The sequence below is a fragment of the Anabas testudineus genome, chromosome 18, assembly GCF_900324465.2.
Source record: "Anabas testudineus chromosome 18, fAnaTes1.2, whole genome shotgun sequence".
Classification (NCBI taxonomy): domain Eukaryota; kingdom Metazoa; phylum Chordata; class Actinopteri; order Anabantiformes; family Anabantidae; genus Anabas; species Anabas testudineus.
The window spans coordinates 19,280,798-19,344,978 of record NC_046627.1 but is presented as its reverse complement, the minus strand read 5'-3'; the positions used below and the strand labels follow the sequence as shown (position 1 = coordinate 19,344,978).

Below are 64,181 nucleotides of genomic sequence, written 5' to 3'. Positions count from 1 at the left end.
AAGGAATTTACCAGCTGTGGATCCACAGATCTGTCGGGAGAACTGAAGACAGCTGAAGCATCCGGGTTAACCCTTCATCTGGTTTACTATGGTTTTATTCTAGTTTCACCTTGGTTTTATTTGGGAATTTTCCAGATCTTAGATATAATATTATTGAACATAAATCACAAATGTGTTAGGATTGTGAAGTCTATGTATCTCAGTTTGTCTCCTCTACAAGGTCCCAGGTCTTGTTTGGCTTAGCCAGCAACACATTTGGCTGTTCTCCTGTAAACGATGGCTGCTCCTATGTAGAAGAGAGACTGACAGAAAGACAAACAACCTGCCTCGTCTGATACATAGAAAACCCAATAGTTTAATTTGTTCCATGTGTTATTTTCTCATAAACTACAACCTCATCACCACGGGACCCATATTATATGTGATGTACAATGTAGGGTGTCATCAGTCAAGTAGGAGTGATTGCATAAACAGTAGAAGCTGGGTGGTGATGGTGATGTATGAAGTGGTTCTTCTCTTATATGTTCATATGATGGTGTGTGTGGATACTCCTACAACTTTCTTCCTAGTAGGTTCAATAGATTGATTAACTGAGCTTTTTTGTTTCATTTTCACAACAATCTCTGGACAATGGTTTGTGGCTACTAAGTAGTAAAAGTAAATATGTAATGAAAATACTCATTATTGTACTTCTACAGTGACGCAGTAGATGTACTCAGAGTCTGAATGTTAACTTCGGTTAAGAACTTGAGTTGAATTAGTTAAAGCAATTTTTATATCTTACACGTATCATGCAAAACTACCAACATTTGCAAGAAGGATGTCAGACATGTCAAATGGCTAAATAAGAGCTACAGGGATGTAGAGAGTCTTTCTTCTAATGAGGACACTAAATGAAAATTATTTTTAGACAAACTCAATGAATGTTTAATGTTCTGTGGTATTAAGTGACATTTTCATATGTTTTGAATACGTATGAATCAATGTTTTTTTATGCTTTGAGGTTTCCATGGTAACCCCAGCTCTATGGAACAGAACCAACATAACAATTGAACATTAACATAAAACGGAACATTAGTGAAAAAGTAAAGAACAGAGAAGACTACAAAGCAAAGAAACATTCAAAGAAACCAGAGACCATCAGAGAGGTAGGACCATTTTACAGCTAAGATAAAAATGCTTTTTACTTGTCTGTTTCTGTTTAGTAGAAACACACTGTGAAATTACCTTACCTGAGTTTCTGTTTAAGTTAAGGCCTTTTATCAACAACATTACAAATAACATTACACACAAAGATGTGCACATTTAGCTTTAAGCTGGTAATGACAATATTTATTAATTTGCACAGCACAGGTTTAATGAATAATGTTTGTTTTAAGTCAATGACCTTTTTTATCAGCTGATGCTGTGGTAAGTCCTTATTAGTTTCTCAATTTTTCATCTTATAACTAAACAATAATTAAAGAATCCGCAAATGACACAAGCTTATGGCAGAAACAAGGTTGAAACACTGTATACTCATAACTGTATTTTGTATTTTGTCTCCACTGTCTATTATTTTACCTGAGTTGTGATATTTCAGGGAAAAAAAGTGTCAGACTGGACAGAGGAACTGTAATATTTCAGTTACAGTTATATCTCGTGTGCAGTGACAGTAAAGCTATTCTATTCTACACCCTAATTACTCCATTTAGTTTGAAACAGCTGAGAGGTGGTGGTATTTGATCCTAAAAATAAACTTTTGCATTTTGTGTCATGTCAGATTAGCGAACGACTCAAAGAACAGAGAAGACTAAAAAGCAAAGAAACATCCAACCAAGAGAAACCCAGAAACCAGAGACCATCAAAGAGGTAGGACCATTTTACAGTTAATACAAAAAAAATGCCTATTACTTACTTACTAGTCTGTTTCTGTTTAGTAGAAACGCTATGCGTTGGGGAAAAAGTGAAATCAGTTTACCTGAGTGTTTGTTTTAAGTCAGTGACTTTTTATCAGCAGCAGTTACAAATAACAATACTCTAATAAGTGCACGTTTGGCTTCTGGAAAAGAAAACACATCCATTAGTTTGCACATCACACATTTCTTTGTTTCATAAGCAGTTTATGAGCCAATTGGGCTGGTGTAAATGACTTTACATAAAAAACAACAACAACAAAGACAAAGATGCGCAGGTTTTGCTGTAAAAAGGGACATAAAAATGCATCTTTTACTTTGCACAGCATAAACAGTTTTTGCTTTTACTGTTGCATAGGTTTTTCAAGATTTTTACTTGCAAATATCGCATTATCTGAAATGGCTAACATTAAATGAAAAGGTGTTTTCATGAAGGAAAAAAAACAATTTCTGCTGTTACACTTATCTACTATTATCACTAAAAGTGAACTGCATAGAATTTCCTCTTGTGCCCTTTTGTGATATTTATCATAAATATTCCTTATTCATTTTTGTGTATTAAGGTAGAAGCATTTGAGTATTCACCTGTGAAACATGTACAATTTCATAAACGAACTGTTACGTGTAAATTAATGGACTGGTATTTAGTGGTGTTTTATATATTTGGTGGTATTTTATATATCCTCTTACAACTGTTTCATGAACCAAATTCAGAAACAGTTGAAATAAAACATACAAACTTCCTGATAGTGATAGCATTTGCTCTCCCAGCATAAGTTACATGGTGTTATGTGTGGTCAGGTTATATAGTGCACCATGCAATTTTGCACAACTTTAACAAATTTGTCTAAAACAACCATTTAGGATAAGACCCTTAATGCTGAAAATTCACAGTCATCCAGATGAAGCTATCTGCAAGTTAAGTCATGGCAACTGGATTTCCTTCTTGTTATGTGGAAATGTTTCAGTCTTCATTCATGTAGCTACTTTAGTCTCAGGATAGTTGGTTAGAGACACAAACTTATCCCCCAGGTTCTTTCACCTCACACTTGGTCTGAATAGGTTCATTAGGTGAAACGACTGAAGGGGAGAATGAGATGGGATGTAATAGTCACACCTCTGTCAGCCCGACCTAAGCCCTAAAGTGGGTTGTTGTTGTGCCAACCCTGGTGCAGGTGTTAATCAGGTCAGATTTTTCTGGGTATCGATAAGAGGGCAGCATGATAAATACAAGACAGGTTATGTGTAAGGACGCCACCTCTGGTGAGTGAGACATGCAAACCTCACTCAAACCACTTGTCTCTAAAGTGTTGCTCCTTCTGTGCTGTGTGTGTTAGTGGGGTTGAAGTGGACAGGTAAGCAGTGTTTTCCAGAAATCTTTTTTTAACTTGTCTGATACCTCAGCCATGTAAGGAATGAACAGGTGCCTGTCCACTTCGAACTCACTAACATTCAGACAGAGACTCTACCCAAAGCACACAATGGGAAATATAGTGTATGTGGTCCAATGCAGAGAAGCTCTGAGCTGTACATTGGAGAAACTGTTCAGCCGCTACACAGGAGGATGGCACATCACAGGATGAGCAACACCTTAGGACCTGAATCAGCTGTGTACATTTATTTAATGGACAAAGGACACTCATTTATAGACAATAATGTACATATTGGACACAGAAGACAAGTGTTTGAGAAACAATAGCTTTGCATGTGTAAATCAACATCCCCTCACCCATCATAGGCGGAGGCTTTAGACACAACCTGTCTTCTATTTATCATGCTGCCCTTTCATCGATCCCCAGAAAAATCAGGCCCAGTTCACACATGCATCAGGGTGGACACACTTAACTACCAACTTTAGGGGGAAGGACGGGTTAACAGAGGTGTGACTATCACATCCTATCACATTCTGGCCTTCCATTGTTTCACCCAACAAGCCTATACAGACCATGTGTGAAGTAAAACAACATGGGGGATAAATTTGTGGTCTCAAACCAACTATCCTCAGACTAAAGTAGCTTCTTGGATAAAGACTGAAACGTATCCAACTAACAAGAAGGAAATCCAGTTGCCATGACTCAACTTCCAGGTAGCTCAGTCTGGAAGACTGCAAATCTTCACCATTTAGGGTCTTATCCTGGTAGTTTTAGAAATTTTTGTTGAAGTTGTGTAAACTTGCATTGTGCACTAAAGAACCTGACCACACCTAACAACATTTAACTACTGCTGGGAGAGCAAATGCTATCATTGTTACGGAGTTTACATGCTTTCTTACAACTTCTTCTCGATTACAGACTAGGCCTGAAATTGCATTGTGCATTGTGTTTTCAGGTGGTTGTCATGGTATTGTTAAGGGGGGATGTTTTTTACATTTGGTGGTGTTTTATTTATTTGGTGCTGTTTCATATATCCCCTTACAACTGTTTCTTGAACCTAATCAAGAAAACAGTTTGCATTTGCTCTCCCAGCATAAGTTACATGGTGTTATGTGTGGTCAGGTTATATAGTGCACCATGCAATTTTGCACAACTTTAACAAATTTGTCTAAAACAACCATTTAGGATAAGACCCTTAATGCTGAAAATTCACAGTCATCCAGATGAAGCTATCTGCAAGTTAAGTCATGGCAACTGGATTTCCTTCTTGTTATGTGGAAATGTTTCAGTCTTCATTCATGTAGCTACTTTAGTCTCAGGATAGTTGGTTAGAGACACAAACCTATCCCCCAGGTTCTTTCACCTCACACTTGGTCTGAATAGGTTCATTAGGTGAAACGACTAAAGGGGAGAATGAGATGGGATGTAATAGTCAAACCTCTGTCAGCCCGACCTAAGCCCTAAAGTGGGTTGTTGTTGTGCCAACCCTGGTGCAGGTGTTAATCAGGTCAGATTTTTCTGGGTATCGATAAGAGGGCAGCATGATAAGTACAAGACAGGTTATGTGTAAAGACGCCACCTCTGGTGAGTGAGACATGCAAACCTCACTCAAACCACTTGTCTCTAAAGTGTTGCTCCTTCTGTGCTGTGTGTGTTAGTGGGGTTGAAGTGGACAGGTAAGCAGTGTTTTCCAGAAATCTTTTTTTAACTTGTCTGATACCTCAGCCATGTAAGGAATGAACAGGTGCCTGTCCACTTCGAACTCACTAACATTCAGACAGAGACTCTACCCAAAGCACACAATGGGAAATATAGTGTATGTGGTCCAATGCAGAGAAGCTCTGAGCTGTACATTGAAGAAACTGTTCAGCCGCTACACAGGAGGATGGCACAGCACAGGATGAGCAACACCTTAGGACCTGAATCAGCTGTGTACATTTATTTAATGGACAAAGGACACTCATTTATAGACAATAATGTACATATTGGACACAGAAGACAAGTGTTTGAGAAACAATAGCTTTGCATGTGTAAATCAACACCCCCTCACCCATCATAGGCGGAGGCTTTAGACACAACCTGTCTTCTATTTATCATGCTGCCCTTTCATCGATCCCCAGAAAAATCAGGCCCAGTTCACACATGCATCAGGGTGGACACACTTAACCACCAACTTTAGGGGGAAGGACGGGTTAACAGAGGTGTGACTATCACATCCTATCACATTCTTGCCTTCCATTGTTTCACCCAACAAGCCTATACAGACCATGTGTGAAGTAAAACAACATGGGGGATAAATTTGTGGTCTCAAACCAACTATCCTCAGACTAAAGTAGCTTCTTGGATAAAGACTGAAACATATCCAACTAACAAGAAGGAAATCCAGTTGCCATGACTCAACTTCCAGGTAGCTCAGTCTGGATGACTGCAAATCTTCACCATTTAGGGTCTTATCCTGGTAGTTTTAGAAATTTTTGTTGAAGTTGTGTAAACTTGCATTGTGCACTAAAGAACCTGACCACACCTAACAACATTTAACTACTGCTGGGAGAGCAAATGCTATCATTGTTACGGAGTTTACATGCTTTCTTACAACTTCTTCTCGATTACAGACTAGGCCTGAAATTGCATTGTGCATTGTGTTTTCAGGTGGTTGTCATGGTATTGTTAAGGGGGGATGTTTTTTACATTTGGTGGTGTTTTATTTATTTGGTGCTGTTTCATATATCCCCTTACAACTGTTTCCTGAACCTAATCAAGAAAACAGTTTGCATTTGCTCTCCCAGCATAAGTTACATGGTGTTATGTGTGGTCAGGTTATATAGTGCACCATGCAATTTTGCACAACTTTAACAAATTTGTCTAAAACAACCATTTAGGATAAGACCCTTAATGCTGAAAATTCACAGTCATCCAGATGAAGCTATCTGCAAGTTAAGTCATGGCAACTGGATTTCCTTCTTGTTATGTGGAAATGTTTCAGTCTTCATTCATGTAGCTACTTTAGTCTCAGGATAGTTGGTTAGAGACACAAACTTATCCCCCAGGTTCTTTCACCTCACACTTGGTCTGAATAGGTTCATTAGGTGAAACGACTGAAGGGGAGAATGAGATAGGATGTAATAGTCACACCTCTGTCAGCCCGACCTAAGCCCTAAAGTGGGTTGTTGTTGTGCCAACCCTGGTGCAGGTGTTAATCAGGTCAGATTTTTCTGGGTATCGATAAGAGGGCAGCATGATAAGTACAAGACAGGTTATGTGTAAGGACGCCACCTCTGTTGAGTGAGACATGCAAACCTCACTCAAACCACTTGTCTCTAAAGTGTTGCTCCTTCTGTGCTGTGTGTGTTAGTGGGGTTGAAGTGGACAGGTAAGCAGTGTTTTCCAGAAATCTTTTTTTAACTTGTCTGATACCTCAGCCATGTAAGGAATGAACAGGTGCCTGTCCACTTCGAACTCACTAACATTCAGACAGAGACTCTACCCAAAGCACACAATGGGAAATATAGTGTATGTGGTCCAATGCAGAGAAGCTCTGAGCTGTACATTGGAGAAACTGTTCAGCCGCTACACAGGAGGATGGCACAGCACAGGATGAGCAACACCTTAGGACCTGAATCAGCTGTGTACATTTATTTAATGGACAAAGGACACTCATTTATAGACAATAATGTACATATTGGACACAGAAGACAAGTGTTTGAGAAACAATAGCTTTGCATGTGTAAATCAACATCCCCTCACCCATCATAGGCGGAGGCTTTAGACACAACCTGTCTTCTATTTATCATGCTGCCCTTTCATCGATCCCCAGAAAAATCAGGCCCAGTTCACACATGCATCAGGGTGGACACACTTAACTACCAACTTTAGGGGGAAGGACGGGTTAACAGAGGTGTGACTATCACATCCTATCACATTCTGGCCTTCCATTGTTTCACCCAACAAGCCTATACAGACCATGTGTGAAGTAAAACAACATGGGGGATAAATTTGTGGTCTCAAACCAACTATCCTCAGACTAAAGTAGCTTCTTGGATAAAGACTGAAACGTATCCAACTAACAAGAAGGAAATCCAGTTGCCATGACTCAACTTCCAGGTAGCTCAGTCTGGAAGACTGCAAATCTTCACCATTTAGGGTCTTATCCTGGTCGTTTTAGAAATATTTGTTGAAGTTGTGTAAACTTGCATTGTGCACTAAAGAACCTGACCACACCTAACAACATTTAACTACTACTGGGAGAGCAAATGCTATCATTGTTACGGAGTTTACATGCTTTCTTACAACTTCTTCTCGATTACAGACTAGGCCTGAAATTGCATTGTGCATTGTGTTTTCAGGTGGTTGTCATGGTATTGTTAAGGGGGGATGTTTTTTACATTTGGTGGTGTTTTATTTATTTGGTGCTGTTTCATATATCCCCTTACAACTGTTTCTTGAACCTAATCAAGAAAACAGTTTGCATTTGCTCTCCCAGCATAAGTTACATGGTGTTATGTGTGGTCAGGTTATATAGTGCACCATGCAATTTTGCACAACTTTAACAAATTTGTCTAAAACAACCATTTAGGATAAGACCCTTAATGCTGAAAATTCACAGTCATCCAGATGAAGCTATCTGCAAGTTAAGTCATGGCAACTGGATTTCCTTCTTGTTATGTGGAAATGTTTCAGTCTTCATTCATGTAGCTACTTTAGTCTCAGGATAGTTGGTTAGAGACACAAACCTATCCCCCAGGTTCTTTCACCTCACACTTGGTCTGAATAGGTTCATTAGGTGAAACGACTAAAGGGGAGAATGAGATGGGATGTAATAGTCACACCTCTGTCAGCCCGACCTAAGCCCTAAAGTGGGTTGTTGTTGTGCCAACCCTGGTGCAGGTGTTAATCAGGTCAGATTTTTCTGGGTATCGATAAGAGGGCAGCATGATAAGTACAAGACAGGTTATGTGTAAGGACGCCACCTCTGTTGAGTGAGACATGCAAACCTCACTCAAACCACTTGTCTCTAAAGTGTTGCTCCTTCTGTGCTGTGTGTGTTAGTGGGGTTGAAGTGGACAGGTAAGCAGTGTTTTCCATAAATCTTTTTTTAACTTGTCTGATACCTCAGCCATGTAAGGAATGAACAGGTGCCTGTCCACTTCGAACTCACTAACATTCAGACAGAGACTCTACCCAAAGCACACAATGGGAAATATAGTGTATGTGGTCCAATGCAGAGGAGCTCTGAGCTGTACATTGGAGAAACTGTTCAGCCGCTACACAGGAGGATGGCACAGCACAGGATGAGCAACACCTTAGGACCTGAATCAGCTGTGTACATTTATTTAATGGACAAAGGACACTCATTTATAGACAATAATGTACATATTGGACACAGAAGACAAGTGTTTGAGAAACAATAGCTTTGCATGTGTAAATCAACACCCCCTCACCCACCATAGGCGGAGGCTTTAGACACAACCTGTCTTCTATTTATCATGCTGCCCTTTCATCGATCCCCAGAAAAATCAGGCCCAGTTCACACATGCATCAGGGTGGACACACTTAACCACCAACTTTAGGGGGAAGGACGGGTTAACAGAGGTGTGACTATCACATCCTATCACATTCTGGCCTTCCATTGTTTCATCCAACAAGCCTATACAGACCATGTGTGAAGTAAAACAACATGGGGGATAAATTTGTGGTCTCAAACCAACTATCCTCAGACTAAAGTAGCTTCTTGGATAAAGACTGAAACGTATCCAACTAACAAGAAGGAAATCCAGTTGCCATGACTCAACTTCCAGGTAGCTCCGTCTGGAAGACTGTAAATCTTCATCATTTAGGGTCTTATCCTGGTCGTTTTAGAAATATTTGTCAAAGTTGTGTAAAATTGCAATGTGCATTATAGAACCTGACCACACCTAACAACATGTAACTACTGCTGGGAGAGCAAATGCTATCATTGTTACGGAGTTTACATGCTTTCTTACAACTTTTTCCTGATTAGGTTCAGGAAACAGTTTTAAGAGGATATATAACACCACCTAATATATAAAACATGACCAAATGTAAAAAACACCACCTAATGTATGAAGCACCACTAAATGTAAAAAACACCACCAACTAACAACACCACCTGAAAACACAATGCAATTTTAGACCTTGTCAGTAATCAAGAAACAGTTGTAATAAAACATACAAACTTCCTGATAGTGATAGCATTTGCTCTCCCAGCATAAGTTACATGGTGTTATGTGTGGTCAGGTTATATAGTGCACCATGCAATTTTGCACAACTTTAACAAATTTGTCTAAAACAACCATTTAGGATAAGACCCTTAATGCTGAAAATTCACAGTCATCCAGATGAAGCTATCTGCAAGTTAAGTCATGGCAACTGGATTTCCTTCTTGTTATGTGAAAATGTTTCAATCTTCATTCATGTAGCTACTTTAGTCTCAGGATAGTTGGTTAGAGACACAAACTTATCCCCCAGGTTCTTTCACCTCACACTTGGTCTGAATAGGTTCATTAGGTGAAACGACTGAAGGGGAGAATGAGATGGGATGTAATAGTCACACCTCTGTCAGCCCGACCTAAGCCCTAAAGTGGGTTGTTGTTGTGCCAACCCTGGTGCAGGTGTTAATCAGGTCAGATTTTTCTGGGTATCGATAAGAGGGCAGCATGATAAGTACAAGACAGGTTATGTGTAAGGACGCCACCTCTGGTGAGTGAAACATGCAAACCTCACTCAAACCACTTGTCTCTAAAGTGTTGCTCCTTCTGTGCTGTGTGTGTTAGTGGGGTTGAAGTGGACAGGTAAGCAGTGTTTTCCATAAATCTTTTTTTAACTTGTCTGATACCTCAGCCATGTAAGGAATGAACAGGTGCCTGTCCACTTCGAACTCACTAACATTCAGACAGAGACTCTACCCAAAGCACACAATGGGAAATATAGTGTATGTGGTCCAATGCAGAGGAGCTCTGAGCTGTACATTGGAGAAACTGTTCAGCCGCTACACAGGAGGATGGCACAGCACAGGATGAGCAACACCTTAGGACCTGAATCAGCTGTGTACATTTATTTAATGGACAAAGGACACTCATTTATAGACAATAATGTACATATTGGACACAGAAGACAAGTGTTTGAGAAACAATAGCTTTGCATGTGTAAATCAACACCCCCTCACCCACCATAGGCGGAGGCTTTAGACACAACCTGTCTTCTATTTATCATGCTGCCCTTTCATCGATCCCCAGAAAAATCAGGCCCAGTTCACACATGCATCAGGGTGGACACACTTAACCACCAACTTTAGGGGGAAGGACGGGTTAACAGAGGTGTGACTATCACATCCTATCACATTCTGGCCTTCCATTGTTTCACCCAACAAGCCTATACAGACCATGTGTGAAGTAAAACAACATGGGGGATAAATTTGTGGTCTCAAACCAACTATCCTCAGACTAAAGTAGCTTCTTGGATAAAGACTGAAACGTATCCAACTAACAAGAAGGAAATCCAGTTGCCATGACTCAACTTCTAGGTAGCTCCGTCTGGAAGACTGCAAATCTTCACCATTTAGGGTCTTATCCTGGTCGTTTTAGAAATATTTGTCAAAGTTGTGTAAAATTGCAATGTGCATTATAGAACCTGACCACACCTAACAACATGTAACTACTGCTGGGAGAGCAAATGCTATCATTGTTACGGAGTTTACATGCTTTCTTACAACTTTTTCCTGATTAGGTTCAGGAAACAGTTTTAAGAGGATATATAACACCACCTAATATATAAAACATGACCAAATGTAAAAAACACCACCTAATGTATGAAGCACCACTAAATGTAAAAAACACCACCAACTAACAACACCACCTGAAAACACAATGCAATTTTAGACCTTGTCAGTAATCAAGAAACAGTTGTAATAAAACATACAAACTTCCTGATAGTGATAGCATTTGCTCTCCCAGCATAAGTTAAATGGTGTTATGTGTGGTCAGGTTATATAGTGCACCATGCAATTTTGCACAACTTTAACAAATTTGTCTAAAACAACCATTTAGGATAAGACCCTTAATGCTGAAAATTCACAGTCATCCAGATGAAGCTATCTGCAAGTTAAGTCATGGCAACTGGATTTCCTTCTTGTTATGTGGAAATGTTTCAGTCTTCATTCATGTAGCTACTTTAGTCTCAGGATAGTTGGTTAGAGACACAAACCTATCCCCCAGGTTCTTTCACCTCACACTTGGTCTGAATAGGTTCATTAGGTGAAACGACTAAAGGGGAGAATGAGATGGGATGTAATAGTCAAACCTCTGTCAGCCCGACCTAAGCCCTAAAGTGGGTTGTTGTTGTGCCAACCCTGGTGCAGGTGTTAATCAGGTCAGATTTTTCTGGGTATCGATAAGAGGGCAGCATGATAAATACAAGACAGGTTATGTGTAAGGACGCCACCTCTGGTGAGTGAGACATGCAAACCTCACTCAAACCACTTGTCTCTAAAGTGTTGCTCCTTCTGTGCTGTGTGTGTTAGTGGGGTTGAAGTGGACAGGTAAGCAGTGTTTTCCATAAATCTTTTTTTAACTTGTCTGATACCTCAGCCATGTAAGGAATGAACAGGTGCCTGTCCACTTCGAACTCACTAACATTCAGACAGAGACTCTACCCAAAGCACACAATGGGAAATATAGTGTATGTGGTCCAATGCAGAGGAGCTCTGAGCTGTACATTGGAGAAACTGTTCAGCCGCTACACAGGAGGATGGCACAGCACAGGATGAGCAACACCTTAGGACCTGAATCAGCTGTGTACATTTATTTAATGGACAAAGGACACTCATTTATAGACAATAATGTACATATTGGACACAGAAGACAAGTGTTTGAGAAACAATAGCTTTGCATGTGTAAATCAACACCCCCTCACCCACCATAGGCGGAGGCTTTAGACACAACCTGTCTTCTATTTATCATGCTGCCCTTTCATCGATCCCCAGAAAAATCAGGCCCAGTTCACACATGCATCAGGGTGGACACACTTAACCACCAACTTTAGGGGGAAGGACGGGTTAACAGAGGTGTGACTATCACATCCTATCACATTCTGGCCTTCCATTGTTTCACCCAACAAGCCTATACAGACCATGTGTGAAGTAAAACAACATGGGGGATAAATTTGTGGTCTCAAACCAACTATCCTCAGACTAAAGTAGCTTCTTGGATAAAGACTGAAACGTATCCAACTAACAAGAAGGAAATCCAGTTGCCATGACTCAACTTCTAGGTAGCTCCGTCTGGAAGACTGCAAATCTTCACCATTTAGGGTCTTATCCTGGTCGTTTTAGAAATATTTGTCAAAGTTGTGTAAAATTGCAATGTGCATTATAGAACCTGACCACACCTAACAACATGTAACTACTGCTGGGAGAGCAAATGCTATCATTGTTACGGAGTTTACATGCTTTCTTACAACTTTTTCCTGATTAGGTTCAGGAAACAGTTTTAAGAGGATATATAACACCACCTAATATATAAAACATGACCAAATGTAAAAAACACCACCTAATGTATGAAGCACCACTAAATGTAAAAAACACCACCAACTAACAACACCACCTGAAAACACAATGCAATTTTAGACCTTGTCAGTAATCAAGAAACAGTTGTAATAAAACATACAAACTTCCTGATAGTGATAGCATTTGCTCTCCCAGCATAAGTTAAATGGTGTTATGTGTGGTCAGGTTATATAGTGCACCATGCAATTTTGCACAACTTTAACAAATTTGTCTAAAACAACCATTTAGGATAAGACCCTTAATGCTGAAAATTCACAGTCATCCAGATGAAGCTATCTGCAAGTTAAGTCATGGCAACTGGATTTCCTTCTTGTTATGTGGAAATGTTTCAGTCTTCATTCATGTAGCTACTTTAGTCTCAGGATAGTTGGTTAGAGACACAAACCTATCCCCCAGGTTCTTTCACCTCACACTTGGTCTGAATAGGTTCATTAGGTGAAACGACTAAAGGGGAGAATGAGATGGGATGTAATAGTCAAACCTCTGTCAGCCCGACCTAAGCCCTAAAGTGGGTTGTTGTTGTGCCAACCCTGGTGCAGGTGTTAATCAGGTCAGATTTTTCTGGGTATCGATAAGAGGGCAGCATGATAAATACAAGACAGGTTATGTGTAAGGACGCCACCTCTGGTGAGTGAGACATGCAAACCTCACTCAAACCACTTGTCTCTAAAGTGTTGCTCCTTCTGTGCTGTGTGTGTTAGTGGGGTTGAAGTGGACAGGTAAGCAGTGTTTTCCAGAAATCTTTTTTTAACTTGTCTGATACCTCAGCCATGTAAGGAATGAACAGGTGCCTGTCCACTTCGAACTCACTAATAGTGTATGTGGTCCAATGCAGAGAAGCTCTGAGCTGTACATTGGAGAAACTGTTCAGCCGCTACACAGGAGGATGGCACAGCACAGGATGAGCAACACCTTAGGACCTGAATCAGCTGTGTACATTTATTTAATGGACAAAGGACACTCATTTATAGACAATAATGTACATATTGGACACAGAAGACAAGTGTTTGAGAAACAATAGCTTTGCATGTGTAAATCAACATCCCCTCACCCACTATAGGCGGAGGCTTTAGACACAACCTGTCTTCTATTTATCATGCTGCCCTTTCATCGATCCCCAGAAAAATCAGGCCCAGTTCACACATGCATCAGGGTGGACACACTTAACCACCAACTTTAGGGGGAAGGACGGGTTAACAGAGGTGTGACTATTACATACTATCACATTCTGGCCTTCCATTGTTTCACCCAACAAGCCTATACAGACCATGTGTGAAGTAAAACAACATGGGGGATAAATTTGTGGTCTCAAACCAACTATCCTCAGACTAAAGTAGCTTCTTGGATAAAGACTGAAACGTATCCAACTAACAAGAAGGAAATCCAGTTGCCATGACTCAACTTCCAGGTAGCTCAGTCTGGAAGACTGTAAATCTTCACCATTTAGGGTCTTATCCTGGTAGTTTTAGAAATATTTGTCAAAGTTGTGTAAAATTGTATTGTGCACTATGTGTGTGTACACTATTTTAACAGCATGTCAAATTATTTACACAGTAACAACAGCTAAATTTTATAGTGTGAATACTAAAGTTTGTGGTTCTTTTGTGCGGCCAGTCATCCATCCTTCTATGCCGTCTCTATAAGTGTACACTGCACCTAGTAACCTGTTCTGAGATTTCAGACTCCCTCCTTCCCTTAACTATACTTAAGCCCCCAAATGAAATGTTAAAACCTTTTGAATCTCCAGAGACTAGGGTTCTACTTCCAGTACGGGTCCTTATGTAAGTCCTCCTTACACTTTACACTCTGACTGTCATTGTACCTTATACCTTACTTGTAAGTTGTGTTCGATAAAAGTTTCAAATGAATAGTGGTCAATCCTTGACAAACACAAGGATTCCACTGAGTCCTTTCAGTCCAACTCCAGCCTTATTCCTCACAAATGTTCTTTTAGCTCCCTGGTTACAACATCAGCTGGGTTCAGTCCCTCTCCTTCCTATGCTGCAGATAGTCCACACAAACCTGACTTCTCTTTTCCACAAAGCAATCTCCTCCTAATGCCCTTCTTTTATTTGCAGACTGTCTGGTCTCCTGATACCTTCTCTTTTGTTGCAAACAAGTCCTTACTCCTAATCCACAAATGTAAATTACTGTAGTTTTCCTCGAAGCAAAGCAGCAGTTCTTCTTGCCTGCTGAAACCATAACAGAAATCTGCTCAGATTTCTAGCCCCTGCTAACACCACCCTCCTACCACACTGCACACCCACTGCCTTTGCACCACCGTCCTACCACCCTGAATAATTTGCACTCACCGGTCGAGGCAGACGACCACCCACCCTGGGCCTGGATCTGCCAGAGGTTTCTTCCTGTAAAGGGAGTTTTTCCTCTCCACAGTCGCCCAGCGCTTGCTCAGGGGGGATTCTTCCAACCAAAAAAGACCCTAAATGCACAACTGCAGACCTGTACTGGAGAATCCTGCAGCACACAGAGCAGAATAATATAATGCAATTATTTAATTTTGATAATAACAATAAAAAACAAAAAATAACACTTTTGTTGCACTAACTCGTATGTATATGTCTCAGTGTCCTTGTGTATGGTCTGTCTTCACATGTGTAGTTCAAGGCCCCAGGTGAAACAGTAAGAAAAATTTTAAGCACAAAAGGTTTGTTGCTGGATGTTTCTGTCACACACAGTCTGGTTAACGTCTACACATGGAATACAATAATAGCTATGTGTGTAATAAACTCAAACTCACTCAGCTGAGGTTAAGTGGAAATTTTGGAAATTGAGCTGTGCCGAATCAAAATTCCCTATTATGGGAAAATAGCACAGATTTGACTGATGGGAATTACATTGTCTGTAAATTCTGTGTGAGCCAGAACTTGAAACAAGGTTGAAAAACACGTAAATGTGAATAGGTTAGTACAAAATATTGCAGTATCACTCATTAAAGCTAAAAGTTAACATCTCTAGAAGTATTTTTGCTTTTATCTCTATCTTTAAAATACTTAAAAAATGTAGAAGAAATAGAAATAAAATGGGTTAGTATAGCAAGTTTAATGGGCAGAAAAGCACAAAACTACTTATTGTGTCTTGGAAAAAGCCAGAAGAGCTGAAGAGTTTCCGGAATCTGTGGAGAAAATAAGAAAAACACCATTACAGGCCCCTCTAAGGCAAGTCAATGTAACCCTGACCCTGATATATGTCTGTTTGATGTGTCTCGTGATGATAATCAGGCTCTCCCTCGCACTCTGGCCTGGAGCATTGTGGTTGTGTCTCATCTTAGACTTCATTCAGAATTAGGAAATAGTATTTTCCACAGCATTTTACATCCAAAATTGCTGAGAACATAACACAACTACTGTGCTGATTGATTGTGATTGTGATTGATTTGATGACTCCTGACAATGTCCAATATTTGACTAATAGACAATGGCATGTCTAGTTTTATATAGAAATTATTTAATATAATAAAAAAACAATTAAAGTGTTTTATTATCATATTTTCTGGCCTTATCACCATTTTTTAACAATAGCCACTATCAGTATAAGTATTTTACTGGATCATCAGTCTTTCCAGCAATCTCTCAATTGGTGTTTTTGGCTGCAGTCCCCAACAGAAAATCACATCCAATCAGCGGTTGGCATGATGGAAGACAGACATGGTCTGAGCAGGATTTGGCACCAGTTCAGCTTTAAGATTCAAGCTGCCCATCATGTATATGTTTTGGACTGTCAGGATCCTCTCTGCATCCAGAAAACAACTTGTTATATAGACAATGAACTGTGTATAGATAATTAGGACTCAACTAAACAAACTAATAAAATGTTAACTATAAATGCAGTGTACTTACCTTAAAAGAGATTGTTAGAGAAGTATTTATTCATGTGAGCAGTAAAAGTAAGATCTTACCTTGAAAACAGTACATTATGTTTTCCTTCTACAACATGCTACTTTAAGTGAGCTATTAGGTCTTTTCACATTTTCACCCTGGCGTTCACACAAATGCTAATGCCTCCCAACAGTAACGCTAACATTAACAGGGGCAGATACATTGTGCCTCCTATAAAAATGAGCTTTAAACGCTTCATATCTACATAATGTCTGGTTGCAACCAGCTCCACAGCACTTAAATAAACAATGTGGTTCATTATGATGAAGTCTGCAGTGAAGGACAAAGAAACTTGCCAAAGAAATGACAACTAAACATTTTGTTGTACACTTAGCTAGCTAGCTTATTAAATTAATGTTTAACACAAAAATATCTAAGACAAATGTTAGCTAGCAGGTTAACTTGTAAGATTAGCATTACGGTTCCTGGTCATTACCAGTATGGGCCGCATTTAAAATGGGATTTATTATATTTCCAACAACAAAACCAGTAACGACAATTAGGGCAAATTTTTCAACCAGAAACTTGATTTCTTCAAGAAAAATATCATTCATGTTTTAGTTTTCCAGTCCACATTACAGCCGTACAAGAGCATAACATAAAATGACAGTATATGTAGACATAGATTTTATTTCAAAATCAACATTCAACAAATAAATATCATATTTCTAACATATATTTTTAAGGAAGAAATGTTTTTGCTGAATAGTAAAAGTTTTTAAACTGTAGATTTCAATGTAAACGTCAACAAAATGTATAATTTAACCCAAATAGTAGTGTTAATTTTAGGGTATTTAATGCTTTTCCCATTAATCTTAAGCTAAATTTTGCCACTTTTGCTTCACATATGCGTAAAGTTTTACTGTATAATGCTGCAACTATATTAATATATGTGAATATCAGTATATCAGAGTATATTAATATTGTTATTAAGCTGTTATGCTTGTTGTTGACCATAATCAGCTGCTACTGTTACTTTCTATCATATGAATCATGAACAGATTTACACACACTGCAATATTCACATCCATTTGTTTATAAAGAATCAACAACAACAAGTAAATGAAATAATCTTTTCTTTTTCTACTGTTTTACCGGTGTATTTATTTCTGTGCGACCACCTGACACAGCTGCAACATGTGAAATAAACAGGAATTGGAAACATTTTATATTCCTTAATATTAATTTAAACTCAAATATCTAAATATGCGTCATTATGTATTTAGACCAAAATATATTATTAGGATAAACTTAAAACTAATTTGATACTCAACCACTTTCTCAGTTGTCAGTGGCACCATAGTTCAGTGTTGTTGTGGAGTGAGTGTTGTAAATGGTGAAAAATAAGATAGTTAGTAAACTTTCAAATCACAAGTGATATGTCTGCCTGGCTTTGGTCAAAATGGATTCAGTATCAGGTTTTGTTCTGTGTGCAGGGTCACATAGGTCATTGGGTAAAATGGACCAACTTCCAGATGTCTGTATTGTATGAAGAATAAAATTCAACGTTAAGTGTGTGCATAAGTATGACTTTTCACATGGTGATTGCAGTTGTGCAGGTATTAAATATGCATAATCTTTAGACTATTCCTTGATGTTACTTTTAATGTTGTAAAACAAAATAATCTCTGCTGAACTAATAATATAAAACCAGCTTCTTTTTGAAGTTAGTGACAACATAAATGTACATCCATCAGTCAGTCACAGATATAACAGCAGGTTGCTTTAATTAATTGTTTTAAGCAGCCCTTAAATGAATGCATGCATTAATCCAAAGCATCAGATGAAATAGATGAACTACTACCTTTGGTTATGTAATCATTGTGCTTGCAAACAATCTTGTGAAAAAGAATGTTCTTTCGCATCTATTTGATTTTTGGCACAAAATCAACAATGATGTTCATGCAGACCTGCCACTTCTCATGCCAGCTCAGTTAAAGAAATTACATCACAGCTCTTTTCAGATCAGTAAACATTACAACACTCCCCAGTCTCCCCTGCATATACTGCAGTTCTTCAGCTAGCCACACTGTATCACATCTGTTTAAAGTGCTGTCATTGAAAGTCTTCAGGTAAGAAGTCAGCTGGTAGCTTGTTGTTCTTCGTTAATGTACTCCATGCTGAACATGTTGTTTCTTTGAATCATCTAACAACATTACAAACCTTGATGTTAAATGTCTAATGCATTAGGTCCATAGGTATCTACTGTACATCTGCTTTGCTTTTGATCCATGTCTGTCATGACTCATATACTTACATCACTTTCTGTATTGGCTTCCCATAGCCATTTCTCAGTGGAGCCCAGACAGTACTCTTGGTTCGTGTTCTTTTTCAGGGTTACAACCTCCCGCTTGTATGCAGGGGTATATATGTTTGTTGTACACTCACTATCTTGTGCTTCACGCTGCAGACTACTCTGACACTCTGCATGGCTGTGGCGTAGTTAGCTTGAATCGCACACACTCTGTATCAACCCCACAAAAAGACTACAGAGCCAAACTTTCCATCTTAAATACATTTTTATTTGCACATTCTAATATTATCTAAATCATCTTATCCTCTAGCATCTAATATAATTTATCTTAAAAAGTAAGATACAGTTTCCTTTGTCCCTCCAATCTGAAAGAAAATCTCCCAAAAAATCCATTGAATGACATTGAACATTGCTCTGAGCTGATACATGATGCCGAAACTGATGATTCAGATGGTAAAAGGGAGCCTGAAAACACTGTTGCTGGACCTTTTTCAACTTTTGGTTAGTTACTTTCAGTTTCTCTTAAACACTTACCAGAACCCACATGAATACAGGATGGTTCTGGATCTATAAATTAATATTTTATTTATTTTACACACAACCTGGACTTAATGCATTGTTTTTTTATAGTTGTTGTTGCGTTATTTTGTTTTAATCTCTGCATTTTGGATCAATAAAATGTTTTACAGCAGCTTTTAATAAAACCAGCACAGGAGTGGTTACATGCCAAAACACTGGTGGTGGCATGTCAGATACTTTCACACAATTAAAAACTATTGTGCGAAGTTGAATGAGGAAAATAATTCACACAGAAACCATAAACTCAACAAAACAATATTAAAACAATATGTAGTAATGTAATAAATTCATATTTGCTAACAATATGAACAACAATGTATGTACTGAAACATGCTTCAACAGTCACAATTTTCCTCCAATTTGGGAAAGTACCATATTTTTCACACAAATGCTTACGTATATTAATTCATAGATTTCAGAACTTCAGCAGACTCAGTAGAAAGTGAATCACTTGCTACAGACTGAGGCCACCTGTTTATGGTATTTCTTCCTCCATACAGGTATGGACGTCTGTCTGGGGGCGACTCCCCTACTACATGGCATGTATTCTTCACTTGTGATCAAACACTTTTTAGTGAGCTTAAGACACACAAAACAAAACTCCTTGCGGCATTGAGGACAGACAACATTTTTACATTGAGTGTTGTCGTGTTGCAGCAGCATGCCACATGTGGGACAGGCACGCATGGAGGGACATCCAGTGACGCCTTCCACAGACTCAAAGGTGGCGTCCGGGCAGTGTCTCAGTATGTTTACTGACTGGTTGGTGCAGCCATAGTTTGCACAGCGGTCTGAACGGGGAGCAAGACCCCTCCATTTTTTCAAACACTGCCAGCAGAACTTAAAGGTCCGTCCTTTGTTAGCAGGACAAACTGTGCAGCAGACTCTCAGATTGGACTGACTCCTTCTCATTACAGTACATTTGCATTTGGGACACTGACGTGGTAGGTGGTGAAAGAGAGAAATATGTTTCCACTGTTATTGGTATGCAGAGAAAAATGTAAGCAACACAGTTCCAGATAAATTCTGTGTTAGTTTCAATATGACACTTACTAATTTGGTAGGAAAGGACCTGGCAGCATTAGAGGTCATGGTTTTTTCAAAGAGCTGCATTTCCTCTGGGGTCAGTAGAGCCATTTTACAAACCTCCTCATAAGACCACTCAGCGTTACAACCACTCTGTCCACACACAAATCTGCTTTTACCCTGCATGGAAATGATGAAAAAATACTTATTTAGCATATTTAACATCACAAGTTCACATCATTGAACAGTATGCAACATTCCTGCAATGAAAACCATGGTCTGGTACAGGTCAACAACATCAAGGTAAAAGATCTGCACCCACAAATCAGGATGAGCTAGAGTTGAGTCTTAGAGTTGGGCAAGGTTCTAGGTGGGTTGTAGCATGACTAAAACTTAGGCCTATTTTACACCTGGTATTAAGTGGACAATGCTAAATATCTAAGTGTAAACAGCTTGTCGAGGTGGTCTGGGACACATTTGTCCACATCTTTTTAGTAGTGTACAGTAAATGTTAAATGTGACCTGTGTGGTTGGAGTGCCAGTGATACAAGACACTTATTTTTTGAGCAGACGAATCTGATGCATCTTAATAACAAGAGTAGGTTGCTGAGGAGGTTGTTAGAGCAGCAATGAAGATTTTGTCTTGTTTGTGTTGTGTATCTACATGCTGCACTTATGTTGGTGAAGGGTTTTTCTTGATATAATTGTGTTTTGTTAAGTTGCAGCACATTGAAATATTGTCACCAGTAAGAATTAAATGCTTTGTTTTTTTGTGTACTTTTTCTCCTGATGCGGTCTCTGATTTAGCATCTTTCGTGACATAGTTACAGCTTCTGACAACATGCGTAAATCTACATTTAGTAGACGCTTTTTTCCAAAGCGACTTACAAGTAGGGTACAATGGTAGACAGGGCAGTGTGAGGAGGAGCCTAAGGATCCTACTGGAGGTAGGACCACAGCTGGGATTTGAACCCCAGTCTCCCACATGAGCCACATCATCACTACACTAACCAGCAAATCATGCGTAAAAACTCCAAAGTTGAATGAGTTACCTATTGTCAACCTGTGCCTGTGAAAATATAAACTTTATTTTTAAATAAACTCATTAATAATAACCTACCTGGTTTAATAACCTGCGGCAGCAGTTCTTCAGAGATGTCGGAGTCACAACATGACCACAGGACATCAGAGCTCTGAGAGAAGTGGACCCTTCACACGAAACTGAAGATAAAACACAAAGAAGCTGGATCCACGACCGAAAAATGAAGTCAACGGTGTAAAACATCAAGTGATTCATTAACTACTAGAAATGTATTGATCGAAGCTGAATACTTACAGTCTGAAGCATCCTCTCTGTCCACAAATGTAAGCGAGGACTCGTTTGGGTCATAACTTTTCTCCTTTAAAGCCATTTTACATCGATGTCTTACATTTTTTCTTGCAAAAGAAACGACAAACAACAGCAGCTGCCCAGTCGGGAAACTGTCTGTGTCTGTGGGTTTAAGATCAGACACGCGATCTGGTATCGAAAGTGTAAGAGAAACAAGCTGTGACTGACTCAGATGACAAGAAGCCACATACACCACACAGACAGGCATGTCTATAAAAGAATGTGTAAACATAATGATTTCATAACATTAAATATTGAAGAGACCAGTAGATTACAGCCGCAGTCTCAATGTGGCCAAATACATAATCCCCAGGTATTTATCAATATTACTATTTATTTATTTTCCTATTTTTCCTCAAACCAAATAGACGTCACCTCATCTGCAGGATAGTGAAATAAATCAGTCTTGCAAATAAAATCTATGCAACACGATGTATTAACTTTAATATTTTAGACAGTTGGATTTAAGTTAAATAAACAAAAGCTGGGTGTTTTCTATTGGTGCTCCCAGGTACATTCCCTGTTTCACATTCACCACACAGTTAAAGTGAATCTCTCATTATTTTCCCTGCAACCTGCTTTGCTTTGTTCAAAACAACAACATTAGAAGAACAAGCAGTCCCACTGATATTAAACATGAGATGAAGCTATCGACTACAGAGGTGTAATAATTCTTACTAATTGACATAATAATTAATTGACTGTAACTTTAGTGTTCATGTAAATCGACAACACATCTGAATGAAGTAAACTCTGATGTCTTTATTTCCTTCTGTCTGCTGCGCTCGTGGTTTTAGTTGCAAAATGACATAATTTCAAAATGAAACCATGTTAAAAAATAATGTAATATTGGTTTTGGCTGTACTGAATATTAGCTTTTAATTGCTGTAAAACAACAACTCTTAGCCAGATGTAAACACTGGTACTTTCCAGTGAGGCTGACTTGATCACAGCGAAAGTGGAAGTAATGTAAGAGGGCGGACACAGCTTATAAATAAAGCCTCTAGTCTTCAGTCTTCACTGTCAAGTCACTGAAGCTGAGAGGATCATAGCGATTAAAGCAGATACACTATGTCTGTCCAGGTGTGTTTGCCTTCAGGTGAAGCGACGAGCTTCCACAGGAGCGACACCATGACGGTGCAGCAGCTCAGGGACGAAGTGGTGCAGGAGACGCGCAGGATCCCAGGTACTGTAAACACTAAGAAGGACTTCCAGTAGAGATTAGTGTCGTGTTTAGTGCCTTCAAGTCCGTGCATATACAACTGTAAGTGATATGAATGTTATCCCATGTGTTTCCTCAGGCTTCATGTGTGTCCGTGCGGATGATGTGAGGCTGACTCTGAGAGGGGAGACTCTGGAGAACTCCACTCCACTGTCTAAATACAGGATCCAGAACTCTTCTGTCATCCACCTGGTCCTGAGGGTTCACGGAGGCTAAACAGAGACCAGCTCTTCTTCTTCCTGAAACAACTCTTTGCTCAGACTCCCAGCATTTTACAATTTTTCAGTCCTCGCTATGTTCGTCATTTTATTGAAATGATCGAATAAAGTGACACTTCTCATCTGAAGACGCTTGAAAAATCAGTGATAGTTGAATTCATGATCCTCTCCTCTGTTCGTTTATACTATGTAAATTATTACAGCTTACATGTTTATGGTAGATATAGATATGTTTGATAAATAAAAAGATCTTTTCTGAACTAACACTTTGTTTTTGTTGTGACGTGTCTTGTTGTCTGTCTAATCCGTTTCAGTCAGAACATGGAGGCTCATAAATAAAAATGAAAGCAAACAGGCTGGCACACATGAGCACAGTGTGGTTTGTCACATCAAATGTTTTGGGTACTTTTGCATTTTTTTTTTCCTTTCATTTTTGCTTTGCCATTTGTGATAAGTCATGTCAATGTCTGGATGTATAATTTCATCATTTATGTTTTATTTTATTCACTGCTCAGGCTTATTGCCTTAATTTACTATTGAAGTTATTGCATTGTTTTATTTTATTCCCTCTATTTTGGGTGTTGAGCAGGTTTTAAACAACAGGCTGCTCAGATACCAAAAACTGATGATGGCACATAGGTGATTTCCCACTCAGTCACTTTAAATGATAGATGACAATGTCTTTTGAAGCTGAACACGGAAGTAGATTTACACAGAAATACTCCTCTGGTATCATCACGAAGCAAATTCCAAAGTGTCCAGACGGAATAGGTGATACTTTGTGTGACATGAGGTTCAGTGCAAGTCCTTAAATGAAGACCCGAATATAAGAACCAGACAGTGGAACAGTGAAAAAGGAACAGGTCACAAGAATAACCACATTAACTATTAAAAATCTGGTCTACAGAATTACAGCTGATCTAAAGCTCTTATAAAACTATTATTGTTGTTGTTGTTGTTGTTGTTGTTTAACACCAGAATAAGAAGAAGAACCCAGGTTTCCACAGGTTGGCATGTTCTCCCAGTGTCACTGGGTTCTCTCTAGTTATTCCAGCTTCCTGTAAGTATCTAGAGAGAGAGACACCTGTAACAAGACATGAATGTTATGTTAGGTATGAATGTTTGTTTGTCTTTATTTGTTGGTTCTATGATAGACTGGTTGTACCAGGTTGTACCCCGCCTCTCGCTCAAAGACAGCTTCATGGGACTAGTGCTTAGAATAAAGGAGGGATGAATGGATGAACACTAAAATGCAGATGCACAGGAACATGGTGAAGGGCACAGTGACCTAATGTGTTCATAAATTACTACTTAAACACTCAAAGAAACAGTCCTTCAGACAGCTGATCATGAGTCTATCGCCTACAGCATTTAAGCTATCTATCTAATCTGTCTATTTTGCTTTTCCAAGACGGCCTTTAAAGTTTTTGAACAATTTTATTGTTGATTCAAACCTGAAATTTAAATGATCACTGAAACTAAAGACTGTAACCTGCCCTTATATATTGTAACAAGAGGTCAAAGGTTAAATTAATGTTTTCATGTATAACAGAAATTAGTCAATCACATAATTCACATTTTTGTATCATAGCTTTCATGTAATGAGAAAAAGTGAAATGAGAACAGTGTCTGCTACAGTGAAGGAACAGTAACATATCACAATGATAACATAACATAACAAAACACAACAAAAATTCAAATTTACTAAATACCAAACGACTACAGGCTGAAGCAGCTGTTTATGTTATTATTTCTACTGCCACACAGGTATGGACGTCTGTCTGGGGGCGACTCCACCATAACATTGTATGAACTCTTCACTTGTGATCAAACAGTCATCAGTGAGCTTCAGACACACAAAACAAAACTCCACGTCACATCGAGGACAGACGACGTTTTTACACTGAGTGTTGTCGTGTTGCAGCAGCATGCCACATGTGGGACAGGCACGGATCGAGGGACATCCAGTGACTCCTTCCACAGATTCAAACACAGCGTCGGGGCAGGTCATCAGTGTTTTCAGTGACTCGTTGGTGCAGCCGTCATTCTTACAGCGGTCTGACCGTGGGGCAGGACCTTTCCATTCATTCAAACACTGCCAGCAGAATTTAAAGGTCCGTCCTTTGTTAGCGGGACAAACTCTGCAGCGGACTCTCAGATTGGACTGATTCTTTCTCACCACAAAGGATTTACATTTGGGACACTATAACGTGGTAGGTGGTGAAAGAAGAGAATTATTTTATTAGACAAAGTTGAATCAAAAACATGTTTCCAAGAATAAATGTACTAGTTTCAGTGAGATACTTACTGGTTTGCCATTACGCCTGGTATCATTAGAGACCATGGTTTTTTCAAAATGCTTAATTTCCTCTGGGGTCAGTAGAGCCATTTTACAAACCTCCTCATAAGACCACTCAGCGTTACAACCACTCTGTCCACACACAAATCTGCTTTTACCCTTGATGGAAACATTGAAAAGTGAATTATTTGTTAGTATCACAGGTCGGAAACACGTCACTGAACACATGTTAAGATAAAACTGAAATAAAACACATTAAAAACAAATCTGTTTTCAATGTTTCTGTTATTTCATTGTGTACTGAAAAACAACGTTTACTGAGATAAACACCATATGAATCCTTATTCACTTACACAGCATGTATTTCTGTGTAACACTGGCAGTACTGAATGCTATACCAGAAATATGTATTTATGTATATATACAATCAGGGTCTTTGTGTTGCCAAAACTATTATCTCTAAAAATATTAGACAATGATGTCATTTTTCTCCAAACATTAGTAAACACAATGATCCCTATTGTGGCAGCTTTACTATTTACTATTGTGCAAAATATATTTAGTGAAAGTAGATTACTACTGTGCAATGGAGATCTTAGTGTTCATTAACACCGGTTCACCTGGTCCAGTTGCCTTAGACACCAGTTGGTGAGAGACATTGGTGTCACAGCATGACCACAGGACATCAACGCTCTGAGAGACGAGAACCCTTCACACAAAACTGAGGAAAAACACAAAGAAGCAGTGACAGCACCAACACACAAAAACTGAATTAGATGTTTAATTGTTTGAAAATGCCTATGTTACAATTTAATCTGTATAGCTGCACTTAGTTTAAGTTTTATCTTATTCTTCTACTTACAGTCTAATTCATCTTCTCTATCCACAAATACAAGTGTGGAGTCCTGAGGGTCATAACACTTCTCCTGAGTAGTTGTCGTGCTGTAGTCCCTTATTGCTGTGAAATAATCACAAGAAAGTAGATGAGCCTCAACAGGATAAATGTTTGTAGTTTAAATTCTTCCATTATACAATCTTCCATCTCTGTGTTCATCTATAAAGTATCTTGATTAAATATTTCAACATTCCCTGCATTTCTTAATTTATAATTTAATTGAATTTAATCTCCCATATGCCAACATATTCACATCTATCATCTTCTAATCATCTACAGTATTGTAATTGTTCCTTGTTTTTCTTAACACATGTTTTCCATGACAAGCTCTCACTTCACATCCTCGTGCGTTTGTACATTCATTTCTCATCATGAACCTTTCCTTCTGTGATCCCAGTTCATTATCTCTATTTGTACTTTTGTGCTAACAGTACAGCATTTCCTCCCATTTCCTCCTCATCATTCATCAACACTTACCTTGGAATGTTTCAATGGAAGGTGAATGAAACAAAGATGTAGAAATTCTTGGACGAATGGTTGGACGAGGCAAAGGAAGGACGTTGGGGTGCATGGTTCTACCATCAAAAGGAACAGTGGGATAGTGAAGTATATTCGGCCAGTCATCTTCTGTATGCAGTACTACGTAGAGAAAAGAGGACGAGAGGGAGAGAGAGAGAGTCAGATATGTGCACCCAGCAACAAACATTCATATTCATATCACTGATGTTAAGTGGTTAAATTGCACATGAAATGATGCTCATGGGTTTGGATCACAGCTACAAAGGGAGACAAGGGGGTGCTGCTGTAGGGTTGGCATCCAAGCTTCCCCCTCCCACCCTAACCAGTCTCCTGTTGGTCAGTTCTTAAAGCTGCAACTGGATTATATGACAAATGGGATCATGAACTATTCAAAGCACTGAAACAAACAAGAAGGCAAAGTCAGTAATTATAAATGAATTATATCTCCCCCAAATTTAAAAACTTATGAAAACATTTTATATTTCATTCCCTGCCCTACGACAATCATATGTAAATTCATCCAGGTCTGCCACTGGCTTGAAAACAGTGAATCACAGCAGAGAGAGTGAAAGTAAGTGGGGAGAGTGTGTGATATGTTGGTGACAGACAAACTATACGAAACCTCAACAGACCAAACATCTAGGTGGACTGAACTACAGGGTCCAATCATTTTAGAAGACACACATTAAATACTAATAAATACTAATAAATTTTGATTACTAATAAATTTTGATTTGAATTTGTCCCAGTGTCACTGTTTATCTGGTTTTGTTGTTTATCACCTGGGATCCATGGTGGCTCCTTCTCTTCCTTCTCCATCGGCTGCTCCTCTGCGGTGTAGTTCAGGTCGACCCTCTCCTTTTCATTAAACCAGCGCCGCAATCTCGTCCACATTTTACTTTGTCCGTGAGGCTCCTGAAGACGATTTGTTTCTTAGTAGACTGCAAACTTTCCGTTCTCAAAACGCTTCTACTTTCTCTTTCGCTATCACCCTTCTATCAGTGTTTGGCAGCATGCGACTGTTTCAGTCCCACTGAAATCCTGTTCTCTTTATTATAATGTTTATTACAAAGGAGCCTCAAAAGTCCTTTTGAAATCATTGTGGTTAAATGGAAACAGGTGGTCAGCAGCATTATTAGTACTTATATTATAATGTAGTGTAAAAATTAATAATACTGATGGACTAGAGGGAGGAGCTGTGACAATCTGGACCTCTCCTCACACCACTGTATTATCCACCTGTCTGTCCACCTGTCTGTGGATTAAGTGGATGTACAAGTATATATAAGTATAGTCTTAGGACTCCACTATTAAAATAAAAAAAGAACGGAATGGAACTTATGAAAACTCAAAACTGGACTTATCAGATCTGTGTTTCAAAATAAAAACAACATAATAATGACGGCGAAACATGAAGAAGGCTCCGTTCATTTGTGTTTCTGTTTGTGTGGAGAGGCAGGAGGACAAGTCCAGCAGCCCGGTGACTGAGGGGTTCCATCTGAGCCTCGGAGCCCCCCAATCTTAAATGTTATTGAATTTGCCGCTCGTGGTCTTGAACCTCTGCAAGATACAATAAATCTCACAATTGCAGTTGCAAGAAAAAGTTTCCTGTTTTCTACATAGATTGGACATGAAATGTGATCTGATCTTCACAAAAGTCACGATTATCAACAACCACAATATTTCTAAGTTGAGAAAACATTTTATTTATTTTTTATCTTTATTGAACACACTCTTTAAACACACAGAGCAATGCTACAAGCCAAGAACCTGAAGGTTGTGCATCAAAACATAGGGATAAAGTTTCCATAATATTTGTTTTTGGCTATTTTGATTTGTTGAAGTGTTTTCCAATGCTACAGAAAAAGAGTAGCATTGGAAATGTCGGTACTTTCCTGAGATATTATCTTTATAATAGCTACGAGATCGAAAGTGGAAGTTTCTCTTTTAAGACACAGTCTATAAACCATAACCCTCAACTCTCACACTAATCAAAAGACTCAACCTGAAAGGATCCTCACTAACAAAGCAAATAAAATGGCCACAGTCGCCGTGTACAGCACCTTAGGTGAGAAGACGTGGATCAACCTGAGCAAGGACATATTAAATGTGAAGCAACTGAAGGAGAAAGCAGTGGAGGAGTTTCCCTGGACCCCAGGTAGGCTGCTGAATACACCTTGAAAAACAAAAAGATACAGAAACAATACAATGAACGAACACAGATGACAAGTGAAGTGAACTCACCAAGTCATCATTTTAACTCCCTCACCTCTCTGTTTTCTATGTAGGACAGACTGTGGATAATGTGAAGCTGACTGTAGATGGGGAGACACTGGAAGAGTCCACCCCGCTGTCCAGATGCAGATTCCTGCCCTCCTCTGTTTTCCACCTGGTACTGAGGGTTCATGGAGGATAGACAGCTGGACAGAGACCATCTACTCACAATAAACCGAGCTCTAGAGGCTTGAAATTATGTTTTAATATCATGTACCTCTGCTGTTATATCACCAAATCCGTTTAAGACTCGTCCTTGAATATTTACACACACTGATATATTAGTTTGTATGTATAAAGAATCAACAACAATAATTGTTACTGAGAATAAATTAATCTTATTTCAACAAACTGATCAGGCATTGTTTACTTTGCTTTTTTATTATTTAAATTGCAGTTGTCTCCTGTTGTCCTCTGTAACATGCGACAGCGCCATCTATCGGTTACTTTGAAATCACTGGGTCTAAATTGCCCTGTGAAGGACGCATTCGTGTGGCTCATGTTTTGAGCTTGTTGCTTTAATTACAAATGATATATAACTCTTGTCTGTGTGAAAAAAAATTGTGGTCTGTACAATTCAGTGTCTGTGGTGATTAAAGGAAGTAAGTCTGACTGAGGAGCTTACAGTTCCCTGAACCATGAACATCAGCACACATCAGTACAATACATGACCTATAGTACACTTTATATCAGACTGGACTCAGACAGAAAGAAACTTTATCAGGTTTCTCTCAGGTTGATCATTGGGCAGATCTGACATATGTTCAAGCTGTAGGCAGCTGAAGTTGAATTATTTAGGGAGTAAATAACTGGATAAATGACACCAAACCAAATTCAGCCACATAAATGTCCACGTTAACAATTTGAAAAGTAAATGAGGTCAGGAACATACTGTATGGAGAACAACAACATCACTTATTGATGTGTGTGCAAAGGAAACCACAACAAGTCTTTCAACCTTAACAACAACACAGGTTGTTTGTACTCATGTCTCAATACACAGCACAATAAAACATGAGCTGTCAGAATATTTACAACACATCCTCTGTCATTAAATCATTAAACATGGCAGGAAACAAACAAATAAACTCTTGAACATCCCACTGAGGTGATATCTTGTAATTTATAATGAGAAAACACAACGAGCCAATCACAAACATGATGCTTTAAGTGGGGCATGTGGTTGCTTTCAGTTTGTCCTGAGGAGTTATAAGAAGTCACGTGAATACAGTACATGTCTGGATTCCCCATTTATACACTTAGATTTTATTTGTTTCACTTTTAAGCTTTATTACTGTTGTAAACAACAACAGGTTTGTTTCCTTAATTGTAGAGAATGACCCTTATTATACGGTTGTATGGGCCATTTCCTTTACTACATTGTTTACAGATAAACCCCAATATATCTAAAGACACTTTATATGTGACAAAATGAAATTAGCTTCTTTTAATATAATTGATGAATTGCTTCACAAACTTAAAGAAAAACCAACAGGGCCTTAAACAGGTGTTAAATACACAATGGGCTGGTGACATGACAAACACCGGTGACGGTGACGCATTGTGTATTTTTCTGAATTCATTTCTAATAATAGACAGCAATAAGCACAATAAGGAAATATATTCACTCAGAAATACTGCCCAGCAGAGAGGTAAGAGAGTAATCGTTTAGAAAGTCTTGATTATGGAGTCCCTAGTCAAGATAGACAAGAACCAAGTGGAGTAAACTTTGAGTTTTAAGTCAATGTGCATGTTATCCTGTGATGTACAGAAATCAATACTACTAATGAATATTTATTATTAATTTAAATAATGACTCAGCTCTTAGAAAGGGTCACCCACTATTCACAGGGTCAGTGGTTAGATCCCAGTCAGACCTGCATCGTACATGGTGTGTGAGTGAACGACAAAGCTCTAATTATAGAATTTATTGAGAAGACAGAAATATTACAGTGTTACAACGAAGCATCATCACTGATTACAATCCATAATTAAACCAGAAAACAAGAAATACAGCAAAAAATGCATATGACACATTAATAAAACATTTGTAGTCTGACATTTTTGTATTTCAGTTAAGTGTCTTCTTCAAAACAGGAAGTGTCATAATAATAATAAGTATAAGAATAAGTTTCTCAAATGTACATCTCACAACTCTCTTGTAATTTGGGCAAATGCCCATTATGATGATTACAAATAACTGCAAACTGATTACAAACACATAGACCATTATATTTTTCAGATGGTTTTGTGAAGAAATAAGATTTCAGATTTAACTTTACAAAGAATTCATGTGAAGAATAAAACATAGTCAGCTGTTGTTTGCATTATTTCTTCTGCCACACAGGTATTGACGTCTGTCTAGGAGCAACGCGACAGCTGGAACACGTAGGCTTCAGACAGACAAAACAGAACTTGTTCTTACAGCGAGGACACCGAACATTTTCACACATGATGTTGTCGTGCTGCAGCAGTATGCCGCAGGTGGGACAGGCACGGATGGAGGGACATCCAGTGACTTTTGCCCTGGACTTAAAGGTGATTTCTGGGCAGCTTGTCAGTGTTTTCAGTGACTCGTTGGTGCAGCCGTCATTGTCACAGTGGTCTGAACGTGGAGCAGGACCTTTCCATTCCCTCAAACACTGCCAGCAGAAATCATAGCTCCGTCTTTTATTACCTGTACAAACTGTGCAATGAACTCTCAAATCAGATTGATTTGTTCTGACCACAGGAGATGTGCATCCAGGACACTGAAACATGGCGAAAGAAGAGGAGGATTTATTTCACTTCATTATTTTATTAAGATGCAGAGAAAATATGTGTGTGTGGTAGATAGAGTGTTTTTTCACAGTTTTATTAGCATTAACAGAAATTTTTGGAGCAAGACATTTCCAAGTGTACATAACAAATATCAGTGAGATACTTACTGATTTGTTATTATCATTACCCCTGGCAGCATTGGAGGCCATGGCTTTTTCAAAGAGCTTCTTTTCTTCAGGGGTCAGTAGAGCCATTTTACAAACCTCCTCATAAGACCATTCAATGTTGCAACCACTTTGTCCACACACAAATCTGGTTTTACCCTGTATGGAAACAATGATGAAACTATTCTATCTAAACTATAACTGACAAACTGTAGCCATATGCTTCAAAATCACTTGAACACTGTATATGAAACACAAGGTGACATAAGGTTGAAGATGGACACAAGACTGGTCTTTCAATAAGATTTTTTCTTGGTTTGTATGTTTTGCCAGATTAACTGTTTTGAATCTAGGGTTTGTAACTCTTTACAATATCAACACAGTGGTCTGGTGCAGCTGTCATTAATTCAGAATTTACTCGTGGGCTTTGCTACTGCAGCTTCTCGTGTAAATTAAAATATGAACAGTTATTATGAAGCAAAGCTCTTACGTTTTATTAATAACAACTTACCTCGTCCAACAACCTGAGACACCAGTTGGTGAGAGACGTCGGTGTCACAGCATGACCACAGGACATCAGAGCTCTGCGAGACGAGAACCCTTCACACAAAACTGAGAAAAACACAAAGAAACTACATGTAGCTTATTTTCTCTGTAGCCTGGTTAAGAAATAGAACCGGATTTTAAAAATGTATGAAATCCCACATGTCTACTTACAATCTAAATCATCTTCTCTGTCCACAAATGTAAGGGTGGAGTCCTGAGGGTCATAACACTTCTCTGGAGTTGCTGTGACAAACAAGAGCAGTAGGTGAGTCTCCACAGGATAAATGCTTTTAATTTGATTTAATCATTTTCAAATTTAGTCTGGAATATAATTTCCATTTCATTTTCTGTGTTCAAGTTCAGGTTTATCTTTCTTCTCCTGTCTCTTACTGTAGTAATAAAGTAGCAGACTTTAACCCCCCACTGCTTTTCCCCATGTTATTTTTTGATCTTGGCCATCCACTTACCTGGGAATCTCATATGAGGAAAGCAAAGGATGGAGTGGTGCCGGGTGCGGTTGTCCAGCATATTCAGCCACAGAGCTACATAGAGGTGAAGAGGGAGAGAGTCTAATGTGACACCTGATGATGAACATTCATATCACTTCACATGGAGCTAAAGTAGTTTGGATCACAGGTGGGTCAGCAGCCACACTTGTTGTAGGGTTGGCACCAAGCTGCCCCTCCCACTCTGAGCAGCCTCCTGTTGGTCAGTTCTTAAAACTACAACTGGATAATAATAAGACAAAGTCAGTAATTATAAATAACTTTACAAATGTAAATACACTTCTCTTCAAGTCATCCACTGATTTAATGTAATCACTGTCAAAGTGTATCAAGTGTTTTAAATGGTGCTGTCGTTGTTTATCTTCTATTCTAGTTTATTACCTCTCCTCCTCAGTAACTCATTCACCTCTGTGTCCATCGGCTCCTCTGTTGACCTGTGGTTCATTTCGTCTCTCGTCTCTTCTGCAGCCCTGCGTCGCAATCTGCTAAACATTTTGATGCTTTGTCCGTGAAGCTCCTCTCAGTTATCCGAGTAGAAGAATGTGTTTTGTTTGTAGACTGAAAAACAATCCGCCCTCAAAAAACTTCTACTTTCGTTCTCGTTACCTCTGAATTATTACCTGGAAAGTACCGACATCAGCACCAGTAGCTGCCAAGAAGTGGAGTTACAACTCTAAAAACGGGGCGGGTACCGAGTTTATAAAAGAAACACATCATCCGCAGCTGACAAACTTCAAGAAACAGCGAACCAGATAACATCCATCAGAATGGCCCAACTCGCAGCAGTTGGACCCACAGGTCTCAAAACCTGGATCGACCTGAGGGACAACATCTTAACTGTGAAGCAGCTGAAGGAGAAAGCGGTGGAAAAGTTACCCTGGACTCCAGGTAGGCTCATGACTGAATAAGTATTTATTATCTATAACAGCGTATTAAGACATAGTTTTTTGTCTTTGGACAAGTTCACATACTACATCCTAGCTCCAGTATGCGATTCTCATGTGTCCACCTCTGTCCTCACTCCCCTGTAGGACAGAGTGTGGATAATGTGCTCCTCACCTTGGACGGACAGACTCTGGAAGAGTCCACCCCGCTGTCTAAATGCAGTTTTCTACCCAAATCTACGATCCACCTGGTGCTGAGGGTTCATGGAGGATAGACAGTGCTGCATTAAAATATCTCAGGACGCTTCACAGATATTAAAGCATCGCTCTTTGGGACATTACATTATATATTAATTATATATGATTATATTTACATTAAATTTATTTGTATATTTGTTTGTGCGCCTCCAATGATGTTTGAAAATCTGCAGTTATGACAAAATCAAGATCTCATTTGTCTTTTGATGCTTCATATCAGATAATTCCTGATCAGATGTAGACTACACACACCGCAATAATCTCACCTGTTTGTTTCTAAATAAATTGATCTTCTTCAAGCAAAGTCTGCTCTGATTTACTATCAAAACTGAGATGGTGTTAGGTTAGTTAGTAGATGAAGGGCAGGACCTAGACACTAGGGGAGAACTCCACTCCAGAGTGTATGTATGTATATATATACATATTAAAAGGATCGAATAAAGTGACACTTCACATCTGGAGACGCTTGAAAAATCAGTGATTGTTGAAGTTAATTATCCTCTGTTCGTTTATACTATGTAAATTATTGCAGCTTACATGTTCTTGGTAGATATATATATGTTTGATATATAAAAAGATCTTTTCTGAAGAAACACTTTGTTTTTGTTGTGACATGTGTCTTGTTATGTGTCTAATCCGTTTCAGTCAGGACATGGAGGCTCATAAATAAAAATGAAAGCAAACAGGCTGGCACACATGAGCACAGTGTGGTTTGTCACATCAAATGTTTTGGGTACTTTTGCATTTTTTTTTTTCCTTTCATTTTTGCTTTGGCAGTTGTGATAAGTCATGTCAATTTCTGGATGTATAATTTCATCATTTATGTTTTATTTTATTCACTGCTCAGGCTTATTGCCTTAATTTACTATTGAAGTTATTGCATTGTTTTATTTTATTCTCTCTATTTTGACTTGATAGATTGCGTGCACACAGGGTGTGGGTGTTGAGTCGGTTTTAAACAAGCACCAGGCTGATCACATTCCAAAAACTGATGATGGCACACAGGTCATTTCCCACTCAGTCACTGTAAATGATAGATAACAATGACAGAAATAGGTTCACACAGAAATCCTCCTCTGGTATTTTCACAGAAACCCCTGAAGCTATTTCCAAAGTGTCCAGACTGAATGAAGTTCAATGCAAGTCCTTAAATAAAGACTTGAATATAATAACCAGACAGTGGAACAATGAGAAAGGAACAGGTCACAAGAATAACCACTATTAATCATTAAAGATCTGGTCCATAGCATTACAGCAGATCTACAGCTCGTTTAATACTATTATTATTATTATTATTATTGTTGTTGTTGTTGTTTGCACCAGAATAAGAAGGACCCAGGTATCCACAGATTGACATGTTCTCCCAGAGTCACTGGGTTCTCTCTAGTTATTCCAGCTTCCTGTAAGTATGAGAGTAAGGCACCTCTAATAAGACATGAATGTTATGTTTCCTGTTGACACAAAATTACAGACAGGTATGAATTACTGGCCCCATGATAGACTGGTGTCCTGTCCCAGTGTGGTTCTCTCAGTAGAGTATTTTGCTTTTCTAAGACGACCTTCAAAGTTTGAACCATTTTAATGCTGATTCAAACCTGTAATTTAAATGATCACTGGAACTAAAGACAGTAACCTGTCCTAATATATTGTAACAACACGTCACACGTCCACAGGCCACACGTCAGGATTAAATTATGGTTTTAATCTACAACAATTACATAATTAACATGTTTGTATGTTAGCTTCCAGGAAATCAGAAAAACAACAAAGTGATGTGAGAACAGTGTCTGTGCTCACAGTGAAGGAACAGAAAATTATCACAATGATAACACAACAAAAATGAAAATATGATAAACTTAAGTGACATTCTGCATTTACTAAATACAAACACCTACAGGCTGAAGCAGCTGTTGTTTGCATTATTTCTACTGCCACACAGGTATGGACGTCTGTCTGGGAGCGACTCCACTACTACATTGTATGCATTCATTTTCTTCACTTGTGATCCAACAGTCATCAGTGAGCTTCAGACACACAAAACAAAACTCCACATCACATCGAGGACAGACGACGTTTTTACACTGAGTGTTGTCGTGTTGCAGCAGTATGCCACATGTGGGACAAGCACGGATCGAGGGACATCCAGTGACTCCTTCCACAGATTCAAACACAGCGTCGGGGCAGGTCATCAGTGTTTTCAGTGACTCGTTGGTGCAACCGTCATTCTCACAGCGGTCTGACCGTGGGGCAGGACCTTTCCATTCATTCAAACACTGCCAGCAGAATTTAAAGGTCCGTCCTTTGTTAGTGGGACAAACTCTGCAGCGGACTCTCAGATTGGACTGATTCTTTCTCACCACAAAGGATTTACATTTAGGACACTATAACGTGGTAGGTGGTGAAAGAAGAGAATTATTTTATTAGACAAAGTTGAATCATAAACATGTTTCCAATAATAAATGTTATAGTTTCAGTGACACACTTACTGGTTTACCATTTCGCCTGGTATAATTTGAGACCATGGTTTTTTCAAAATGGTTCCTTTCCTCTGGGGTCAGTAGAGCCATTTTACAAACCTCCTCATAAGACCACTCAGAGTTACAACCACTCTGTCCACACACAAATCTGCTTTTACCCTTAAAGGAAACATTGAAAAGTGAATTATTTGTTAGTATCACAGGTCGGAAACACGTCACTGAACACATGTTAAGACAAAACGGGAATCGAACACATTAAACACTAATCTGTTTTCTATTTTTCTGTTATTTCATTGTGTACTGAAAAACAACGTTTACTGAGATAAACACCATATGAATCCTTATTCACTTACACAGCATGTATTTCTGTGTAACACTTGCAGTACTGAATGCTATACCAGAAATATGTATTTATGTATATATACAGTCAGGGTCTTTGTGTCGCCAAAACAATTTATCTCTGCAAATATTAGACAGTGACGTCATTTTTCACCAAGAGATGAGACAGCCTGAATTAAATTTGAACAAACATTAGTAAACACAATGATCCCTTTTGTAGCAGCTTTGCTACTGTGCAAAATGTCTTAGGTGATAATAGGTTACTACTGTGCAATGGAGATCTTAGTGTTCATGAACACTGGTTCACCTGGTCCAGTTGCCTTAGACACCAGTTGGTGAGAGACATTGGTGTCACAGCATGACCACAGGACATCAACGCTCTGAGAGACTCAAAACCTTCACACAAAACTGAGAAAAAAAACAAAGAAGCTGTGAAAGCACCAACACACAAAAACTGAATTAGATGTTTAATTGTTTGAAAATGGCTATGTTACAATTTAATCTGTATAGCTGCACTTAGTTTAAGTTTTATCTTTTTCTTCTACTTACAGTCTAATTCATCTTCTCTATCCACAAATACAAGTGTGGAGTCCTGAGGGTCATAACACTTCTCCTGAGTAGTTGTCCTGCTGTAGTCCCTTATTGCTGTGAAATAATCACAAGAAAGAGGCGTAGATGAGCCTCAACACGATAAATGTTCATCTAGTCATGTGTCTTGATTAAACATTTCAACATTCCCTGCATTTCTTAATTTATAATTTAATTGAATTTAATCTCCCATATGCCAACATATTGAAGTCTATCATCATCTAATCATCCACAGTATTGTAATTGTACCTTTTCTCTCTGAACACGGACATGTTTTCCATGACAAACTCTCACTTCACATCCTCTGTGCATTTGTAAATCTCATTTCTCACCATGAACCTTTCCTTCTGTGATCCCAGTTCATTATCTCTATTTGTGCTTTTGTGCTAACAGTACAGCATTTCCTCCCATTTCCTCCTCATCATTCATCAACACTTACCCGGTAATGTTTCAATGGAAGGTGAATGAAACATAGATGTAGAAAATATTGGACAAATGGTTGGATGAGGCAAATAAAGGAAGGTAGGGTGCATGGTTCTACCATCAAAAGGCACAGTGGGATAGTGAAGTATATTCAGCCAGTCATCTTCTGTATGCAGTACTACATAGAGAAAAGAGGACCAGAGGGAGAGAGAGTCAGATATGTGCACCCAGTAACAAACATTCATATTCATATCACTGATGTTAAGTGGTTAAATTGCACAACTGGATAATATGACAACTGTGTTCATGAACTATTTAAATCACTGAAACAAACTAGACAGATAAAGTCAGTAGCTAGAGATAGCTTAAAAAATGTTAATATTACACTTCTCTTCATCCACTGATTTAATACTTAACACTTACTGTCTAAGTGTGTCAAGTGTTTTAAATGGTGCTGTCGTTGTTTATCTTCTATTCTGGTTTATTACCTGGGATCCTCAGTAACTCATTCCCCTCAGTGTCCATCGGCTCCTCTGTTGACCTGTGGTTCGTCTCTTCTGCAGCCCTGCTCCACATTCTGTTAAACATTTTGATGTATACTTTGTCAGTGAAGCTCCTCTCAGCCTCTTCGCAGTTATCCGAGTGAAAGAAAGTGTTTTGTTTGCAGACTGAAAAACAACCCGCCCTCATCAAGCTTCCACTTTCTTTTTTCGTTACCTCTGAATTATTGCATGGAAAGTACCGACATCAGCACCAGTATCTGCCAAGAAGAGGAGTCACAACTCTAATATAACAACAAAAATAAATACAGAGAATCACATTTCATGTGACATTTCATGTGACTATATGTTATACACAGCATGAATATGTGTAGCCTATATATTCAAATGACTATATGCCCAAAAGAAAACCACATTATGGTTTGGCACAAAAGAATCTGGGTCATCTTGAGTTAAAAGACAATAAGAATTAAGACACTTTCACATGGGTCCTAGAGGAAGCTGTGTCCATGTGGTTAATGTTTATGCACACACTGAACCCCGGGACAGGATTTCCCCCCTTATTATTTACATCTAAGCATTATTAATGTGGCAGTCTCGGTTTTTGTCTCATTTCAGGATTGTAATTTTGTGACTCCGTTGTTTTGAAATGTATACACCGATAGTTTCAAAATCGTGGTCTGTAGCCAACAGTGTCGTAAAGAGCTCAGGCTGACTTCACCTGAACCACCGGAAAACAACCGCTTGTCATGGTTCATGCTCCATACTGGTGCGCAAATGCCGGTACTTTCCAGTTCGGTGATATGGTAAGATGATCATAATAATGAAAGTGGAAGCATCTGAGGGAGGGCACTATAGAGTTGATAAACCAAAACACCATATCACCTCAGACAAACCTCAAGAAACAGCGAACCAGATAACATCCATTAGATGGCCCAACTCGCAGCATTTGGACCCACAGGTCTCAAAACCTGGATCGACCTGAGGGACAACATCTTAAATGTGAAGCATCTGAAGGAGAAAGCGGTGGAAAAGTTACCCTGGACTCCAGGTAGGCTCATGACTGAATTAATATTTGTATCTATAACAAACAGCCTCTAAAAGACATAGTTTTACAACAGTTTCCCTCAGTGATGTGTTCGTTGTTGTTGGAGACTCACATGTGTCCACCTCTGTCCTCACTCCCCTGTAGGACAGAGTGTGGATAATGTGCTCCTCACGTTGGACGGACAGACTCTGGAAGAGTCCACCCCGCTGTCTAAATGCAGTTTTCTACCCACTTCTGCGATCCACCTGGTGCTGAGGGTTCATGGAGGATAGACAGCTGGACTCTTCGAGCCGCAGCCGGAGCTGCATGAAAATATCTCAGGACCTTATATTTCTTGTATATTTCTTGCGTTTGTTTATTTTCCTCCAATGATGTATGAAAATCTGCTGCTTATGCCAAACTCAACATCTCATTTGTCTTTTGATGCTTCATATAAAATAATTACTGATCAGATGTAGACTACACATCGGCAATGAACTCATCCGTTTCTGAATAAATTGATCTTCTTCAAGCAAAGTCTGCTCTGATTTACTGTCAGACACTGAGATATCAGGTGACGACATCGTGTGGGGCTGAACACACTGATTATTTTATTATCTTCTGTGTTTTAATATAATAAAACCATGGTTTCTCTTGGTCATTGTGACAACATCACCATCTGGCGGTGCTTTGACATCACTGGACTTTTATTTGAGTTCCCATGTGAAGGATTCTTTACTGTGGTTCATGTGTGACAAGTATGTTCGAGTTGATTCATTTATTTACAAATATCATAGACCTATAAGAGATTGAATTCAGTTTGACACGAGAAGTCACACACACACAGGTTATTTTAAGACACTGGATTGTATAGTGATTAAAGAAAGTGGACTTACTGTAATCTTCAGCCTGTCAGCCTGTAATGATCTGAGGAAGACTCAGTTTCCTGATATGCGCACAGCAACCAGCACTTTCCATTTCTCCTGGGCTGTTATAAGAAGTCACGTGAATGCAGGATGTGATTCCTCATCTGTATATTCATATTTTATTTTAGTCACTTTGAAGCTCTGCTAACAACACTGCTAACAGCTTTGTTGACTTAATTTTAGAGAATGATCCTTATATTATTCCATTGTTTGTATCATCTAGATAAAGATTCATATATTTTATACACATAAAAATACTTTAACATGTCCTTAATTTTATGTTTCATTACCAAAAATGTGAGAGAGGTTTACAGTTTTTCAAACCAGCAGTATATTAAGCATGTATGGAGCACAGCAAATAACAAGCAGCCTCTTATTAAAACACACATACTCATAACATAACATAACATAACATAACATAACATAACATAACATAACATAACATAACATAACATAACATAACATAACATAACATAACGTAACATAAGCTCATCTGTGTTTCTAGGGTCAGTAGAGATAAAGATTAATCTCTGAAACCCTTGATCAAGTCTCGATTCACATATTAATTGATAAAGTCTATATGGTTAAATCATTTAAGAATGAAAATTTCAAGATTCAAGAGCTTTATTGTCACATACGCAGTGACCAGGAACAGTAATGAAATGTGTCTTAAACTTCTATTCTCAAAATCAAATCAGCGTTAAGAGATCAAACAAACTGAAGATAAGAAAATATATGTATATTTATATATTAATGAATTTAGTGTTTACGACTACACATTCAAATAAAACATTGCATTTTAAGGTCAAATTATTTCAATGTTTACTTATTTATTCAAGTTTATTAACTTAAAATTAAATAAAGGTCCTATTAGACCATTACAAGTATTTAGGTATCTCACAGTGAGCACAGAGCAACTTAATAAAAACAAAACAATGAGACTTGTCATGACATCATGAAGATCAAAGTGGCCAAATAATTACAGCATGTCTTCTCTTTCGGCTTTTCCCATCAGGGGTCACCACAGCAAATCATCCTTTTCCACCTCACTCTGTCATGAACATCTTCTACCCTAACATTAGCCAACCTCATGTCCTCTGTTATAACATCCATATATCTCCTCTTTGGTCGTCCTCTTGTCCTCCTGCCTGGCAGCTCCATCTCCAACATCCTTCTACCAATATACTCACTATCCCTCCTCTGCACATGCCCAACCACCTCAGTCTGGCCTCTCTGACTTTGTCGCTAACACAGACAACGTGAGCCGTCCCTCTGATGTACTCGTTCCTTATTCTGTCTAACCTGGTCACTCCTAAGGAGAACCTCAACATCTTCATCTCTGCTACCTCCATCTCAGCCTCTTGTCTCTTTCTCACTGCTACCGTCTCTAACCCATAGAGCAGAGCTGGTCTCACCACTGTCTTGTACACCTTTCCTTTGAGTCTTGCTGACACTCTTCTGTCACACAACACTCCTGACACTTTCCTCCACCCGCTCCAACCTGCCTGCACTCTCCTCTTCACCTCTTTTGCACACTCTCCATCACACTGAACCGTTGACCCTAAGTACTTAAACTCCTGCACCTTCTTCACCTCAGCCCCCTGTAACCTAACGCTTCTACCCTGATCCCTCTCGTTCAGACACATGTATTCTGTCTCACTACGACTGACCTTCATGCCTCTTCTTTCCAGAGCAAACCTCCACCTCTCTAGCTGTTCCTCTACCTGCTCTCTACTCTCACTGCAAATCACAATGTCATCCGCAAACATCATTGTCCAGGGAGATTCCTGTCTGACCTCATCTGTCAGCCTGTCCATCAACATAGCAAACAAGAAGGGACTTAAGGCTGATCCTTGGTGTAGTCCCACCTCCACCTTGAACTCCTCTGTCTGACCTACAGCACATCTCACCACCGTCATACTTCTCTCATACATGTCCTGAACTAGTCTGACGTACTTCTCTGCCACTCCCGACGACCTCATACAGTACCACAGCTCCTCCCTCGGCACCCTGTCATACACCTTCTCTAAATCTACAAAGACACAATGCAGCTCCTTCTGACCATCTCTGTACTTTTCCATCAACATTCTCAAAGCAAAAATGGCATCAGTGGTGCTCTTACGGGGCATGAAGCCATACTGCTGCTCACAAATCTCCACCTTCTTCCTAAGCCTGGCTTCCACTACTCTTTCCCACAGCTTCATTGTGTGGCTCATCAACTTTATTCCTCTGTAGTTGCTGCAGTTCTGCGTGTCACCCTTGTTCTTAAAGATCGGAACCAGAACGCTTCTCCTCCATTCCTCAGGCATCTTCTCACTCTCTAGAATCCTATTGAACAAACTGGTTAGAAACTCCACTGCTGTCTCTCCTAAGCACTTCCACACCTCCACAGGTACGTCATCAGGACCAACAGCCTTTCCACTCTTCATTCTTTTCAGAGCCTTCCTCACCTCATCCTTTCCAATCTCTGCTATTTCCTGCTCCACGGCATGCACATCTTCCTCCATTATTCCCTGTCATGTTCATCAGCTCCTCAAAATACTCCTTCCATCTTTTCTGCACACTCTCCTGGGTTGTTAGTACCTTTCCATCTCTGTCCTTAATCACCCTTATCTGTTGCACATCCTTCCCATCTCTATCTCTCTGTCTGGCTAGCCTGTACAAGTCCTTCTCTCCTTCCTTTGTGTCTAACCTGTCATACAGCTCATCGTAAGCTTTCTGTTTGGCCTTTGCCACCTCCCTCTTCACTCTACACTGAGCTTCCTTGTACTCCTGTCTACTTTCCTCAGTCCTTTCTACATCCCACTTCCTTTTAGCTAACCTCTTCCTCTGGACGCATTCCTGTACTTCCTTATTCCACCACCAAGTGTCTTTACCTTCTTTCCTCTTTCCAGATTACACACCTAGCACCTTCCTACCTGTTTTCCTGATAATTTCTGCCTGAATTCCTCACAAGTTTCTTCATTCTTTAGCTTCCACCACTTGGTCTTCTTTTCTGTCTTCCCTCTCTTCTTCTTTCTGACCTCCAGAGTCATCTTACACACCACCATGCGGTGCTGTCTGGCTACACTCTCTCCTACCACCACTTTGCAGTCACTAACCTCTCTCAAATGACCCTGTCTACATAGGATGTAGTCCACCTGTGTACTCTATTTTACTTTACAACAGATTTATGTAAAGAAATAAAAGAACATAGTCAGCTGTTGTTTACATTATTTCTTCTGCCACACAGGTATTGACGTCTGTCTAGGAGCAACACGACTGCACCAGCTGAAACACGTAGGCTTCAGACAGACAAAACAGAACTTGTTCTTACAGCGAGGACACTGAACTTTTTCACACATGATGTTGTCGTGCTGCAGCAGTATGCCGCAGGTGGGACAGGCACGGATGGAGGGACATCCAGTGACTTTTGCCCTAGACTTAAAGGTGATTTCTGGGCAGGTTGTCAGTGTTTTCAGTGACTCGTTGGTGCAGCCGTCATTGTCACAGTGGTCTGAACGTGGAGCAGGACCTTTCCATTCCCTCAAACACTGCCAGCAGAAATCATAGCTCAGTCTTTTATTAGCTGAACAAACTGTGCAGCGTACTCTCAAATCAGATTGATTCGTTCTGGCCACAGGAGATGTGCATCCAGGACACTGAAACATGGTGAAAGAAGAGGAGGGTTTATTTCACTTCATTATTTTATTAACATGCAGAGAAAATATGTGTGTGTGGTAGATAGAGTGTTTTTTCACAATTTCATTAAGCACGAACAGAATTTTTTGGAGCAAGAAACTGTGAAAAAGAAAAAGTGTACATGATAAATATCAGTGAGATACTTACTGATTTGTTATTATCATTACCCCTGGCAGCATTGGAGGCCATGGCTTTTTCAAAGAGCTTCTTTTCTACAGGGGTCAGTAGAGCCATTTTACAAACCTCCTCATAAGACCACTCAACGTTACAACCACTTTGTCCACACACAAATCTGCTTTCACCCTGTATGGAAACAATGAAAAGTAAATTTTATCTGCATGAAAATTACTTGAACACTGTGCAACACGCTTTATGAAACACAAGGTGATATAAGGTTGAAGACTGTGAAACAAGCCAGATATATCATACTGAGATAAATGGAGATTTATTCGTCTTTCAATAAGATTTTTTGTTTGTTTGTATGTTTTGCCAGATGAACTGTTTTTAATCGAGGGTTTGTAACTATTCAGCACAACCACAACACACCGTCATGGTCTGGTGCAGCTGTCATTAATTCAGAATTTGGCAACACTTGGGCTTTGCTATTGCAGCTTGTCATGTAAATGTCTTTGGTGAAAATATTAACAGTTATTATGAAGCAAAGCTCTTACTTTTCATTAATAACAACTTACCCCTTCCAACAACCTGAGACACCACTTGGTGAGAGACGTCGGAGTCACAGCATGACCACAGGACATCAGAGCTCTGCGAGACGAGAACTCTTCATACAAAACTAAGAAAAACACAAAGAAACTACATGTAGCTTATTTTCTCTGTAGCCTGGTTAAGAAATAGAACCGGATTTAAAAAATGTATGAAATCCCACATGTCTACTTACAATCTAAATCATCTTCTCTGTCCACAAATGTAAGGGTGGAGTCCTGAGGGTCATAACACTTCTCTGGAGTTGTTGTGCCTGTGTAGTCCCTCATTGCTGTGAAATAATGACAAACAAGAGCAGTAGGTGAGTCTCAAAAGGATAAATACTTTTAATTGCATTTAAACATTTTCAAATTTAGTCTGGAATATAACTATTTTCATTTCATTTTCTGTGTTCAAGTTCAGGTTTCTCTTTCTTCTCCTGTCTCTTACTTTAGTAAGAACTTATTATACTGATATAGGTTAATCTGCTGGGGGACCTCTACTGATACACTGAACTCCTCTCCTCTCTCCTTTCTCCTGTATCAATGGAAATGACACCATTGCATGTCATTAACTTAGTGTCTTCTCTCTCCTGTAGTTGTGTTTCCTCCTCTCTGTCTCCCTCTCTCTGTACCTTTCTGCAGGTTTCCTCGGCCTGGAGCTGTACATCTCCAGAATCCAGTTCATCTGCCCAATGTTCTTGCTGCTTGTTGTTGTCTTGTTGTCTGCTGTTCTTTTCTCTCTTCTCTTTCCACTCACCCCAACCGGTCGAGGCAGATGGCCGCCCACTGTGAGCCTGGTTCTGCTGGAGGTTTCTTCCTCTAAAGGGAGTTTTTCCTCTCCAATGTTGCCTAAAGCTTGCTCAAATGCCATTGTTGGGTTTTCTATATAATTTTTTGTAGAATTATTCTCTGTAAGTTCTTAAACCTTACACTGTAAAGTGCCTTGAGATAACTTCAGTTGTGAATTGGCGCTATACAAATAAAACTGAATTGAATTGAATAGTAATCAGTTGTACAGTCGCAGACTCGAACCCTCTACTGCTGAACAGTTTCATTGAACTGTAAGAGCTTTTCCACATGTTGTTTTTTGCTCATGATCATCCACTTACTTGGGAATGTCAGGTGGGGGGGTAGATGAAGCAGAGGGCCAGGATGAGGAGTCCTTGGACGAATCCTTGGAGGAGGCAAGCGAATATTCTGCCACAGATCAACAAGACGCCGAGCTACATAGAGAAAAGAGGTGGAGAGGGAGAGAGAGTCTAATGTGACACCCGATGATGAACATTCATATCACTTCAAATGGAGCTAAAGTAGTTACGGATGTTGTTAAGTGGTTAAATTGCACATGAAATGGTTTGAATCACAGGTATAGAGGGAAACTAGGGGGTCAGCAGCCCTGCCTGTTGTAGAGTTGGCACCCAAGCGTCCCCTCCCACCCTGACCAGTCTCCTGTTGGTCAGTTCTCTAAGCTACAACTGGATAATATGAGAAATGTGATCATAACTATTTGAAGCACTGAACACAGAATACACTTCACTTCAAGTCATCCACTGATTTAATGTAATAACTGTCTAAGTGTTTCAAGTGTTTTAAATGGTGCTGTCGTTGTTTATCTTCTATTCTAGTTTATTACCTCTTATCCTCAGTAACTCATTCACCTCTGTCTCCATCGGCTCCTCTGTTGACCTGTGGTTCATTTCGTCTCTCGTCTCTTCTGCAGCCCTGCGTCGCAATCTGTTAAACATTTTGATGCTTTGTCCGTGAAGCTCCTCTCAGTTATCCGAGATAAAGAAGGTTTTTTGTTTGTAGACTGAAAAACAACCCGCCCTCAAAAACCTTATACTTTCGTTCTCCTTACCATTCTCAGCATATCTCTGAATTATTACCTGGAAAGTACCGACATCAGCACCAGTAGCTGCCAAGAAGAGGAGTTACAACTGTAATATAACAACAACAATAAATATAAATACAAAGACAGAGAATCAGATTTCGGTGCAGTGTAGATATAAAATAGTTTTAACTTGGAAATTTAACAAACAATTTCAAAAGGCTCTTTAGCTGAACGTGTTGTCAATTATAGTATAAAGTTAGGGACCATCTGTAAATGACTGAAACAGGTAATTGTCAATATATGACGCAGCTGTTTTTCATGAGCGTTGCAGAACTACGTCATCATGTGATTGACTGCTTTTGGGTTGGCACAAAAAAATCTGCCGGTACTTTCCAGTTCGCCGTTTATTTGGTGATATGGTAAGATTATCCTAATGTGATAATGAAAGTAGAAGCCTCCGGGGGCGGTTAGGGCAGAGTCTATAAACCAAAACACCATCCGCAGCTGCGACAAACATCAAGAAACAGCGAACCAGATAACATCAAGAGAAATGTGCAAAGTTGCGGCGTATGCACCCACAGGTGCCAAGGCGTGGATCGAGGTGGGAGACAACATCTTAAATGTGAAGCAGCTGAAGGAGAAAGCGGTGGAAAAGTTACCCTGGACCCCAGGTAGGCTCATGACTGAATTATTATTTTGATCTATAACAAACAGCCTCTAAAAGACATAGTTTTAAGACAGTTTCCCTCAGTGATGTGTTCAATGTCGTTGGAGACTCACATGTGTCCACCTCTGTCCTCACTCCCCTGTAGGACAGAGTGTGGATAATGTGCTCCTCACGTTGGACGGACAGACTCTGGAAGAGTCCACCCCGCTGTCTAAATGCAGTTTTCTACCCACTTCTGCGATCCACCTGGTGCTGAGGGTTCATGGAGGATAGACAGCTGGACTCTTTGTGCTGCATTAAAATATCTCAGGACGCTTCACAGATATTAAAGCATCGCTCTTTGGGACATTACATTATATATTATATACATTAGATTTCTTGTATATTTCTTGCGTTTGTTTATTTTCCTCCAATGATGTTTGAAAATCTGCTGCTTATGCCAAACTCAACATGTCATTTGTCTTTTGATGCTTCATATAAAATAATTCCTGATCAGATGTAAACTACACACACCGCAATAATCTCATCCGTTTGTTTCTAAATAAATTGATCTTCTTCAAGCAAAGTCTGCTCTGATTTACTGTCAGACACTGAGATATCAGGTGACGACATCGTGTGGGGCTGAACACACTGATTATTTTATTATCTTCTGTGTTTAAATATAATAAAACCATGGTGAATTCCATCACGGGGGTTTTCTCTTGGTCATTGTGACAACATCACCATCTGGCGGTGCTTTGACATCACTGGACTTTTATTTGAGTTCCCATGTGAAGGATGCTTCACTGTGGTTCATGTGTAAAAAGTATGTTCGAGTTGATTACTTTATTTACAAATATCATAGACCTATAAGAGATTGGATTCAGTTTGACATGAGAAGTCACACTCACACAGGTTATTTTAAGACACTGGATTGTATAGTGATTAAAGAAAGTGGACTTACTGTAATCTTCAGACTGTCAGCCTGTAATGATCTGAGGAAGACTCAGTTTTCTGATATGCGCACAGCAACCAGCACTTTCCATTTCTCCTGGGCTGTTATAAGAAGTCACGTGAATGCAGGATGTGATTCCTCATCTGTATATTCATATTTTATTTTAGTCACTTTGAAGCTCTGCTAACAACACTGCTAACAGCTTTGTTGACTTATTTTTAGAGAGTGATCCTTCTCCAGATAAAGCTCAATATAGTTTACATACATATAAGTAACTTAACATGTCCTTAATTTTATGTTTCATTACCAATAATGAGAAAGAGTTTCACAGTGACATTTTTCAAACCAGCAGTATATCAAGCAAGTATGGAGAACAGCAAATAACAAGCAGCCTCTTACACACAATAAAACACACATACTCAAAACATAACATAACATAACATAACATAACATAACATAACATAACATAACATAATCAAGCTCATTTGTGTTTTTAGGGTCTGTGGAGATTCATCTCTGAAACCCTTTATCGAGTCTCGATTGACATATTAATTGATATGGTTAAATCATGTAAGGATTTATTTATTGTCACATACACAGTGACCAGGAACAGATATGAATTGTGTTTTAAGCTTCTATTCTCAAAATCATTAGTGCATGTAATCCTTACTTATTTTAAAACATTCTTTAAAGAGCTTCAGACAAACGAAGCAGAACTTCTTCTTACAGCGAGGACACGTAACATTTCTACAGGCTTTGTAATGTTGTAACAGAATGCCACAGGTTGGACAGATGGAGGGACATTTCACAGATGCGAGTTTGATTTCTGAGCAGGTTGTCAGTGTTTTCAGTGAAGAAATAAAAGAACATAGTCAGCTGTTGTTTGCATTATTTCTTCTGCCACACAGGTATTGACGTCTGTCTAGGAGCAACACAACTGCACCAGCTGAAACAGGTAAGCTTCAGACAGACAAAACAGAACTCCATCTTACAGCGAGGACACCGAACATTTTTACACATAGTGTTGTCGTGCTGCAGCAGTATGCCGCAGGTGGGACAGGCACGGATGGAGGGACATCTAGTGGCGTTTTCCCTTGACTTAAAGGTGATTTCTGGGCAAGTTGTCAGTGTTTTCAGTGACTCGTTGGTGCAGCCGTCATTGTCACAGTGGTCTGAACGTGGAGCAGGACCTTTCCATTCCCTCAAACACTGCCAGCAGAAATCATAGCTCCGTCCTTTATTAGCTGAACAAACAGTGCAGTGAACTCTCAAATCAGATTGATTTGTTCTGACCACAGAAGATGTGCATCCAGGACACTAAACATGGTGAAAGAGGGAAAACAGAGTGTTTTTCACTTTTGCAAGTACAGATATTAACTATAATAAATATTACAGGTAATACATGAGACACTTACTGATTTGGTATAACCCCTGGCAGCGTTGAAGGCCATGGTTTTTTCAAAGTGCCTCTTTTCTTTATGGGTCAGTAGAGCCATTTTACAAACTTCCTCATAAGGCCACTCCACGTTACAACCAGTCTGTCCACACACAAATGTGCTCTCACCCTTGATGGAAATATTGAAAAGTAAATTATTTAAAATAACATTTAGAGTCCATGTATCATTCAGTCAATTATTTCACCCTGTAATTAATCAAAACATCTTAATTTTTGTAGGCATTGATGAAACGATTCTGTGCTTTTGTGCTTTTTCTCACTTGGTTTTTATCCAAACAGATTTAAAAGTTATATTTGGGGATTTGTGTCGTATAAGACACATTGATATGTGGACTGACGAGGCTGTGGATCAAACCACCACACACTCTTCTACCACCTGAACCAAAAATGGCTTTTCTATCTTTTACAGTATGTATCTCATGTGTTACTATGAGAATTCATTTGAATGCCTGGTCATTACATTTTTGTTCTTTATTTGTCATTTGCATGTCCTAGTAACGACTTTACCTGCTCCCATGTAGCAGTTTGTATTGTGCTGATGTGACCTATAATTTAAATGTGTAAATATAAACACACTATTTAATGTTGTAGCTCACTGTAGTTAGCTGCAGTCATTCATTTAAAATTTTACTGTATAAATGTCATTATTTAAAGCGTACCTCATCCAACAACCTGAGACACCAGTTGGTGAGAGACGTCGGAGTCACAGCATGACCACAGGACATCAGAGCTCTGGGAGACGAGAACCCTTCACACAAAACTAAGACAAACACAAAGTGTCACACAAACAACATGAGACTAGCTGTAACAGGTTTATCTGATGTCTGATGGAGAAGTCTGAAATGATAAAGTGACCAACTTGATCCACATGCAGTGATTGTAACTGCTGATCATCACTTTCACCACAGACATTTTATTTTACTTACAATCTAATTCATCTTCTCTGTCCACAAATGTAAGTGTGGTGTCCTGAGGGTCATAACACTTCTCCCTTGGTGCTTTGTGGAGTTCTGTAAAACAGTTGTAGGTGAGTCTGAACACTTTCACTTTCATTTTATATTAGTGTTTATATGAAGTCATGTGATTTTAATTTTGTTCCAGCAGAGACAAGGCGATCAGATCACTGTTTTACTTGCTGTTTACGTGCTCTTTGCAGTGTCCTCCCCCCCTTTTCTTACCCAGATAATGTTCCAAATGTGCAATGTGCAAATTGAGATCAGTCACGTTGGGGATTTCCAGCCTGTTCAGCCGCGTATCACGTACCTGCAGGTCTGCACACAAAGAGAAAAGGCAGACTCTAATGATGGACATTATTATAACTTATAATGCGATCATATTTATTGCTGTTGTACGTTTGCGTTTGTTTGGAGCAAAAGTAGAGTAAATCGAAAAATAAAAAAACACACGGAAAAAAAACTGTAGTTTTCAAAACAAAAAAGCAAATTAAACTACAAGTATCAAACTTCTACATATTATTAAACATAGAAAAATGACATTTTGTGAACGCGTCATGATCTTTCTTTTCTTTTTAATCCTTGTTTAAGTGTTTATTACCTGGGACCCGGGGTAAACCTGTCACCTCTGTCTCCCTGAACTGCTGCACCGTGCTGCTGTTGCCCATCGTCTTGGTTCTTGAGGCTCCTCTCAGGACCGATGATCTGAAGGTTTGTAAGATAAACACTGTGTTTTTGTTCATAGATGGAGGTGAGATATCCGCCATCACAGGAGAGCTTTCGCTTTCGTTTAACCAGCACATCACTGTCTGCACCACAGAGCAGCTGAACCAGCTGTCAAGTCCCATCGGCCGCTGAGCTCGATCATTTTTTTAAATCATGGCAATGTGGCACCATCTGGTGGTTTTCTGGATATTACATTCCTCTAACCTTTTGTTGTTGTTGTTTTTCTCATACACATTCAGGCCCTGTCTCTCTCTCTTGTACTCTTCTTTTTTCCAGCTCTTCATCATGTCAGGAGCTTGTGAGCTCCATCTCCTACTGTCTGGCAGCACCAGGAAGTTGTTGGCTGGTCTCCTGATTATATTCTTCACCATTTGCTTGTTATTGTCAATTTTATTTTATTTTTGTTTTATTTTTGTTTGATGTAAATGCATGATCTGAATTTGAAAACAAGCCTCAGTACAGCTGTGTCACAGAGAGACTGATTATTGTGGATACTGTACCATCTGATGATGCTTTGAAACAACTATTTTAATTTGCTCTCCCCCTAAAGGATACACTGGGTTACTGCGGTACTGACTGAGTTCATTTGAGTTTAATAATTAACTACCAGTGGCATAGATTACATTTGATTTACTGTGTTTATTTCTGATTTGAGATAATCACACAGATACAGTCACAACTCTGTTAGGACACTGATCTGTGATCTTTACAAGTCATTCAATTATAAATGTTGTTGTTGTTGTTTTTCATCTCTACTGTTATTTCCGCTCTTTCTGCTGCTGTAACACTGCAAATCTTCCCACTGCGGAACAAATAAATATTTATCTTATCTCTTATCTTATTTCAGTGATGTTGGGCTGCTCCTACCCTGGTCTCTGAGCACTCATAAATCTAAAGTCAGACCTCAGTCTAGCTCCAAATTACAAAGGTCTGCAAGCCATGAAGGGTTTTACATGAAGAGCATGTATGTTTTTTTATGTTTTTGTTTTATGTTGATATGTGTGTGTCATCCACTGACATATGAAAACTAGTGTATTGTCATCGAGGCATATCAATAAAATAAAGTTAATTTAAAAAAACTGCGCAGACCTGGTTCATCTGAACGAGTGTCTGCGACAGAAGCGGAAGAAGATCAGAAACGAAATGGAGAAAATCTATCAGGTCAAGGTTTTTGGATTAAGTGATGAGATGAAGATCATCGACCTGTGCAGCACAGAGGAGGAGATGAAGAGATTCACAGTGCGACAGCTGAGGGAGAAGATCCTGCAGAAATTTGGGATCAAACTGGGATCAGGTAAAAGCAGATTAAAGTCCAAACTAAACTACTGTACTGGAGTCACAGAGACAACTGGCGACAACATACCTGCTCCCTAATTTACGAGGTTTTCTAGACTCCTCGTAGACTTACAACTTTTACAAAGCGACTATAGCTCGTTTTACCAAATCAAAGTAGGCTACACACTCCTCTCATCTGAAGGTCTTGATAAACATATTTTACCCTCAATTTTTTTAATGAAAACATTTAATGTTGATGATCCCCTGCCATCATATGTTCTGTGTTGCTTATTCCCAGTCTTTGAGCTGCTCACACTGGAAGTAAAATACTAATGAGTCCGCTTGATCCGCTCCTGGCGCACTGCGAGTCTGAAAGAAAAAGAGATGCTCAAAGAAAGGACAACAGTATAAAGAAGAAGTATGGAAGTCAATAAGGATAAATAAAATAACAGTTCTAGCTGGTTTCTGTTTCTTTGTAGTTGTGTTTATTCCTAAATGAAGAAGTGTGATGGTCAGTCGTCAATAATAAGTATTTACATCCACCTCCACTTTCTTCCAGATGGAGGAAGTTGCTTATGAACAATATCAGTTAACCTCTCACATGCACTTGCTAATTACGTTTTAATTTAATAATTATAAACACTATCATGAAGATAGTCAGTAACCAGTTTTGACTTCCTCTCTTGTGTGTGTGTTTTGTCAGGTGAACTGCGACTGATCTTCACAAGCCAGACCCTGGATGATGACTCTGCTTTGCTGTCTTCATATGGAATCCAACACATGTCTGTCATTCATCTAGTTGTCTCTGTGCCAGGAGGTTGGGAACCAGAGAAGGGCGATGGTGGGATGGGTGACAAAGAGGGCAAAAACCGGAGCATGGAAAGACAACTGGAATTACAGCATCACAGCTGTGAGCCTCCACCAACCAGTCAGGTTACGGTTTATACACATATCTGTCCAGACTCAATTTACCTCCTGCACCAAGCTGTCTAGAGTTTGACTGTCATTAACAGGACACATTTGCCATCAATTGCGAAGAAATGTTGATTAAAACTAATCAATAATAAATTAGTCAGGCTGCCTATTTTTCTGAAACTGTCTGCCTGGTACTACAAACACACACTGACTTAAAAAAGGGTTGTTTGAACTCCCAGTGTCTGTCAAACGTTTACAGCCATCCTAGGAAAAGTGTATTAAAACTCTAAAATACTGAATCTGTTCTAAGTGTACTAATATGTTTGTGCTGAGAAATGTGTGCTGCTTTGACTTCTGATCTTCTGTTAAAATACATTAACAGAATTTAATGTTTCAACAAAGAGTCTCAGAAAAACTTAAATAAAGTAGTACAATGTGTCATTAAGGTATAGATTAAAGGTATTGTTTTTATCAAAATGTTTGTAGGTCTTATCCATTCCTCTGAGTTTGTTTTTCCAGTTTTAAGACATTGATGCTGTCATTGTTTTGTGTTGAGCTATGCAGGGTGCTACAGAGTTTTCTGGAAATTTGAACACCTATCCTTTATCAGACTGTGTATTTGTAAATTGTATGGATTATTAAATATTTATGACTGAATCATTTTACACAATAAATAAATTCATGAGGGAATTTTTTTTTGTCTCATTGTTTTTGTGGGTTTGCACTAGAGACGACACTGGGACACTGTTACTATGATGTCGGTCCCGGCCTCGGCGGACGTCGGAAGCTGTTTCTTGGAGGTCTCGACTCAACGCTCGATAGTCAAGGAATGGAACAAGTCTGCCTGCAATAACTAACTGGACTCCATATTAACTTAAAAGACTTTAACTGTTATACTGGACTGCTGCCTACACAGCATGTAATCACCCATATGAGGATGGGTTCCCTGTTGAGTCTGGTTCCTCTCAAGGTTTCTTCCTGTTGCCTTCTCAGGGAGTTTTTCTTGCCACTGTCGCCCTCGGCTTGCTCATCAGGGACAATCACATTATTATGACTCATACACATACACTGTTCATGTACTGTTCTTTGGTTGTGTAAAGCTGCTTTGTGACAATGTCAATTGTAAAAAGCGCTCTACAAATAAAATTGAATTGAATTGAATTGTTTTGTAGTCACAGTATTCTGCAGCAGCCAGAAAAACCCTGTCTTCCACAAAGTAATGCATCTCGTAAGACGTTTTTTCGTCTTAATAATAACACAGAAGCTGCCCCATTCTTATATTCACAATTAATTAGGTTAGGCTGTAAGTGTGTGTAGTGTGCAGCTGACCTTTGATGGCAACACATTGTTTTTGTGAATTTCTCCACCAAAACCCCCATGTATATGTTTCTATTGTATTTTGTTTACCTTTAAGCACTATTATGCTAACAACCCAGATTTGTTGCCTTTTTTCTGTATATAACGACCTTTATTGCACTGTTGAATCATCACTTTTATTGCTGCTTATACAACTAATCAACAAAATCATTAGGTGTTAAACAAATGTTTGGCTCATCACAATGATAACAAAAACACCACTAAATGGGAATTAAAATTAATACTTGTACATGCTCATGCATATGCATATATACTGCAGCCTCACCTCAGATGAAGCAGATAAGAAAGGTCAGGTGGCAGTTTCCTGTTTGAAGTGCATCAGGTTTTCTTTGTTGAATCATTATGAATTTCAAATTATTAATTTGTGTTGTTTACAAACATTAATTACGTCAACACTGTATCTCTGATCAACTTGATGTTGTTATGATGCTAATATAATCTTTGAACAGTACCACTACATAAATGTAAGCTACATGTATGATTATAGATTATTTCTTCTGCCACACAGGTATAGATGTCTGTCTGGGGGCGACACCACTGGAGCATTTTTTGTAAGGGCCACTGGTTTTCAAACACTCTGCAGTGAGCTTCAGACACACAAAACAGAAGCCCACCTTACAGCGGGGACAGACAACCTTTTTGCAGTATTTGTCATCATGTTGCAACAGTATGCCGCAGGTGGGACAGGCACGGATGGAGGGACACCCAGTGACCTCCTTCACAGCCTCGAGTTTGATTTCTGGGCAGGTTGTCAGTGTTTTCAGTGACTCGTTGGTGCAGCCTTCATTGTCACAGTAATCTGAACGTGGAGCAGGACCTTTCCATTCCCTCAAACACTGCCAGCAGAAATCATAGCTCCGTCTTTTATTAGCTGAACAAACTGTGCAGTGAACTCTCAAATCAGATTGATTTATTCTGGTCACTGAAGATCTGCATCCAGGACACTAAACATGGTGAAAGAAGAGGAGGATTTATTTGATTCACCATATTATCACCACACAGAGAAAATGTTAATGAGTGAAAAAGGTGTTTCAAACTTACTAATTTGGTAGGAGAGTAATGTCTAGAAGCATTGGACAACATGGTTTTTTCAAAATATTTCACTTCTTCTGGGGTCAGTAGAGCCATTTTACGAACCTCCTCATAAGGCCACTCAACATTACAACCAGTCTGTCCACACACAAATCTTCTTTCACCCTATGTTAAAACATAAAGTTAATTGATTATCAACATCACAAGTTGGAAACAAACAATTTAAAACTTGAATTGAAAGACTCTGCAATGAAAAACCAGCTTCTAAAACTGAAATCACTCAATAAAGTCTGAACAATGTGAACAATATCCAACCACGAACATAGCATAGAATATACAAGGGTTACCATGTCTAACTTATATCCATTCACTAGTTTATTTCACCATTAGCTATGTAAACAAGTTGCATTTACATTTAAAATATATCTGGAGCTGCACTAACAAATACAGGATTATTATATAACACGCTGCACATGTGTTTTTAAATAAACTGTATAAACATTATTCATAGCAGCCATTTAATATAGGAAAAGCATGTAGTACTAATAACATACAGGCTCTGTTTTGATCCACTGTCTCACTAAACCTTTAAGTGACTTTGGTGGATGTGATTGTTTGCTGATTGAGTGAACATATTGGTTTATAAGCTCATTTTAAAACATTTTAGCTTCAAATAATGTCTGTACTGTTCATTAATAATAATCTACCTGGTCTAATAACCTGCGGCACCAGTTGGTCAGAGATGTCGGAGTCACAGCATGACCACAGGACATCAGAGCTCTGAGAGACGAGAACCCTTCACACAAAACTGAGGAAAACACAAAGAAAACGAGACACAGTCAAACGACATTAAACTCGATGTGGTTTTACTAGTTGAACATGAGACAGATAATTCATCACCGCTTGGAGAAAATCTTACTTACAGTCCAATTCATCCTGTCTGTCCACTAGTGTCAGTGAGGAGTCGTCTGGGTCGTAACATTTCTCCTTTGTTGGAAAATTTGAGCCCATTTTGTGTCGTTGTGTTCACTTCTTATGTGAAATAATCTTTAACAGACGAGTCGAGACAGGAGCTTTCGGTTTCGTTTGGATTCGTGTTTTTTTTTTTTATTTAGATGATTTGTCCACAGCCAAATATGAGAAAGTCTCTGGAGGTGGGACAAACGTTGATATGTTTAATAAATTAATTAGTAAAAAGGTTCAGTATTTACACTGATAGATAGATTCAGGTGCTAATTCTCTGTAAGACCACAAATGGTGCCTTAACATTAAAATAAAGCAGCATAAAATGACAAATTACTGATTAAATTTAAGTAAGATTTCTTAACAGATAAAGCACTGCACATTCATACTGTAAATCATGGGAAACTGATCTCACCTTCCTTTAAACTGTTAGATGCAACAGTATTTGTGGTGTCTTGTAAGTGTAACCCAGGTTATTACTTTAGAGTTCTGAATTACACAGTGTTCCTAAACGCATCATGAACAGGTTAGTGCGTGATGCTCTCTGGATTCTGCGCACATGGAGGTTTGTACGCTCCCACACGGGACTCTAGCAGACCACGCAAGTCAGACAGGTGTGTGAGCAGAAAAACATAGTTAAAAGTTATAGAAGTTAAGTAGGAGATTCTTGATTAGACATTTACTGAGAGTGAATAGAGCTGGAGCTGTCAGTGAGGAGAGTTACTGAATGAAACTGAATTGAAAGAGACGAGAGGAAAAAACACCGACGGGTGTTTCTATCAATTAAGATTATTATCCAGGCTGTTTTTATTTATTTTGAGGGACAATTCTTCTGCTGTCGTGGAGCTGAAGTCTTCTCATCAGGACTTCAAGGTCATCAGTCCAAGGCGGTGGTAGGAATCAAATTAAAGGAGTCTCACTTCGAGGGAAATTCACCCTTTCATTCTGTTTTTTTCATTTGATATCTCGGATATAATTTTGGCTGAATACTGAACAAATGCAACTCAGTGAGACCGTTAAAGGAATTATTCAACAAGGAACATAAGAAAAGAACAATAAGAGCTGACAACTCTTATCAAATCAACCCAATATTTGGGTTGATTTGATAACAATTTTATTTATTTAAGTTGTATTAATTATTTTCTTATCATTTTGTCTGAACATCTGATTTTTAGTTATGGAATTAAAGGTTTTTGTTCGTTTTGTCACTTTATTAATGTTACATTTTATAAATACATTCCTTTTGCCATTTTTATAAGTGTGTATGTGTGGATTCCTAGTGGGATGGAGGTCGTTTCACTCTCTGTGAAGAGTTGCTACTGCCAGTCTCCTTACTGAACCTAGTGATTAATGAACATAAAGAGCTTTGAATCTGAGTAACTGACCAGAACTGAATCACACTGGGCCTAAAACTCAGTAGAAAACGCTGAACAGATATCTTAGATACTCAGCCAGGTTCAACAGTGTAGATTCTGATAGCCAGGGTAGGACATAAGCCTACTAGCGGCTACATAATCTCACTTAGTAAACTGAAAAAACTAAACAAAACAACTATAACATGATTCATACAGAGAAAGAACAAAAGTTCTCTCAAGGCACTTTACAGTGTTTAAGATTCAAGACCTTACAGAGTATAATTGTGAAGAAAATTACATAGAAAACCCAGCAATCCCTTTTGAACAAGCTTTAGGCAGTGGAGAGGAAAAACTCCCTTGAGATGAAGAAACCTCCAGCAGAACCAGGCTCACAGTGGGCGGCCATCTGCCTCGACCGGTTGGGGTGAGTGGAAAGAGAAGAGAGAAAAGAACAGCAGCTAACAAAAAACAACAACAAGCAGCAAGAACGTTGGGCAGGTCAACTGGATCCTGGAGATAAACAGCTCCAGGCCGAGGATACCTGCAGAAAAGTACAGAGGGGAGGAAGTACAAAGTTAATCATAGATTCATAGATACTTCTCTTTAATTTCCTTTAAGTTTGTATGTACTAGTATAAGATCCCCATGTCATGGTGCATTTTTTCTACAAGACCAAAAATTGTCACAGACATCACTGAACAATTGGTCTTACACAGTTTTAGCTGATTCATACTTTGAATTGAAGTAATTGAAGTGGGTTTAATGGTCCATAATCACAAGTCTACAACTTCTGAAGACCTGAACTAACAACATCAGATCTTGGTAAGTGGCTTCAAAACTCATGACACATCGGACACATCCCATTTTTCACTGCTTTACAAATATATTTACACAGCTCCACAATCTGATCCCAGTTTAGCTGTGACAGGCTCTGCTCTTTATTTACCTGTTGTGAATGTGAATCATATAGAGTCTTCGCTCGACTGATGATAGCTTAGTGAATTCATCACACACATGCTTCCCTCAGTCAGAAACTCTGAGTTGAATAAACTGACTGATCAGTTTTTCTGAAACCAAAGACTCCAGGTTTCCCACCTTGATGGTTACTCAACCAAGAGTTTACGTTTAAGCTCAGAAATTAAATCAGTTACACAGTTAAATCAGAAATAGCATCAATGACTTCAGGATTTATTGCAGAACAATGTTCACATTTAATGTGGTCTGTGCTGGATTTTGACTCCTTCTCTTCCATTATTTGTCTGTGTGTGTTTTTGTGTTTTCAGATGACCTTCTTAGACAGATTTCTGGGTTATGCCTCTTCTCTACTGTCTAAACTTGGAATCCAACATTGTCTCTTGCGTTTCTTAGACATTTTAAACATTTTTCAGTCTTCTCATAAATCTCTGCTATTGCTGTTGACCTATAGATTTTGACTCTGATTTTTCTGCACCTCTAAAAAGTAACCCTGTATGGATAAATGTTAAATAGAAGGACTTTATTCACATGCATTTGTTTAGGTAAGAGATTAAATATACACTTTTTATTGATGTAAAAGGACTTTATTAAGTGATCCAGTTATTACTGAATACAGTGCTTGAGCAGAGAAAAACTCTATGAAGCAAACGTCAGTGAAAATTTTAAAACAAGTGTATTATACAGTAGTGCAGGAGATAACTGCATGTGTACATGATCAGGTTGGCTAATAAACCAACACTTTGCTTTTGGTTGCAATGAGAATGCTACAGTCTAACATGCTGGTAGCCAAACAAGTCTAAACAGGTAAGGCCTAATGTGACAGTAAAGGGTTGTCGGCAAACAAGCTGATAAGTTAATCTGTGTGTGAGCATTTTCCTTCTTAGCGTCTGTGCCACACAGGGATGGAGGTTTGTCTGGGAGCGACTCCATCACTGCAGGGGATGAAGTACGAGCTCGTCTTCAGACACTCAGGAGTGAGCTTCAGACACACGAAGCAGAACTCGACCTGACAGCGAGGACAGATAATGTTCTTACAGCCTGTTTTGTCGTGCTCCACCCTCTGACCACAGGTGGGACAGGCCCGAATGGAGGGACACTTGTCGACCCCCTGCACCTGAGGGAGAGCGGTGTCTCTGCAGTTCTTAAGAAGCTCGAGGTCGTGGTTGATGCAGCTGTCGTTGTCACAGCGTTCGGAGCGTGGAGCTGGACCTTTCCACTGCATCATACACTGCCAGCAGAAATTGTATGGTTTCTTATTGTCTGCGGTGCAGATTGTGCACTGCACGTTGAGGTTCGTCAGATCCTCTCTCTCCACGAAGGTTTTGCATCCAGGACACTGTTGGAAATGATGAAACAAACACTGAAGGAAAAACACAACAATCATAGAAAGAGTCTCTGGCTCTATTTCTGAGAGGTACTGTGGCTCAAAAGTTTGTGAATCCCTTTAGAATTAATCCTGTTTTAATAATGGGATCATCCTGATTGCCATCCCATCAACTAAAACACCTACTGAATTAATAATCCTAAAGGTTCACTTACTTTTGCCACAAACAAATGTTTATGATTGGACCATTTTCCACAGTAAATAAATAAATTAGTGTCATGTTTTCTTTGGTTGTTTTCCCCTAGAGATGTCACTCACGGATTTGAAGTCACAGTATTCTGCAGCAGCCAGACGAGCCATGCTCTCTTCAAAGTACTGCATCTCTTCAGCTGTCAGCACTGCCAGCCTGCGCACCTCTTGATAAGACCACACCTCTTCACACTTCTGCAGGGTGTCCTTCTTCAAGGCAGGACACTTAAATTTGTATTGACCCTGAAATTTAGAAAGGAAAAGTCCGGTTTTAGGATTTCTGACTATCTCTATAAAAGGTAAGCATATCTTAATGGTGTGTGAGTGTGATGATGGAAAGTACCTGATCCAACAGGCTGCGACACCACCCAGTGAGAGACTCCGGGGTGACAGCATGACCGCAGGACATCTCTGCACGGAGACACTGATCTCCTTCATCTGGGGCTGAGGAGACAAAGAGCAGACAATGAACTTAGCATCACTCCATCCACATCCACTGTGGAGGAAAAGTCGTAAATGTAATTATCATCAGTCCAAATGGTGACTTACGTAGCGGATCCAGATCATCTGGTCTGTTGACAAATTTCAGGGTCGTATCCCCGGGGTCGTATCTTTTTTCCCCCTGACCCTGAGTAGTCATTTTGTTTCAGATCAGCTCGTTGTCTGTCGACAGTCTGCGAACGGGAACTGAGCAGTAAACAATGAGGCAGTCTGCAGTGTCTTTAAGTCTCTTTCTCTGACTTTCAGTTTCACGCGACTTACAAGAAATCACGTGAACGCATCATGAAGGGCGTGGATTCTATTAGACATATTTATCATTTTATGAAAAACAACAATGGTCCTGTATTATAGTGTAATTACAAATGATTGTTTTCTTTAATAAATATTGTCTCAGTATTATTCATAACATGTTTTTTCATGGAACAGCTGGTATCAGTAAACAAAGGTCCCATGTGAATCCCTGCTGGAACATCTGGTGATTTCCAGTTAGACTATTAGGCTATTTCCTCATACTGTAATGATAAGATTAATAAAAATGCGTGCAGACACTTTCCTTTAAACCTTTTTTAACATTTGACCAAATTATGTCAATATTCGAGCTTTTTTGCAGCAATAACGCAGAATTATAGAAACTAAGATTAAAAAGAAAACAACATAACACCTGTGCGTCAAACACAAAAACAACACGTCAGCCAAAGACTGAAAAAATTCATTAGGCTATTATTTTTTATATATGTTTCTGTCGCCGATTTCACGTGAAGAGGAGAGAGAAACAGAAGTAATTTTAAGATGAAAGTAAAAGTATGATCTGCCCATGTCTGACGTCAGACGTGTTTTTAACTTTCAGCTGCAGCAGTAAAAGCAGCTCACACATCTCATACAGGCGCAGAAACAGCAGAATGGGAAAGATCTACCAGGTGATGGTTCACGGGCTGAGGGGCGAGAAGATGATCGTTGAACTGTGCAACACAGAGGAACAAATGAAGAGCATGACGGTGAAACAATTAAAGGAGAGGATAGCGCAGAGACTTCCCGATACCACAGGTAAACAATCAACAAAGTCACAGCGGCAATTTAACAAACATTTAACACACTACTGTATTCAAACTAAAGATTATATTTTGGTATATGTGTCTATCATCATTCACGAATGAGCTGCGTGTAACATCTGACATTTTAAAGAGGAATAGCGCAAAACCCACATCAGAAGTGAAACTATAAGTTAATGTTTCATATGGAGCTTTATGTTATTTCACTGATAAGTTTGATACGTTTTTACCAGTAAGCAGCATTTTTATATTAACTTATTGAGATAGATTTCCTTTAAATTACTATTTTTTAAAGGTAAATAGTGCATCATATTTTATAAAATAACAAAGTGTACTTTAAGACATATATAATAATTAATCAGGGGAATAATAGTTTGCAGGATTAAACAGTTTTGACATTTTTCTTTCTGGTTTTACTCGCTGTGCTCCTGTTTATTAATGTTTGTCTTCGTGTGTGTGTGTGTGTGTGTGTGTGTGTGTGTGTGTGTGTAGGAGAGGAGTCTCTGCGGCTGATCTTCACAGACAAGATGCTGGATGGAGACGACTCGCTGCTGTCTAGTTATGGGATCCAGCACATGTCTGTCATCCAAATGGTGGTGAGGGTTCCTGGAGGACTGACCATGTGACAGAGAACAACTCTTCCTGCTGCCACTGCTGCTGCTTCATTTAAAATCCCATAAAAGCTCCTGACACTGCCAACCTTAAAGTTGTACTGTACTGTTACCTCCAAAGATGCTAGAAATGTGTTTTTTGATGTACAATAAAAATATGTTCTCTCTATATACGTCATCTTTGATTGAACTATAAAGCATATAGCATACACTGCAACCGCATGAAAATGCACCATATATCCTAAAGTAACAGATTCTGTAATCATTCATGGTTCCTTAAGTACTGAGGTAAAAATACAATAAGTTCCTAAATCTGTCTGAGCAATTAAAGTTTAAGTAATATTTTAAGAATATTCGGGCACTCGAGATAGATAGATAACAAATCTTCCCAAATAATAAAAGAAAATATAATTATACAGCTATATTTTAAACTAATTTTAAAATCCAATTCGTGTACAGGGTGAATGATAAATCCTGGATGTGTATGTGGGGTCCACTTCAGTCCTCGACCGGCTGCATGTGCTGCGTTCATGTCCTTCATTAAAATATGTCTGATCTACAAGGAACATTGGTCTTAAACTCCTTACAGCTGCTGGGAAACCACTAAATAACTTGTTCTAGATTTTACAGCTAGATAGGCAAGGAACTAGTGCAACTGTTTTCAATTCCCTTGTTATCCAAGAGAGCCAAGTCCAATATAAGAATATGTCCGACACAACCTGAACACAACATTGCTGCAAGTGCGGAGAAGTGAAAGAGAAAGGAGATGGAAATAAACAGAGAGAA

General features: G+C 39.1%; 10 protein-coding genes across 16 annotated transcripts in view; 2 read left to right on the top strand and 8 right to left on the bottom strand.

Annotated features, from left to right (window-relative positions):
- Window positions 1-19,273: 19,273 nt before the first annotated feature.
- On the bottom strand, window positions 19,274-22,135 carry LOC113157546 (probable E3 ubiquitin-protein ligase RNF144A). Its single transcript, XM_026353106.1, has 4 exons — window positions 21,940-22,135; window positions 21,724-21,824; window positions 20,631-20,783; window positions 19,274-20,513 (listed from the first exon to the last, which is right to left on the bottom strand). Exons 1-4 carry the CDS (start codon window positions 22,013-22,015, stop codon window positions 20,025-20,027), a joined length of 819 nt encoding a protein of 272 aa, XP_026208891.1. The 5' UTR covers window positions 22,016-22,135; the 3' UTR covers window positions 19,274-20,024.
- A 2,869-nt stretch (window positions 22,136-25,004) lies between these two features.
- Window positions 25,005-28,757, bottom strand: LOC113157543. Its single transcript, XM_026353102.1, has 6 exons — window positions 27,929-28,757; window positions 27,105-27,266; window positions 26,595-26,690; window positions 26,353-26,453; window positions 25,742-25,891; window positions 25,005-25,636 (listed from the first exon to the last, which is right to left on the bottom strand). The coding sequence occupies exons 1-6, from the start codon at window positions 28,038-28,040 to the stop codon at window positions 25,187-25,189; spliced, it is 1,071 nt and encodes a 356-aa protein (XP_026208887.1). The 5' UTR covers window positions 28,041-28,757; the 3' UTR covers window positions 25,005-25,186.
- A 2,576-nt stretch (window positions 28,758-31,333) lies between these two features.
- LOC113157545 (probable E3 ubiquitin-protein ligase RNF144A-A) lies at window positions 31,334-34,044 on the bottom strand. Its single transcript, XM_026353105.1, has 6 exons — window positions 33,778-34,044; window positions 33,358-33,432; window positions 33,062-33,133; window positions 32,856-32,956; window positions 32,348-32,503; window positions 31,334-32,170 (listed from the first exon to the last, which is right to left on the bottom strand). Exons 1-6 carry the CDS (start codon window positions 33,887-33,889, stop codon window positions 31,748-31,750), a joined length of 939 nt encoding a protein of 312 aa, XP_026208890.1. The 5' UTR covers window positions 33,890-34,044; the 3' UTR covers window positions 31,334-31,747.
- A 2,175-nt stretch (window positions 34,045-36,219) lies between these two features.
- On the bottom strand, window positions 36,220-39,306 carry LOC113157541. The gene is made up of 6 exons (XM_026353100.2): window positions 38,854-39,306; window positions 38,382-38,543; window positions 37,904-37,999; window positions 37,662-37,762; window positions 37,025-37,174; window positions 36,220-36,919 (listed from the first exon to the last, which is right to left on the bottom strand). Exons 1-6 carry the CDS (start codon window positions 39,053-39,055, stop codon window positions 36,464-36,466), a joined length of 1,167 nt encoding a protein of 388 aa, XP_026208885.1. The 5' UTR covers window positions 39,056-39,306; the 3' UTR covers window positions 36,220-36,463.
- Window positions 39,307-40,098: 792 nt separating this feature from the next.
- On the bottom strand, window positions 40,099-51,885 carry LOC113157542 (ankyrin repeat and IBR domain-containing protein 1-like). The gene is made up of 7 exons (XM_026353101.1): window positions 51,646-51,885; window positions 51,270-51,362; window positions 51,018-51,101; window positions 50,751-50,851; window positions 50,051-50,200; window positions 48,015-49,952; window positions 40,099-40,237 (listed from the first exon to the last, which is right to left on the bottom strand). The coding sequence occupies exons 1-6, from the start codon at window positions 51,845-51,847 to the stop codon at window positions 49,524-49,526; spliced, it is 1,059 nt and encodes a 352-aa protein (XP_026208886.1). The 5' UTR covers window positions 51,848-51,885; the 3' UTR covers window positions 40,099-40,237; window positions 48,015-49,523.
- LOC113157544 (potential E3 ubiquitin-protein ligase ariadne-1-like) lies at window positions 43,960-47,050 on the bottom strand. Of its 2 annotated transcripts, none has more exons than XM_026353103.1 (6): window positions 46,837-47,050; window positions 46,313-46,426; window positions 45,398-45,493; window positions 45,192-45,292; window positions 44,647-44,802; window positions 43,960-44,459 (listed from the first exon to the last, which is right to left on the bottom strand). In XM_026353103.1, exons 1-6 carry the CDS (start codon window positions 46,946-46,948, stop codon window positions 44,031-44,033), a joined length of 1,008 nt encoding a protein of 335 aa, XP_026208888.1. In that variant the 5' UTR covers window positions 46,949-47,050; the 3' UTR covers window positions 43,960-44,030. The 2 variants fall into 2 exon arrangements, with proteins under 2 accessions (XP_026208888.1, XP_026208889.1); XM_026353104.1 differs by having other exon boundaries at window positions 43,961-44,459; window positions 45,398-45,469.
- A 1,420-nt stretch (window positions 51,886-53,305) lies between the features above and the next one.
- Window positions 53,306-57,448, bottom strand: LOC113157547 (probable E3 ubiquitin-protein ligase RNF144A-A). 2 transcript variants are annotated; one of them, XM_026353108.1, is made up of 5 exons: window positions 57,293-57,448; window positions 57,077-57,177; window positions 56,379-56,534; window positions 55,952-56,281; window positions 53,306-53,414 (listed from the first exon to the last, which is right to left on the bottom strand). In XM_026353108.1, exons 1-5 carry the CDS (start codon window positions 57,378-57,380, stop codon window positions 53,334-53,336), a joined length of 756 nt encoding a protein of 251 aa, XP_026208893.1. In that variant the 5' UTR covers window positions 57,381-57,448; the 3' UTR covers window positions 53,306-53,333. The 2 variants fall into 2 exon arrangements, with proteins under 2 accessions (XP_026208893.1, XP_026208892.1); XM_026353107.1 differs by lacking the exon at window positions 53,306-53,414 and having other exon boundaries at window positions 55,426-56,281.
- Window positions 57,449-60,125: 2,677 nt separating this feature from the next.
- Window positions 60,126-61,982, bottom strand: LOC113157087 (probable E3 ubiquitin-protein ligase ARI5). Of its 2 annotated transcripts, none has more exons than XM_026352353.1 (4): window positions 61,784-61,878; window positions 61,578-61,678; window positions 61,304-61,477; window positions 60,126-60,997 (listed from the first exon to the last, which is right to left on the bottom strand). In XM_026352353.1, the coding sequence occupies exons 1-4, from the start codon at window positions 61,872-61,874 to the stop codon at window positions 60,542-60,544; spliced, it is 822 nt and encodes a 273-aa protein (XP_026208138.1). In that variant the 5' UTR covers window positions 61,875-61,878; the 3' UTR covers window positions 60,126-60,541. The 2 variants fall into 2 exon arrangements, with proteins under 2 accessions (XP_026208138.1, XP_026208137.1); XM_026352352.1 differs by having other exon boundaries at window positions 60,162-60,997; window positions 61,578-61,672; window positions 61,784-61,982.
- A 585-nt stretch (window positions 61,983-62,567) lies between these two features.
- On the top strand, window positions 62,568-63,566 carry zgc:194655 (Ubl_ubiquitin_like domain-containing protein). The gene is made up of 2 exons (XM_033326508.1): window positions 62,568-62,779; window positions 63,277-63,566. The coding sequence occupies exons 1-2, from the start codon at window positions 62,635-62,637 to the stop codon at window positions 63,408-63,410; spliced, it is 279 nt and encodes a 92-aa protein (XP_033182399.1). The 5' UTR covers window positions 62,568-62,634; the 3' UTR covers window positions 63,411-63,566.
- Window positions 63,567-64,123: 557 nt separating this feature from the next.
- LOC113157729 (ubiquitin carboxyl-terminal hydrolase 48) overlaps window positions 64,124-64,181 on the top strand; it is an 11,623-nt gene continuing 11,565 nt past the window's right edge. For 3 of the 4 annotated variants that reach the window (XM_026353355.2, XM_026353354.1, XM_026353352.1), the window contains exon 1: window positions 64,124-64,181. This exon is cut by the window's right edge and continues 48 nt beyond it. The gene's annotated coding sequence lies outside the window, so the exon portion shown is untranslated. The other variant, XM_026353353.1, reaches the window with a different exon arrangement.

Excerpts from the sequence above, each read along its gene's own strand:
- zgc:194655 (XM_033326508.1), top strand. The coding sequence starts at position 62,635 with ATGGGAAAGATCTACCAGGTGATGGTTCACGGGCTGAGGGGCGAGAAG. Across the intron at positions 62,780-63,276 it reads GAGACTTCCCGATACCACAG|GAGAGGAGTCTCTGCGGCTG; the intron begins GTAAACAATCAA and ends GTGTGTGTGTAG.
- LOC113157542 (XM_026353101.1), bottom strand. The coding sequence starts at position 51,847 with ATGTGCTGGTTAAACGAAAGCGAAAGCTCTCCTGTGATGGCGGATATC. Across the intron at positions 50,852-51,017 it reads CAGAGAAGATGAATTAGATT|TTTTGTGTGAAGGGTTCTCG; the intron begins GTAAGTAAAATA and ends TGTTTGTCTTAG. Across the intron at positions 50,201-50,750 it reads GTCTCAGGTTGTTGGATGAG|GGTGAGAGCACATTTGTGTG; the intron begins GTACGCTTTAAA and ends ATTTCCATCAAG.
- LOC113157546 (XM_026353106.1), bottom strand. The coding sequence starts at position 22,015 with ATGGCTTTAAAGGAGAAAAGTTATGACCCAAACGAGTCCTCGCTTACA. Across the intron at positions 20,784-21,723 it reads GCCGCAGGTTATTAAACCAG|GGTAAAAGCAGATTTGTGTG; the intron begins GTAGGTTATTAT and ends ATTTCCATGCAG. Across the intron at positions 20,514-20,630 it reads GGTCCTTTCCTACCAAATTA|TGTCCCAAATGCAAATGTAC; the intron begins GTAAGTGTCATA and ends CTACCACGTCAG.
- LOC113157087 (XM_026352353.1), bottom strand. The coding sequence starts at position 61,874 with ATGACTACTCAGGGTCAGGGGGAAAAAAGATACGACCCCGGGGATACG. Across the intron at positions 61,478-61,577 it reads GTCGCAGCCTGTTGGATCAG|GGTCAATACAAATTTAAGTG; the intron begins GTACTTTCCATC and ends TCTAAATTTCAG. Across the intron at positions 60,998-61,303 it reads AATACTGTGACTTCAAATCC|TGTCCTGGATGCAAAACCTT; the intron begins GTGAGTGACATC and ends CATTTCCAACAG.
- LOC113157541 (XM_026353100.2), bottom strand. The coding sequence starts at position 39,055 with ATGAGGGCGGGTTGTTTTTCAGTCTGCAAACAAAACACTTTCTTTCAC. Across the intron at positions 37,175-37,661 it reads GTCTAAGGCAACTGGACCAG|GGTAAAAGCAGATTTGTGTG; the intron begins GTGAACCAGTGT and ends GTTTCCTTTAAG. Across the intron at positions 36,920-37,024 it reads CCAGGCGAAATGGTAAACCA|TGTCCTAAATGTAAATCCTT; the intron begins GTAAGTGTGTCA and ends ACCACGTTATAG.
- LOC113157543 (XM_026353102.1), bottom strand. The coding sequence starts at position 28,040 with ATGTGGACGAGATTGCGGCGCTGGTTTAATGAAAAGGAGAGGGTCGAC. Across the intron at positions 26,691-27,104 it reads TTCCATTGAAACATTCCAAG|CAATAAGGGACTACAGCACG; the intron begins GTAAGTGTTGAT and ends ATTATTTCACAG. Across the intron at positions 25,892-26,352 it reads GTCTAAGGCAACTGGACCAG|GGTAAAAGCAGATTTGTGTG; the intron begins GTGAACCGGTGT and ends GTTTCCATCAAG.
- LOC113157544 (XM_026353103.1), bottom strand. The coding sequence starts at position 46,948 with ATGTTTAACAGATTGCGACGCAGGGCTGCAGAAGAGACGAGAGACGAA. Across the intron at positions 45,293-45,397 it reads CAGAGAAGATGATTTAGATT|TTTTGTATGAAGAGTTCTCG; the intron begins GTAAGTAGACAT and ends TGTTTTTCTTAG. Across the intron at positions 44,803-45,191 it reads GTCTCAGGTTGTTGGAAGGG|GGTGAAAGCAGATTTGTGTG; the intron begins GTAAGTTGTTAT and ends GTTTCCATACAG.
- LOC113157545 (XM_026353105.1), bottom strand. The coding sequence starts at position 33,889 with ATGTTTAGCAGATTGCGACGCAGGGCTGCAGAAGAGACGAGAGACGAA. Across the intron at positions 32,957-33,061 it reads CAGAGAAGATGATTTAGATT|TTTTGTGTGAAGGGTTCTCG; the intron begins GTAAGTAGACAT and ends TGTTTTTCTCAG. Across the intron at positions 32,171-32,347 it reads GTAATGATAATAACAAATCA|TGTCCTGGATGCACATCTCC; the intron begins GTAAGTATCTCA and ends GCCATGTTTCAG.
- LOC113157547 (XM_026353107.1), bottom strand. The coding sequence starts at position 57,380 with ATGGGCTCAAATTTTCCAACAAAGGAGAAATGTTACGACCCAGACGAC. Across the intron at positions 57,178-57,292 it reads CAGACAGGATGAATTGGACT|TTTTGTGTGAAGGGTTCTCG; the intron begins GTAAGTAAGATT and ends TGTTTTCCTCAG. Across the intron at positions 56,535-57,076 it reads GCCGCAGGTTATTAGACCAG|GGTGAAAGAAGATTTGTGTG; the intron begins GTAGATTATTAT and ends GTTTTAACATAG.